This window comes from Balaenoptera borealis (assembly GCF_965194805.1).
Source record: "Balaenoptera borealis genome assembly, chromosome: X".
NCBI lineage: Eukaryota > Metazoa > Chordata > Mammalia > Artiodactyla > Balaenopteridae > Balaenoptera > Balaenoptera borealis.
In genome coordinates, this window is record NC_138881.1 from 51,665,088 (window position 1) to 51,737,176 (window position 72,089).

Sequence of the window (72,089 nt, forward strand, 5' to 3'; positions counted from 1 at the left end):
GAACACCCAAGTCATTTCAAATAAGATAAAATATTGAAACTTTAATTGCTAAACAGGTCTAAGTTTAACAACTTTTGTCTTCTTACAAGAGGAAAACTAAAGATATTTGGGGTTTATTAGACACATCTTGTAACACATTAAAGAAATAAATTATACTGTAAAACGATGTATGTTTCTAAAGGTTATGGAATATTCCTAAATTTGACAACCAGGACATGCTGGTATGACAAACAGTTCACAATTACTTGCTTCTTGGTTTTCAATAGCTCTTAAGTGTTAAAATTGTAAGATATGTAATTAATTAGGTAATTGAATTTTGTTATTAAAAGTAAGCTAGTGCAGGACTGCAGTTTAGTTCTTTCTTTCTCTGTTAGGAGAAGACAGTTTCCTCGGAATATTACTTTTGTTGACAGATTGTGTGAATTTCTTTGCCTTTAAGCGATCTGTATTTGTTTTTCAAAATCTTTTGTCACTTTGGTTAAGTGAATAAGTATTGTTTCACAGTGACCTATGATCCTATTTGACTAAGTGTTTTAAAACCTTTTTGATATTTTTGACAAACTCCCCAAGTATCAAATTCTAACTGAAGTTATTTTGACTTCTAGCTAACTCTGGGATGCTTCAAAGGAAGCCTGAGTCATCTCAGAGAGAAATGTTAAACTAATTAGGCTTACTTGATATGTTAAATTATTTGAGAAGCATTGTCAAGTGATTGGAGGTAAACCTTCTTAGGTTATATTGTATGGGTAAATGTCATTAATATAGATATTCCAAAAGTTATATGCAATTCCTAAATATCTGATATGTCCTGGTATAATGTTATTAGGCATAATCCTAGTTATTATCTTAAAATGTTGTATGTCACAGAAATATCCAAGTTTCTTGTCAATTGCATTGTAATCAGATCTTTAACCACACCATTTTAAGTCTTGTTGTTTATAGACAATCATTGCTTAATCTGATGCTTTTATAAAATGAATCACTTTGAGAGGATTCATAAAAAGGACTTTTTGATAAATATAAGTTTCTGATAATTTTTAGATCATTCCACTGAACTGGGTAAGAAATTACAAACTCTAATGGAAAACCTGATGACTTCATCCAGATCAACAGGAATTATTTTTATGGGAGTGAATGAGCTGATAATTTTAATTTATAATTTTATGACTTTTTCTGAAATATACTGGCTTTTAATCTTTGTTTTCCAGAAAAACCTTTCCTCTTGCACTATGACCTAGAACAAGTTGAAGAAGTATACCATTGTAAACAAAGATGAAACATTTGACTTTTTCTCTCTACCTGACCCCTCCAGAATTTGGCTTCTCCAGTGGCTCCCCTGTGAACTTGATGGTTTATTGCGACCAGATTGCACTAGTTATACTAATCATTGTTTTAATTTGTTCTCTTTATTTTCAAATTATTTATGCCTTGTGCCTCTCTCTGCTGCACTATGACTTTATTAATGTTACTAGCTGTATTACTTATATCCTGCCTGTTTTATAATATTGTTGTCTCTTGTATTACCCAATGTGTACCCAGACCTCTGACAAAATGATGGCTAAAAGTCTTGAGACAGATGATCATATATATAACTCTACATAGAATAATTGTAATAGTACCACTCTAGATATGGGAAGACGCAACAAGGGAAAACATTTCCTGGATCATAATAAGCTAGTAAGACAGGCAATCCAGAGTATTTTAGGTTATTAACAGGGGCTGATACAAAAAAAAAAAATCAACACATTGAGTGGCCTACCATCAGAATCTTTGCCTGATCTAAGAATGAGCCTTCCTAGCACCATGGGACAAAATTGGTCATGAAATTCCTCCCAACAGTGGTGGAGTTTATGACCAAGAGGAGGTACTGTGAATGAGGAATGTCGCCTGCCATACCAGTAAGCAAAGGATGTTGCAGCCATCAAGTTATCAGCCACTGCAGCCGCCTCTGGCTGTGCACCCTGAGGGGATTCAGGATGGAGAAAAGCAGGATACTGGCCTAGATAGTTAAGGTACATATCAATGAATGATTTAAATGACCCCTAGGCTCTTGAATCTTCCCTGACACAGAAAAATGTTAGTTCATAACTTGAGATGTCTAATGTTTCTTTAATTAACACTAAACATGTTAATGTCTCTCTACCGGGGTTTTGTTGCAAAAACTCCTATATATCTGATAGGGATAAAGTAGAATAATTAAATATTTAGTTTAAAATCCCACTAGGGGATTAAAAACAGAAAGGGAATTTTAAGGGAGTTTGGGAGACTGTTGTAAGCTAATGACCACTCAAGAAAAGAATCCAGTAACCTAGCAACAATCTACTCTACCTTAAGTAAGACCAGATGCACTCATGTACGAGGCACACTCGAGCCACAAGTCCTGATAGTTAAAACACAAGACAATAGATATGGGGTCTGAATCTTTTTTACATGAAGTCAGGGAGTTAATGGTTCTTGAAGAATAACATATCTGCATGTAACCAAGACAGAAAAGGGTTGAAACTAAGTGAAAAGGGACAGAAACTGGGAAAAGGGACATTATACTAAAACTTGAGATGAATTACCATATATTAGTATATGTTACCACCCTTTTGCTAATATATATATGATTAAAATAGTGCCTTGACAGTCCCAGTTAGACCATATAGGGTCTAAGGAGGGACAAATGATGTAAGCCTTGATGTCTACCCCACGTTTTCTTTGATTATAAAAATGTAGCTCCCTTTGTTCTCTGGGCTGTGCTCCCTTGCCTGCCCGATGGTATCTCTCACAAATGTCCTATGTTAATAAACTCACTCTTTCCATATCACTTTGCCTCACACTGAATTCTTTCTGTAACGAGACAAAAGAATCTGAGTTTCAGTAAGTACTGACACCAGGTGCGCAGTTTTAATTAAAAGACAGTGGATTTGCATCCTAGGGCCAGTGTTGAGCTGCCTGTGATTATCCAAAGTGCTACTTAAAAATTACATTTCACAGGCAAAACAATAGAAACATTAATATCAGTGACTGAGACCTTCAAGATGGTGGAGGAGTAAGACATGGAGATCACCTTCCTCCCCACAAATACATCAAAAATATATCTACATGTTGAACAACTCTTACAGAACACCTACTGAATGCTGGCAGAAGACCTCAGACTTCCCAAAAGGCAAGAAAATCCCCACATACCTGGGTAGGGCAAAAGGAAAAACAGAGACAAAAGAAAACAGAGATGGGACCTGCACTTCTGGGAGGGAGCTGTAAAGGAGGAAAAGTTTCCACACACTTGGAAGTCCCTTCACTGGCAGAAACAGGGGTGGGCGGGGGGACAGCTATGGAGCCACGGAGGAGAGTGAAGCAACAGGGGTGCAGAGAGCAAAGCAGAGAGATTCCCAGACAGAGGATCAGTGCCAACCAACACTCACTGGCCTGAGAGGTTTGTCTGCTCACCCACTGGGGTGGGTAGGGGCTGGGAGCTGAGGCTCAGGCTTTGGAGTTCAGATCCCAGGGAGAAGACTGGGGTTGGCTGCATGAACACAGCCTGAAGTGGGCTAGTGTGCCACAGCTAGCTGGGAGGGAGTCCGGGAAAAACTCGGGACCTGCCTAAGAGGCAAGAGACTATTGTTAAGGGGTGTGTGAGGAGAGGGGATTCCTTCCCTGTCTGCTCACAGAAGGAAGAGCACCACCTAAATGAGCTCTGGAGGAGGGCACGAGCCCCGGCTATCAGCTCAGACACCACAGATGGTCATGAAACACTAATGCTACTGCTGCAGCCACCAAGAATCTTGTGTACAAGAATAGGTCACTATCCACACACCTCTCCCCAGGAGCCTGTGCAGCCCGCCACTGCCAGTGTCCTGTGATGCAGGGACAACTTCCCTGGGAGAAAGCAGGGCGTGCCTCAGGCTGTTGCAAAGTCATGCTGGCCTCTGCCACGGCAGGCTCGCCCCTCATTCCAATTATAACTACTGTGCCCCTCCCTCCCCCTGGCATGAATGAGTCAGAGCCCCCTAATCAGCCGCTGCTTTAACCTCATCCTGTCTGGGCAGGAACAGGTGCCTGAGGGTGACCTACAGTCAGAGGTGGGGCCAGAACCAAAGCTGAACCTGAGGAGCTGTGCGAACAAAGAAGAGAAAGGGAAATTTCTCTGTACAGCCCCAGGAGCAGGGGATTAAATACCCACAATCAACTTGATGTACCATGCATTTGTGGAATACCTGAATAGACAATAAATCAACCCAGAATGGAGGTGGTGGACTTTGGGAGGAACTGTAGACTTGGGGTTTACTGTATGTGACTGACTTGTTTCTGATTTTTATGTTTATCTTAGTATAGTTTTTAGCACTTGTTATCACTGGTGGATTTATATATTGGTTTGGTTGCTCTATTCTTTATATTATTATTATTACTTTTTAATTTTTTTACTTTAATAACTTTATCTTATTTATTTATTTTTTTATTTATTTTCTTTCGTTTTTTCTCCCTTTTCTTCTGAGCCATGTGGCTGACATGGTCCTGGTGCTCCAGCCTGGTGACAGGCGTGAACCTCTGAGGTGGGAGAGCTGAGTCCAGGACATTGGACCACCAGAGACCTCCCAGCCCCACATAATATCAATAGGTGAGAGCTCTCCTAGAAATCTGCATCTCAACGCTAAGACCCAGCTCCACCCAATGGCCAGCAAGCTCCAGTGCTGGACGCCTCATGCCAAACAACTAACAAGACAGGAACACAACCCCACCCATTAGCAGAGAGGCTGCTTAAAATCATACTAAGTTCACAGGCCACCCAAAAAACACCATCAGAAGCAGCCCTGCCACCAGAAAGACAAGAACCAGCCCCATGCAAAAGAACACAGGCACCAGTCCCATCCACAAAAAGCCTACACAAGCCACTGAACCAACCGTACCCACTGGGGGCAGGCACAAAAAACAATGGGAACTATGAACCTGCAGCTTGCAAAAAGGAGACACCAAACACAGTAAGTTAAGCAAAACGAGAAGACAGAGAAATATACAGCAGATGAAGAACCAAAGGAAGAAGGCACTAGACCAAACAAATGAAGAGAAAATACACAGTCTACCTGAAAAAGAATTCAAAATAATGATAGTAAAGATGATCCAAAATCTTGGAAAAAGAATGGAGAAAATACAAGAAAGGTTTAACAAGGGCCTGGAAGAACTGAAGAACAAACAAACAATGATGAACAACACAATAAATGAAATTTAAAATTCTCTAGAAGGAATCAATAGCAGAATAACAGAGGCAGAAAAACAGATAAGTAACCTGGAAGATAAAATGCTGGAAATAACTATCACAGAGCAGAATAAATGAAAAAGAATAAAAAGAATTGAGGACAGTCTCAGAGACCTCTGGGACAACATTAAATGCACCAACACTCGAAGTTTAGTGGTCTCAGAAGAAGAAGAGAAAAAGAAAAGGACTGAGAAAATATTGAAGAGATTATAGTGGAAAACTTCCCTAACATGGGAAAGGAAATAGTCAATCAAGTCCAGGAAGTGCAGAGAGTCCCATAGAGGATAAATCCAAGGAGAAACACGCCAAGACACATATTAATCAAACTATCAAAACTTAAATACAAAGGAAAAATATTAAAAGCAACAAGGGAAAAGCAACAAATAACATGCAAGGGAATCCCCATAAGGTTAACAGCTAATCTTTCAGAAGAAACTCTGCAAGCCAGAAGGGAGTGGCATGATATGTTTAAAGTGATGAAAGGGAAAAACCTACAACCCAGATTACTCTACCCAGCAAGGATCTCATTCAGATTAGATGGAGAAAATAATACCTTTAGAGGCAAGCAAAAGTTAAGATAATTCAGCACCACCAAACCACCGTTCCAACAAATGATAAAGGAACTTCTCTAGGCAAGAAAAACAAGAAAAGGAAAAGGCCTTTGCAACCACCTAGAGGGGTGGGACAAGGAGGGTGGGATGGAGATGCAAGATGGAGGGGATATGGGGATATACATATGTATATAGCTGATTCACTTTGTTATACAGCAGAAACGAACACAACACTGTAAAGCAGTTATAGTACAATAAAGATGTTTAAAAAAAACCCAAAACAATTAAGAAAATGGTAATAGGAACAAACATATTGATAGTTACCTTAAATGTAAATGGATTAAATGCTCCAACGAAAAGACATGCACTGGCTGAATGCATACAAAAACAAGACCCATAAATATGCTGTCATAAAGAGACCCACTTCAGACCTAGGGACACATAAAGACTGAAAGTGAGGGGAATGGAAAAAGATATTCCATGCAAAGGGAAATCAAAAGAAAGCTGGAGTAGCAATTCTCATATCAGACAAAATAGACTTTAAAATAAAGACTATTACAAGAGACAAAGAAGGACACTATATAATGATCAAGGGATCGATCCAAGAGGAAGGTATAACAATTGTAAATATTTATGCACCCAACATAGCACCTCAATACATAAGGCAAATACTAACAGCCATAAAAGGGGAAATCGACAGCAACACAATCATAGTAGGGGACTTTAACACCCCACTTTCACCAATGGACAGATCATCCAAAATGAAAATAAATAAGGAAACACAAGCTTTAAATGATACATTAAACAAGATGGACTTAATTGATATTTATAGGACATTCCACCCAAGAACAACAGAATACACATTTTTCTCAAGTGCTCATGGAAAATTCTCCAGGATAGATCATATCTTGGGTCACAAATCAAGCCTTGGTAAATTTAAGAAAATTGAAATCGTATCAAGTATCTTTTCCGACCACAACGCTATGAGACTAGATATCAATTACAGGAAAAGATCTGCAAAAAATACAAATGCATGGAGGCTACACAATACACTACTTAATAACAAAGTAATCACTGAAGAAATCAAAGGGGAAATCAAAAAGTACCTAGAAACAAATGACAATGGAGACACGACGACCCAAAACCTATGGGACGCAGCAAAAGCAGTGCTAAGAGGGAAGTTTATAGCAATACAAGCCTACCTCAAGAAGCAGGAAACATCTCGAATAAACAACCTAACCTTGCACCTGAAGCAATTAGAGAAAGAAGAACAAAAAAACCCCAAAGCTAGCAGAAGGAAAGAAATCATAAAGATCAGATCAGAAATAAATGAAAAAGAAATGAAGGAAACAATAGCAAAAATCAATGAAACTAAAAGCTGGTTCTTCGAGAAGATAAACAAAATTGATAAACCATTAGCCAGACTCATCAAGAGAAAAAGGGAGAAGACTCAAATCAATAGAATTAGAAATGAAAAAGGAGAAGTAACCACTGACACTGCAGAAATACAAAAGATCATGAGAGATTACTACAAGCAACTATATGCCAATAAAATTGATAACCTGGAAATAATGGACAAATTCTTAGAAAAGCACAACCTTCTGAGACTTAACCAGGAAGAAAGAGAAAATATAAACAGACCAATCACAAGCACTGAAATTGAGACTGTGATTAAAAATCTTCCAACAAACAAAAGGCCAGGACCAGATGGCTTCACAGGTGAATTCTATCTAACATTTAGAGAAGAACTAACACCTATCCTTCTCAAACTCTTCCAAAATACAGCAGAGGGAGGAACACACCAAAACTCATTCTACGAGGCCACCATCACCCTGATATCAAAATCAGACAAAGATGTCACAATGAAAAAAACTACAGACCAATATCACTGATGAACATAGATGCAAAAATCCTCAAGAAAATACTAGCAAACAGAATCCAATAGCATATTAAAAGGATCATACACCATGATCAAGTGAGGTTTACCGCAGGAATGCAAGGATTCTTCAATATACACAAATCAATAAATGTTATACATCATATTAACAAACAGAATTATAAAAAGCATATGATAATCTCAATAGATGCAGAAAAACTTTTGACAAAATTTAACACTCATTTATGATAAAAACTCTCCAGAGGGTAGACATACAGGGAACTTACCTCAATATAATAAAGGCCATATATGACAAACCCACAGCTAACATCATTCTCAATGGTGAAAAAAGAGATACCATTTCCTCTAAAATCAGGAACAAGACAAGGATGCCCACTCTCACCACTATTATTCAACATAGTTTTGGAAGTTTTGGCCCCAGAAATCAGAGAAGAAAGATAAATAAAAGGAATCTGAATCGGAAAAGAAGAAGTAAAACTGTCACTGTTTTCAGATGACATGATATTATATATAGAGAATCCTAAAGATGCTACCAGAAAACTACTGGAGCTAAGCAATGAATTTGGTAAAGTAGCAGTACACAAAATTAATGCACAGTAATCTCTTGCATTCTTATACACTAATGATGAAAAACCTGAAAGAGAAATTAAGGAAACACTCCCATTTACCATTGCAACCAAAAGAGGAAAATACCTAGGAAAAAACCTACCAAAGGAGACAAAAACCTGTATGCAGAAAACTATGACACTGATGAAATAAATTAAAGATTATATAAACAGATGGAGAGATATACCATGTTCTTGGATTGGAAGGATCAAAATTGTGAAAATGACTGTACTACCCAAGCAAGCTACAGATTCAAGGCAATCCCTATCAGACTACCAATGGTATTTTTCATATAACTAGAACAAAAAATTGCACAATTTGTATGGAAACACAAAAGACCCCGAATAGCCAAAGCAATATTGAGAAAGAAAAACGGAGCTGGAGGAATCAGGCTCTCTGACTTCAGACTATACTACAAAGCTACAGTAATCAAGACACTATGGTACTGGCACAAGAACAGAAATACAGATCAATGGAACAGGATAGAAAGCCCAAAGATAAACCCACACACACATGGTCACCTTATCTTTGACTAAGGAAGCATGAGTATACAATGTAGAAAAGACAGCCTTTTCAGTAAGTGGTACTGGGAAAATTGGACAGCTACATGTAAAAGAATGAAATTAGAATGCTTCCTAACACCAGACACAAAAATAAACTGAAAATGGATTAAAGACCTAAAGGTAAGGCCAGACACTATAAAACCCTTAGAGGAAAACAGAGGCAGAACACTCTTTTACATAAATCACAGCAAGACCTTTTGTGGCCCACCTCCTAGAGAAAAGAAAATAAAAGCAAAAATAAACAAATGGGACCTAATGAAACTTAAGAGCTTTTGCACAGCAAAAGAAACCATAAACAAGACAAAAAGACAACACTCAGCATGGGAGAAAATATTTGCAAACGAAGCAACTGACAAAGGATTAATCTACAAAATATACAAGCATGTCATGCAGCTCAATATCAAAAAACAAACAACCCAATCCAAAAATAGGCAGAAGATTTAAATTGACATTTCTCTAAAGAAGATATACAGATTGCCAACAAACACAAGAAAGGTTGTTCAACATCACTAATCATTAGAGATATGCAAATCAAAACTACAGTGAGGTATCACCTCACAGTAGTCAGAATGGCTCTCATCAATAAATCTACATCCAATAAATGCTGGAGAGGGTGGGGAGAAAAGAGAAACCTCTTGCAATGGTGGTGGGAATTTAAATTGATACAACCACTATGGAGAAGAGTATGGAGGTTCTTTAAAAAACTAAAAATAGAACTACCATGTGACCCATCAATCCCACTACTGGGCATATACCCTGGGAAAACCATAATTCAAAAAGAGTCATGTACCACAATGTTCACTGCAGCACTATTTACAATAGCCAGGACATGGAAGCAACCAAAGTGTCCATCAAGAGATGAATGGCTAAGGAATATGTGGCACATATACACAATGGAATATTACTCGGCCCCAAAAAGAAACGAAATTGAGTTATTTGTAGTGAGGTGGATGGACCTAGAGTCTGTCCTGCAGAGTGAAGTAAGTCAGAAAGAGAAAAAGAAATACCATATGCTAACACATATATATGGAATCAAAAAAAAAATGTTCTGATGAACTTAGGGGCAGGACAGGCATAAAGATGCAAATGCAGAGAATGGACTTCAGGACATGGGGAGGGGGAAGGGTAATCTGGGACGAAGTGTGAGAGTAGCATTGATATATATACACTACCAAATGTAAAATAGATAGCTAGTGGGAAGCAGCTGCATAGTGCCGGGAGATCAGCTCAGTGCTTTGTGACCACCTAGAGGGTTGGGATAGGGAGGGTGGGAAGGAGACACAAGAGGGAGGGGATATGGGGATATATGTATACGTATATCTGATTCACTTTGATATACAGCAGAAACTAACACAACATTGTAAAGCATTTATATTCCTATAAAGATGTTAAAAAAAAAAGACAGTGGATTCAAGTCCCCTTTTAAAGCAGGGATTGTGGGTTCCAGTCCCAATCTGAGGTGTGGCTGGGTTTGAGTCCCATCTGAAGGAGATGGTTTCATATCCTGGCTCCTCCATTTCCTCTTCATAGAAGTCCCTCAGAGCTATTTGAGAGTCTGCTTCCCAGGCTTAAGTCCTCAGCAGATCTGCTGAATAAAACATAACTCTCAACTTTTAGGTTGTGCATTTCTTTTCAGTCGACACTGTCATATATATTATCTCATTGAAATCTCACAGTAGGTCTTGGAGATTCCATTCATTCCTTCATTCATATGTTCATTCAGTACATGTTTATTGAACACCTATTTTATGCCAGTTACTGTGGATGCAGCAGGAAAATAGATATACTCTAGTGGGGAAAGACATGCAGTAAACAAGTGAGAAAGGATTTATCAGGGTAGAATAAAAGCTATGAAGCAAAGTAAACCAGGGTAAGGGGATTGAGAGAAACAGGGAGTGATATTTGAGGTCAGAGAAGTCCTTTCTGATTAAGTGGCATTTATGTAGCAGCCCAAAAGAAGTGAAAGAATACGGCATTCAATATCTGAGAGCAGAGCAGTTCATGCAAAGGCAACTGTAGATTCAAAAGCACAAAGAAGGAGGGCATTCTGTGTTCAAAGAAGCAAGGAATCCAATGCACCTAGAGTGGAGTGAGCAAGAGGAAAAGAGTAGGAGATGAAGTCAGAGAATCAGATCATGTAGAGTCTCTATAGGCCATTTTCAAAACTTCTGAAATTATTGTGTGTGGGTTGGTACGCCATTGGAGTGTTTGAAACGGAACAAAGGTCAAACCACTTATCTAAAGCTACTAATGAGTAACAGTGCCAGGATCCCGAATCAGGGTATCCTGACTTGGAGGTCAGATAGAGAGGTTGGAAGAGAATCAGAGGAAGAAAAAAATCAGTGAGTATTTTGGTAACCAAGTATCCCTCTTCACCCCACTGAAATAAAATGTCTTCAGTCTCATAATTCTGGCAGTCAGTTAGTCACAGTCTCCCAAAAATGAACCTCCTTTGCCCAACATTTGTCTCTCTCATCGTATAGGTCAGAAAGGGGAACACATGCCAGAATATTCAAGCGGAAAAATACCAAGAGGTCAAAATAGAACCTGTCTTTTTGGGCCAGTAAAATGCACTTTCTTAACATTTGCCTGCAGGATCAAAGTGTCCAAAGAGCACAGGGCATCCACGTACCTGCCAGCCTAGAAAGGAGTTGGCATTTGGTATGATTTTCCCAGAGAGAGAGAGACTAACTGTGGTTAGGTCTCTGGGGATATCCCCTCATGGTGCCCTGACATTTGGACCAATCAAGGAGGTTTCCCTATTGACCTGCATCTCTTCCCACCATTCATCTACCCAGAAAATGAACCTCAAATAACTGGAGTGTTTCATTCTTCACATGACAATTTATATAAGGTTGGCATCATCTCCCACTGCTCCCCCACTCCATGTTAAAACACAGACAATCTTCAGACTTTGGGAAAAACAATTTCCTAGAAAAAGCAAACCAAATATAAGCTAAATCTGATGTTCCCCAAAAGGCAATGTCATAACTAGGACTTGCAGACTTGTCCAGAATCTTCCTATCTAATTTTTTATAGTATTGACCCCAAGCACCAACTATAAACAAGATGTAGTAGAAATAACACCAGACGGGAATCAGGCTTCTTGGTTTTAGTCCTCGTACCATTATGAATCTTCTGTATGACCTCAGACAAGTCATTTACTTTTTCTGTGTCTCATTTTTTTCATTTGTATAGTGAAGAATAGATAATCTCTAAGGGCGCCTTCAAAGTAATAAAATTCTATTAATTCCACAAATGAGTATTTCAATTTCATGTTCATTATAAAGACTTCTAAAGTTTCACTATCTGAGTCAATTAAACAAGGCAATATTTCAATTAGTTTTATTTATTTAAGAGCTATTGCTCTCTTTCCCCGCCCCCCACCTCAGGGAGAGGAGGTCACCTGTAATCTGGAGCCAAATGAAGGGGATTTTTTAAAATCAGAAGGCAGATTGACTGAGTGACACCGGACAAAAGCTACTTGGTTTAAGTTCCATATAAATGATCATGGCTGCAACTGAGGAATGAAATAAGTAATGACATCTGTGGTGGAGCCTCAGTGCGTTGACAACATCCTATAAATCACACAAAACACTGAGTTCAACCTCTATCTGCTTCTTAAGGTTACATTAACAGGGAATCCTCATATCAGGCCCTCTTAAGTGATTCCAGGTGCCAGGATCTCTGAAACAAGCCCTAGTCCACCCACCACTGACCGTGGGCATGAAGTCCTTGCTTAGGTATGCATCTAGAGCTAGAATCCTTGAGAGGAAGGAGCAGAAAAGCCAACTGGCCTTCTTGACATGTATCTTGAAGCATCCTCGCTATCATAGATTTCTTCATTTGAGTGGTCATAGAGTTGTCAGACCAGGGGGGTAGGTATCAGCAATGAGGCAGGGGACATGAATAGGCCTTGGCAAAAGTAGTTCTTTCTGGGTTGTGTCAAGTTCTTTTCTACCAGCTTCATATCTCCCTAAATGTCAGCCTTCCCAGCCCAACTATATATCTGTTTTCTGATTAAATAGACCTATCACGCTGCTTTTGGAGGATCATCTGAATGTAAAAGTCATGAATAGAAAGTAATAGATTGAGTGGCTGTAAGAAGGGGAAACTATAAAAAAGAGCTAAGGTACTAACATTCTGATTACCAATCATCCTGCCGGTGTTCTTTAGGAAAGACATACCTCACTCTCAATCAAAAATAAGTGTGAAGAAACTTTTCATGTGTGTGTTTACCAAATAACGATAGAAAATAGAACACAAAGTTCTCCACCACAGCTAGGCATATAAATGTTGGGGGGAGGAGAGTGTAAAGGAAAGTATTTCTTCCAGTAGTGTGCTAGAGCTGGCCTGCTCCAGCTGGTGGCAAAGGCAGTCATAGGCATCTCATCCCACCTACACATTCAATCATGTGACAGCTTGAAACTAGCCATGATTGGAGGAGTTATACCATGGAAATTGGAAGAGTAAAAATCAGGTTGTTTCTTTTCCCCTGGAAAGTCAATTGTTAAACATTTACCTGTATGCCACTGAATAGAGCCTGCCTCAATTCTCAAAATATTTGAGGGGTAGGTGGAAGATAAAGTTGATGTTTTATGTCCAAGAATCTTGGGTCTCTTCCACTAGATTGTAAGCTACTTGGGGACAGAACTAGACCTTGCTCTTATGTGTTTTCCAAACATGTGCACAATATCTGACACATTGTAGGCGCTCAATAAATATATTGATATATAAATATGTATAATTTTAATTCAACAATTGATTTTTGAAATTCATGAGTAGTTTTCACTCAAGTGAAGAGCATAATCAATTTTTTCAAAGTTTGCATCTCTTTGATTTTGACCACCTCCTTTATTAATGCTGTGTGTGTATGACAGTGTGAAAAATAGCACAACTGTGCACCAGGAAAGAAACATTCTAGTACTGAGCTGCTGTGCTGCACAACTCTGGATAAATGCAGTGGAAATTGTACCCTCCTTAATTGTGTAGCAGGGCATCCCTGAGTCCTGACTCTCCCACTGGCTGGCCATGTGACATCACTGTAGCCACTTGTCCTCCGCTTCCATTTCAGACCCTAAAAAATGGCAGGGTTTTTATGTAAGCAGCGGTTTTCTGAGTATTGTATGGTATTGTATTTTTATTTTTGCAGTACAGTCCATTCTTCTAGTAAAATCTAATGCAAAAGCCCATTAGGGCTTCTCTAGTTGAAGATAGGGTTGGAGCTTATAGCCACCTACTTGCTTTTCAACTCTAGTCTCCAGCCAGGCTACCACCAAGGTACGTTTGAGAAATTCCTGGAGCTCTAGAGACCATGGTTTGAAAACCACTGGCTTTTCTAGCTTGTTCTTAAGGATACTTTCAGCTTAGTAGTCTCTAATTCAATGGTGGGCTCCATGAAGAGGTGTAGAATTATTATAGTTCTGGAACTATACTTCTTAGTTGCAGTACCTGGGATCTTCATCGCAGCATGCAGGATCTTTTAGTTGCAGCATGTGGGATCTTAGTTGCAGCATGCGGACTTCTTAGTTGTGGCATTCATGCGGGATCTAGTTCCCCAACCAGGGATCGAACCCAGGCCCCCTGCACTGGGAGCGCAAAGTCTTACCCATTGGACAACCAGGGAAGTCCCTTACCTGTCCTTTCTCGCTTGTCTTTATGCATGATTACATATTTATATTCACTCAATTAATAAATGTCTATTAAACACAGTACTGTGTGCCTGGCACTTGGCATAAAGAGTGGACAAGACAAACATGATCCCTAACTCATGGAAATTCAATCCTAATAAAGCTGTTCCCTCTTTCTTGCATATTATCCCTATCCTCATCACAATTACTGTTCACTCAGAAAACTATTTATCCTTCAAACACCAACTCAAATACTACCTTTTCTGTTCAGTAGACTGCCCTATAGCATTAAGCACCATAATAGCACTTTTGTTTATCCTTTCCACTATGGTAGGAATTTCTTAAAAGCCACAACTTTTTTCACTTATCTTTCTATGTCCTTCCCACCCTATATTTGGCATAGAATAGGTACTTGATAAATGTTGAAATAAATTATATTTTATAGTTGTTAATTTTTCCAGCTTTACTGAGATATAATTGTCAATTTTAAATTGTATATATTTAAGTTGTACAGCTTGATGTTTTTATATAATTATACATATGAAATATTCACTACAACCAAGCTAATTGACATATTAATCACCTCATATAGTTACCATTTTCTTTGTGTGTGTGTGTGATAACACAAAATTTACCCTTTTAGCAAATTGCAAATACATACTATAATGTGTTTTACTATAGTTACATTGTTGTGCATTAGGTCTCCAGGACTTATTCATTGTGTATAATTGAAACTTTGTACCCCTTGACCAACATCTCCTCATTTTCCCCTCCCCCCAGCCCCTGGTAACTAACCACCATTTTACTCTCTGTTTCTATGAATTTGACTATTTTAGATCCCACATATAAGTGAGATCATGCAGTATTTATCTTTCTGCATTTGGCTTGTTTCACTTAGAATGAAGTCCTCTACGTTCATCCATGTTGGCACAAATGGCAGGATTTCCTTCTTTCTAAAGGCAGAATAATATTCTACTGTGTAGTTTCTTTATTTATTTATCTGTTGATGGACATTTTGGTTGTTTCCATATCTTGGCTATTGTGAATAATGCTGAAATGAACACAGGAGTGCATATCTCTTCAAGATTCTGATTTCATTTCCTTTGAGTATATACCCAGAAGTTGAATTGCTGATCAAATGGTAGTCCCATTTTTAATTTTTTTGAGTAACCTCCATACTGTTTTCCATAATGGCTGTACCAATTTACATTCCCATCAACAGTGTACAAGGGCTCCCTTTTCTCCACATCCCCACCAACATGTTATCTTTTGTCTTTCTAGTAATAGCCACTTTAACAAGTGTGAGGTAATATGCCACTGTGGTTTTGATTTGTTTTTCCCTAATGACTAGAGAAGTTGAGCACATCTTAATATGCCTGTTGACCACATGTATGTCTTCTTTTGAGAAATGTCTATTCAGGACTTTGACTATTTTTTTTAATTGGGTTATTTGGGGTTTATTTTTTGATTGTGTGTGTGTTTGTTTGTTTGCTATTGAGTTGCATGAGTTCCTTATATATTTGGATATTAGACACCTGTCAGATATATGGTTGGCAGATATTTTTCCTGTTCCATGTGTTGCCTTTTCATTCTTTTGATTGTTTCCTTTTCTGTGCAGAGATTTTTGGTTTGAAGCAATCTCATTAGTCTATTTTTGCTTTAGTTGTCTGTACTTTTGGTATCATATGCAAAAAAATAATTGCCCAGACCAATGTTAAAAAGCTTTACCATTGTTTTCTTCTAGCAGTTTTAAGGTTTCAGTTCTTATGTTTAAATCTTTAATCGATTTTGAGTTGACTTTTTTACATCATGTGAGATAAGGATAAAATTTCATTCTTTTACAGGTGGGTTTCCATGTAAGATTTATTGACAAGATTATACTTTCTTGGAGAGAAGATGGCGGAAGAGTAAGACGTGGAGATCACCTTCCTTCCCACAGATACAGTAGAAATACATCTACACGTGGAACTGCTCCTACAGAACACCCACTGAACGCTGGCAGAAAACGTCAGACCTCCCAAGAGGCAAGAAACTCCCCCCGTACTTGGGTAGGGCAAAAGAAAAAAGAAATAACAGAGACAAAAGAATAGGGACGGCACCTGCACCAGTGGGAGGGAGCTGTGAAGGAGGAAAGATTTCCACGCACTAGGAAGCCCCTTCGTGGGCGGAGACTGTGGGTGGCAGAGGGGGGAAGCTTCAGAGCCACGGAGGAGAGCGCAGCCACAGGGGTGCGGAGGGCAAAGCGGAGAGATTCCCGCAAAGAGGATCAGTGCCGACCAGCACTCACCAGCTCGAGGGGCTAGTCTGCTCACCCGCCGGGGCAGGCGGGGCTGGGAGCTGAGGCTCGGGCTTTGGTTGGATCGCAGGGAGAGGACTGGGGTTGTCGGCGTAAACACAGCCTGAAGGGGTTAGTGCACCACAGCTAGCCGGGAGGGAGTCCGGGAAAAAGTCTGCAGCTGCCGAAGAGGCAAGAGACTTTTTCTTCCCTCTTTGTTTCCTGGTGCGCGAGGAGAGGGGATTCAGAGCGCCGCCTAAATGAGCTCCAGAGACGGGCGCGAGCCGCGGCTATCAGCGCAGACCCCACAGCAACAGGGGCGCAGAGGAAAAAACGGAGAGACTCCTGCACAGAGGCTCGGCACCGAGCAGCACTCAGCAGCCCAAGAGGCTTGTCTGCTCACCAGCTGGGGCGGGCGGGGGCTGGGAGCTGAGGCTCCGGCTTCGGTCGGATCTCAGGGAGAGGACTGGGGTTGGCAGCGTAAACACAGCCTGAAGGGGTTAGCGCACCACAGCTGGCTGGGAGGGAGTCCGGGAAAAAGTCTGCAGCTGCCAAAGAGGCAAGAGACTTTTTCTTGCCTCTTTGTTTCATGACGCGCAAGGAGAGGGGATTCAGAGCGCCGCCTAAACGAGCTCCAGAGACGGGCGTGAGCCACGGCGATCAGCGCGGACCCCAGAGATGGGCGTGAGACGCTGGGGCTGCTGCTGCCGCCACCAAGAAGCCCGTGGGCGAGCATAGGTCACTCTCCATACCGCCCCTCCCGGGAGCCTGTGCAGCCCGCCACTGCCAGGGTCCCGTGATCCGGGGACAACTTTCCTGGGAGAACACACGGCGCACCTCAGGCTGCTGCAACGTCAAGCCGGCCTCTGCCACCGCAGGCTCACCCCGCCTCCTCTGTACCCCTCCCTCCTCGCGGCGTGAGTGAGCCACAGCCCCCGAAGCAGCTGCTCCTTTAACCCCGTCCTGTCTGGGCGGGGAATAGACGCCCTCAGGGGACCTACACGCAGAGGCGGATCCAAATCCAAAGCTGAACCCCGGGAGCTGTGCGAACAGAGAAGAGAAGGAGAAATCTCTCCCAGCAGCCTCAGAAGCAGCGGATTAAAACTCCACAAACAACTTGATGTGCCTGCATCTGTTGAATACCTGAATAGACAATGAATCATCCCAAATTCAGGAGGTGGACTTTCAGAGCAGGATATATTAATTTTTCCCCTTTTCCTTTTTTTGTGAGTGTATATGTATATGCTTCTGGGTGAGATTTTGTCTGTATAGCTCTGCTTTATAATAGCTTTATTTTACTTCACTATATTATAGCCTCTTTCTTTCTTTCTTTCTATTTTTTCTCCCTTTTACTCTGAGCCGTGTGGACGAAAGGCTCTTGGTGCTCCAGCCAGGCATCAGGGCCATGCTTCTGAGGTGGGAGAGCCAACTTCAGGACACTGGTCCACAAGAGACCTCCCAGCTCCACGTAATACCAAACGGCAAAAATGTCTCAGAGATCTCCATCTCAACATCAAGACCCAGCTTCACTCAATGACCAGCAAGCTACAGTGCTGGACACCCTAACCCAAACAACTAGCAAGACAGGAACACAGCCCCATCCATTAGCAGAGAGGCTGCCTAAAATCATAATAAGGACACAGACACCCCAAAATACACCACCAGACGTGGACGTGCCCACCAGAAAGACAAGATCCAGCCTCATCCACCAGAACTCAGGCACTAGTTCCCTCCACCAGGAAGCCTACACAACCCACTGAACCAACCTTAGCCACTGGGGACAGATACCAAAAACAACGGGAACTACGAACCTGCAGCCTGTGAAAAAGAGACCCCAAACACAGTAAGATAAGCAAAATGAGACGACAGAAAAACACAGCAGATGAAGGAGCAGGGTCAAAACACACTAGACTTAACAAATGAAGAGGAAATAGGTAGTCTACCTGAAAAAGAATTCAGAATAATGATAGTAAGGATGATCCAAAATCTTGGAAATAGAATAGACAAAATGCAAGAAACATTTAACAAGGATGTAGAAGAACTAAAGAGGAACCAAGCAATGATGAAAAACACAATAAATGAAATTAAAAATACTCTAGATGGGATCAATAGCAGAATAACTGAGGCAGAAGAAAGGATAAGTGACCTGGAAGATAAAATGGTGGAAATAACTACTGCAGAGCAGGATAAAGAAAAAAGAATGAAAAGAACTGAGGACAGTCTCACAGACCTCTGGGACAACATGAAACGCACCAACATTCGAATTATAGGGGTCCCAGAAGAAGAAGAGAAAAAGAAAGGGACTGAGAAAATATTTGAAGAGATTATAGTTGAAAACTTCCCTAATATGGGAAAGGAAATAGTTAATCAAGTCCTGGAAGCACAGAGAGTCCCATACAGGATAAACCCAAGAAGAACCACGCCAACACACATATTAATCAAACTGTCAAAAATTAAATATAAGGGGCTTCCCTGGTGGCGCAGTGGTTGAGAATCTGCCTGCCAATGCAGGGGACACGGGTTCGAGCCCTGGTCTGGGAAGATCCCACATGCCACGGAGCAACTGGGCCTGTGAGCCACAACTACTGAGCCTGCGCGTCTGGAGCTTGTGCTCCGCAACAAGGGAGGCCGCGATAGTGAGAGGCCCACGCACGGCGATGAAGAGTGGCCCCAGCTCACCGCAACTAGAGAAAGCCCACGCACAGAAACGAAGACCCAACACAGCCATAAATAAATAAATTAATTTTAAAAAAATAATAATTGCTATTCCATCTAATAAAAAAAAATTAAATATAAGGAAAACATATTAAAGGCAGCAAGGGAAAAACAACAAATAACACACAAGGGAATCCCCATAAGGTTAACATCTGATCTTTCAGCAGAAACTCTGCAAGCCAGAAGGGAGTGGCAGGATATACTTAAAGTGATGACGGAGAAAAACCTACAACCAAGGTTACTCTACCCAGCAAGGATCTCATTCAGATGTGATGGAGAAATTAAAACCTTTACAGGCAAGCAAAAGCTGAGAGAGTTCAGCACCACCAAACCAGCTTTACAACAAATGCTAAAGGAACTTCTCTAGGCAAGAAACACAAGAGAAGGAAAACACCTACAATAACAAACCCAAAACATTTAAGAAAATGGGAATAGGAACATACATATCGATAATTACCTTGAATGTAAATGGATTAAATGCTCCCACCAAAAGACACAGGCTGGCCGAATGGATACAAAAACAAGACCCATATATATGCTGTCTACAAGAGACCCACTTCAGACCTAGAGACACATACAGACTGAAAGTGAGGGGATGGAAAAAGATATTCCATGCAAATGGAAATCAAAAGAAAGCTGGAGTAGCAATTCTCATATCAGACAAAATAGACTTTAAAATAAAGACTATTACAAGAGACAAAGAAGGACACTATAAAATGATCAAGGGATCGATCCAAGAGGAAGGTATAACAATTGTAAATATTTATGCACCCAACATAGGAGCACCTCAATACATAAGGCAAATACTAACAGCCATAAAAGGGGAAATCGACAGCAACACAATCTTAGTAGGGGACATTAACACCCCACTTTCACCAATGGACAGATCATCCAAAATGAAAATAAATAAGGAAACACAAGCTTTAAATGATACATTAAACAAGATGGACTTAATTGATATTTATAGGACATTCCACCCAAGAACAACAGAATACACATTTTTCTCAAGTGCTCATGGAACATTCTCCAGGATAGATCATATCTTGGGTCACAAATCAAGCCTTGGTAAATTTAAGAAAATTGAAATCATATCAAGTATCTTTTCCGACCACCACGCTATGAGACTAGACATCAATTGCAGGAAAAGATCTGTACAAAATACAAACACATGGAGGCTACACAATACACTACTTAATAACGAAGTGATCACTGAAGAAATCAAAGGGGAAATCAAAAAATACCTAGAAACAAATGACAATGGAGACACGACGACCCAAAACCTATGGGACGCAGCAAAAGCAATGCTAAGAGGAAAGTTTATAGCAATACAAGCCTACCTCAAGAAACAGGAAACATCTCGAATAAACAACCTAACCTTGCACCTAAAGCAATTAGAGAAAGAAGAACAAAAAAACCCCAAAGCCAGCAGAAGGAAAGAAATCATAAAGATTAGGTCAGAAATAAATGAAAAAGAAATGAAGGAAACAATAGCAAAAATCAATGAAACTAAAAGCTGGTTCTTTGAGAAGATAAACAAAATTGATAAACCATTAGCCAGACTCATCAAGAGAAAAAGGGAGAAGACTCAAATCAATAGAATTAGAAATGAAAAAGGAGAAGTAACCACTGACACTGCAGAAATACAAAAGATCATGAGAGATTACTACAAGCAACTCTATGCCAATAAAATGGACAACCTGGAAGAAATGGACAGATTCTTAGAAATGCACAAACTGCCGAGACTGAACCAGGAAGAAATAGAAAATATGAACAGACCAATCACAAGCACTGAAATTGAAACTGTGATTAAAAACCTTCCAACAAACAAAAGCCCAGGACCAGATGGCTTCACAGGTGAATTCTATCAAACATTTAGAGAAGAGCTAACACCTATCCTTCTCAAACTCTTCCAAAATATTGCAGAGGGAGGAACACTCCCAAACTCATTCTACGAGGCCACCATCACCCTGATACCAAAACCAGACAAAGATGTCACAAAGAAAGAAAACTACAGGCCAATATCACTGATGAACATAGATGCCAAAATCCTCAACAAAATACTAGCAAACAGAATCCAACAGCACATTAAAAGGATCATACACCATGATCAAGTGGTGTTTATCCCAGGAATGCAAGGATTCTTCAATATACACAAATCAATCAATGTGATACACCATATTAACAAATGGAAGGAGAAAAACCATATGATCATCTCAATAGATGCAGAGAAAGCTTTTGACAAAATTCAACACCCATTTATGATAAAAGCCCTGCAGAAAGTAGGCATAGAGGGAACTTTCCTCAACATAATAAAGGCCATATATGACAAACCCACAGCCAACATTGTCCTCGATGGTGAAAAACTGAAACCATTTCCACTAAGATCAGGAACAAGACAAGGTTGCCCACTCTCACCACTATTACTCAACATAGTTTTGGAAGTGTTAGCCACAGCAATCAGAGAAGACAAAGAAATAAAAGGAATCCAAATCAGAAAAGAAGAAGTAAAGCTGTCACTATTTGCAGATGACATGATACTATACATAGAGAATCCTAAAGATGCTACCAGAAAACTCCTAGAGCTAATCAATGAATTTGGTAAAGTAGCAGGATACAAAATTAATGCACAGAAATCTCTTGCATTTCTATACACTAATGACGAAAAATCTGAAAGTGAAATTCAGAAAACACTCCCGTTTACCACTGCAACAAAAAGAATAAAATATCTAGGAATAAACCTACCTAAGGAGACAAAAGACCTGTATGCAGAAAATTATAAGACACTGATGAAAGAAATTAAAGATGATACAAATAGATGGAGAGATATACCATGTTCTTGGATTGGAAGAATCAACATTGTGAAAATGACTATACTACCCAAAGCAATCTACAGATTCAATGCAATCCCTATCAAACTACCACTGGCATTTTTCACAGAACTAGAACAAAAAATTTCACAATTTGTATGGAAACACAAAAGACCCCGAATAGTCAAAGCAATCTTGAGAAAGAAAAATGGAGCTGGGGGAATCAGGCTCCCTGACTTCAGACTATATTACAAAGCTTCAGTAATCAAGACAGTTTGGTACTGGCACAAAAACAGAAATATAGATCAATGGAACAGGATAGAAAGCCCAGAGATAAACCCACACACATATGGTCACCTTATCTTTGATAAAGGAGGCAAGCATATACAGTGGAGAAAAGACAGCCTCTTCAATAAGTGGTGCTGGGAAAATTGGACAGGTACATGTAAAAGTATGAAATTAGAACACTCCCTGACGCCATGCACAAAAATAAACTCAAAATGGATTAAAGACCTAAGTGTAAGGGCAGACACTATCAAACTCTTAGAGGAAAACATAGGCAGAACACTCTATGACATACATCACAGCAAGATTCTTTTTGACCCAGCTCCCAGAGAAATGGAAATAAGAACACAAATAAACAAATGGGACCTAATGAAACTTAAAAGCTTTTGCACAGCAAAGGAAACCATAAACAAGACCAAAAGACAACCCTCAGAATGGGAGAAAATATTTGCTAATGAAGCAACTGACAAAGGATTAATCTCCAAAATTTACAAGCAGCTCATGCAGCTCAATAACAAAAAAACGAAGAACCCAATCCAAAAATGGGCAGAAGACCTAAATAGACATTTCTCCACAGAAGATATACAGATGGCCTACAGACACATGAAAGAATGCTCAACATCATTAATCATTAGAGAAATGCAAATCAAAACTACAATGAGATATCATCTCACACCGGTCAGAATGGCCATCATCAAAAAATCTAGAAACAATAAATGCTGGAGAGGGTGTGGAGGAAAGGGAACACTCTTGCACTGTTGGTGGCAATGTAAATTGATACAGCCACTATGGAGAACAGTATGGAGGTTCCTTAAAAAACTACAAATAGAACTACCATACGACCCAGCAATCCCACTACTGGGCATATACCCTGAGAAAACCATAGGTCAAAAAGAGTCATGTACCAAAATGTTCACTGCAGTTCTATTTACAATAGCCAGGACATGGAAGCAACTTAAATGTCCATCGACAGATGAATGGATAAAGAAGATGTGGCACATATATACCATGGAATATTACTCAGCCATAAAAAGAAATGAAATGGAGGTATTTGTAATGAGGTGGATGGAGTTAGAGTCTGTCATACAGAGTGAAGTAAGTCACAAAGAGAAAAACAAATACAGTATGCTAACACATATATACGGAATCTAAGGGGAAAAAAAAGGCCATGAAGAACCTAGTGGCAAGACGGAAATAAAGACACAGACCTTCTAGAGAATGGACTTGAGGATATGGGGAGGGGGTGGGCTGAGATGTGACAGGGTAAGAGAGTGTCATGGACATATATACACTACCAAATGTAAAATAGATAACTAGTGGGAAACAGCCGCATAGCACAGGGAGATCAGCTCAGTGCTTTGTGACCACCTAGAGGGGTGGGATGGGGAGGGTGGGAGGGAGGGAGATACAAGAGGGTAGAGAAATGGGAACATATTGTATATATATAACTGATTCACTTTGTTATAAAGCAGAAGCTAACACACCATTGTAAGGCAATTATACTTCAATAAAGATGTTTAAAAAAAAAAAAGATTATACTTTCTTCATTGTGTGTTCTTGGCACCCTTGTCAAAGATCAGTTGATCATAGATGCATAGGTTTGTTTCTGGGATCTTTATTCTGTTCTATTGGTCTATGTGTCTGCTTTTATGTCAATACCATACTGTTTTAATTACTGTAGTTTTGTAATATAATTTGAAATCAAGACATGTTATACCTCCATCTTTGTTCTTCTCAACATTGCTTAGACTTAGGTCTTTTGTGGATATGAATTTTTGGATTTTTTTTCTATTTCTATAAAGAATGCCATTGGTATTTTCATAGGGATTGCAATAAATCTGTAGATATCCTTGGGTAGCATGAACATTTTAACAATATTAATTCTTCCAATTCATGAACACAGGATGTCTTTCCATTTATTTCTTCTTTAATTTCCTTTATCAGTGTTTTATATCTTTCTGTGTACAAGTCTTTCACCTCCTTGGTTATGTTTATTCATAAATATTTTATTTTTTGTTTGCTGTTGTGAATGGAATTGTTTTGTTAATTTCTTTTAGGATAATCAGTTGTGTACAGAATGTAATTGATTTTCATATATTGACTTTGTATCATGCAACTTCATTGAACTCACTTAGTTCTTAAGACTTTTTTGTGTCTTGGTGTTTCTGCACATATGATCATGTCATTGACAAAGAGATAATTTTACTTCTTCCTAATTTGGATGAATTTATTTTTCTTGTCTAATTGCTCTGGCTAGAACTTTCGGTACAATGTAAATAGAAGTGACAAAAGTGGACATCCCTGTCTTGTACTGGATCTTAGAGGGAAAGATTTGTCTTTCCAATTGATTAAATGTTACCTCTGGGTTTTACTCTTTATTGTGTTGATGTAAATTCCTTCTATACCTATTTTGTTGAAAGTCTTAATCATGAATTTATACGGAAATTGGTCAAATGCTTTTTCTGTGTTTACCAAGAAGATTATGTAGATTTTTCTTTCTTTTTTTTAATGTATTTTATTACACTGATTGATTTTTGTAGGTTGAAACATCCTTGCATCTCAGGGATAAACCCCATTCGATAATGGTATATGATCCTTTTACTGTGTTGTTGAATTCAATTTGCTAATATTTTATTAAGGATTTTTATATCTATGTTCATCAGGGCTATTTACCTGTAGTTTATTTTCTTTAGTGTCTTTGTCTGCTTTTGGTATCAGTGTAATGATGGCTTCATAAAATGATTTTGGAAGTGTTCCTCTTTCTTCTGTTTTTTTGGATAAATTTAAGAAGAAATGGTATTAATTCTTCTTTGAACAATTCTACTTCACTGGACAAGTAGAATTGACCAGTGAAGTCATCTGGCTCTGGACTTTTCTTTGTTGGAAGATTTTTGATTGCTGATTTATTTAATTTCTTTATTATTAGTTTGTGCAGGCTTTCTATTTCTCCGTGATTCAGTTTGGTTTGTATGTTTCTAAGAATTTATCCATTTTTCTAGGTTTGTTGTCATATAATTGTTCATAATAGTCTCATGATCCTTTTTATTTCTGAAGTGCATGTTGTAATACCATCTCTTTCAATCCTGACCTAATTTGAGAGTTCTCTCCTTTTTTCTTAGTCTAGCTAAGAGTTTGTCAATGTTGTTGTCTTTTCAAAAAGAACACAAATCGTAATTTTGTTGATCTTTTCTATATTTTAATTTTTCTACTTGCTTTATTTCTGTTCTAATTTTTATTATTTCCTTCTTTCTGCTCACCTTGGACTTAGCTTGTTCTTCTTTTTCTAGTTCTTTGAAATTTAAAGTTAGTTTGTTTATTTGAGATCTTTCTTCTTTTTTAATATAGGCATTTATCAGTATAAAATTCCCTCTCAGTACCACTTTTGCTGCATCTCATAGGTTTTGGTATGCTGTGTTTTTGTTTTCACTTGAAATACTTTTAAAATTCCATTTTGTTTTCCTTTTTGACCCAATGGTTGTTCAAGAGTATGATGTTTCATTTCCACATATTTGTGAATTTTCCAGTTTTCTTGATGTTATTGGTTTCAAGTTTCATTCCACTGTGGTTGGAATAGATACTTAGAATGATTTTGAACTTCTTAAATTTATTAAGACATGCTTTGTAACCTCGCATGTGATCTATCCTAGAGAATGTTCCATGTGCACTTGAGAAGAATGTGTATTTTGCTATTGGGTGGAAAGTTTTGTGTGTCTGTTAGGCCCATTTGGTCTATAGTGTTCTTCAAGTCAGATGTTTCTTTATTGATTTTCTGTCTGGATCTCTTATCCACTATTACAAGTGTGGTACTTAAGTCCTCTACTATTATTGTACTGCTGTCATTTCTGCCTTCAAATCTCTCAATATTTGTTTTATATATTTAAGTCATCTGATATTGGGTTCATATATATTTATAATTGCTACATCTTCCTGTTGAATTAACCCTTTTGTCATTATATGATGACCTTCTTTGTCTCTAGAGACAGTTTTAGTTATAAAGTTTATTTTGTCTGATATAAGTATAACCCCCTTGCTTTTTTTCATTACCATTTCCATGAAATATCTTTTCCAATTCCTTTATTTTCAGTTTATGTTTGAAATAGGCTTAAATCTTAAGTAAATGTCTTGTAGACAGTGTAATGCTGAATCTTTTTTCTTAATCCTTTTGTTTGGTGGGTTTAATCCATTTATATTTAAGGTAATTATTGATAAGAAGGACGTACTATTGCCATTTTATTATTTTCTATTTGTTTTGCATTTTTCCCCCTCTTCCTTTCTTTCTGTCTTCCTCTGTGATTGGACTATTTTATGTAGTGATTTGCTTTGGTTCTTTTCTTCTTAATTTTTGTGTATCTATTATAGTTTTTTTCCTTTGTGGTTAGCTTGAGGCTTGCATAAAATATCTTGTAGTTATAATCTTCTAATTTTATAACAACTTAACTTTGATCACATATGAAAACCCGCTTTTATTATGACCCCACACTTTGTGTTCTTGTAGTCAGAGTTTGCTTCTTTTCATACTGCATATTCATTAACAAATTCTTTCTTTTGACTTCTAATTAGAGTTAAATGTAACTTATGCACCAGCATTACAGTGTTACATTAATCTGTGTATTTTGACATATTTAACTTTACCACTGATATTTATACTTTCATATGTTTTCACACTGTTGTTTAGTTTGTTTTCATTTCAATTTTAATAACTCTGTTAAGTATTTCTTATAAGGCAGGTATAATTGTGACAAACTCCCTGTTTTTTATCTATCCTTCATTTTTAAAAGATAATTTTTCCTGGCATAATATTCTTGGTTGGCAGTTTTTTCTTTCAGTACTTTGAATATATCACCCCTCTCTGTCATGGTCTGCAAGGTTTCTGCTTAGAATCCACTGATAGTCCTATGGGAGGTCTTTTTATGTGATGAGTCACATCTCTCTTGCTGCTTCCAAAATTCTATTTGTCCTTGACTTCTGACAATTTGATTATAATAGGCTTCAGTGTAGTCTTCTTTGAGTTGATTATATTTGGGGATTTTTGAGCTTCATGAATTTGGATATTCTTTTCCTTCCCAAGATTTTTGTGGTTTTTAGACATTATTTCTTTAAATAAACTTTCTGCCACTTTCTCTTCTCCTTCTGGGACTCCCATAATGCATAGGGGAGTACTTTATGATGTGCCATTAATCCCATAGGCTTTCTTCCCTCTTTTTCATTCTTTTTTCTCCTTTGTCTAGATAATTTCAAATGGTCTTTCTTTGAGTTTGCAGATTTTTTCGTCTTCTTGATCAAATGTGTTGTTGTAGATCTTTCTTGAATTTTTCATTTCATTAATTGTATTCTTCAGCTCCAGAATTTTTTTGTTCTTTTTTATGATTTCTGTCTCTTGATGAACTTCTTATTTTGTTCATATATTGTTCTCCTGACTCTGTTGAATTGTCTGTGCTACTTTGTTCTCATTAAGCTACTTTAAAACAATTATTTTGAATTCTTTGTTGGGCAAATCGTAGATCTCCATTTCTTTGAGACCAATTTTTAGAAAATTACTGTATTTCTTTGGTGGTATCATGTTTCCTTGATTTTTTGCGCTTCTTATAGCCTTGTATTGATGTCTGAACATTTGAGTAGTAGTCACTTCTTCCAGAATCTATGGACTGGCTTCGATAGGGAAAGACCATTACCTATGAGTATGTGAGGAGGCATTGGTTTGGTGGGATGTAGTAACTCCAGCTCCAGTGGGGTGCAGCAGCAGCTCCAGTTCTGGGGATGGTGCAGTGGCATATTCTTCATCAACTGATGTCAGCGTCAGTGAAAACTTCAGGAATTATTGACAACAAAGGCTATGGGTGTCTGCAGTAGTGGTGAGGGCTATTGGAGTCATTGATGGCGGAAGCTTGTTGGGATCACCCTGTTCTCTTTTTTTCCCACAGGGGAAGCCATAGCCAAGAGGATCTGGAGAGGCATATTATGAGGAATGGGCATGCATGAAGTGCTAATGGCACTGGATGCATTCACTGAGGCAGTGGTGGCAGTGCCCAGGGTGTGGGCACACTCACTGCAGCAGTGGTGCTGATGCCTGGGACAAAGACATCCAGAGATCTGGGGCTAGATCATGGGTGCACATGGAATAATTACAGCTCCAGGGTCCAGAGCATGTGTCATCCTGCTGCAGCAGTGACTCCAGTGTGCAGAAAGTGGGCATTCTAGCTGTGGTAGTGGTGCTGGTGTCCAGGGCACAGGTATGCACATACCTGTTGTAAAGCTGGGGTCCTAAGTGTGGGTGTGTTTGAAAAGACCACAGTGTCATAGTGTGGGGCAAAAACATGCTCACTATGGCAGTGTCATTCGTGTCAGGAGTGCAGGTACACATGGAATGATTGCAGAGCCAGGGTCCTGGGCATACATGCAGTTGTACTGGGGCAGGCGTATGATGCGGAGGTTAATCTCCAGGGAGGTGCAGTGGCAGCTCCTTCTCTTGGGGGAGTGCAACAGTATGGACTCCAGGCAGATCTATCAGCTAGGATCCGCTTTGGTGAAGACTACAGAGCTCCTCAGTTGCAAAATAGTGGGAGTCTGTGGTGGTGGCAGTGGCTGCTGTGGTCCTCATGTTCTCCTTTTCCCACATTGGGAGAGGTCACACCAAGGGAATCTCTCTTGGTTTTCTCTCTTGGTTCCAAGCTTTGCCAGACTTGAAAATGGGGTGACACAAGTAAGATAATTCCTTTCACTTTTTTCTGTGGCCATCCTCAGTTTTTGTGCCCCACTGAGTCACTTCAGGTTCTTCATTGTACTCCAGAGCTCTACAAAGATATTTTCATTGGCATGTAGTTGTTTATCTGTTGTTTTTGTATTGGGGGAACAAGTGTTGGGACCTCTTAGTCTGCCATCTTGCTGACATCATTCTCTACAGGTGATACTGTTCTCAAAGTACTTTCAAAATACTTATGTTTTCAAAGTACTGATCTCCTTGCCTCCTCAAAACAACCTTGTGAGGGAGGCAGGGCAAAATTACTATCCCCAGGTTACAGTTGAAGAAACTGATCCCAGAGCAGAAATTCAGGCCCCTCAAGTTCTAGGCAAGCTTGTAGTTGGATCCCTCAACTCTACCTCAGTGTCCTTTCCTGTCAAACGCACTGCTGCCCTGAATGCCAAGGGCTTTAGAGAATTTCTACTACATATGCCAGTCTGCAGACATATTTTTAGGAGGTTAATATTATTTTTTAAAAATTAAATTAGCATCCAATAGTTATAAATTAGAAGGTTTTATATTAAAAGTTCCAGATTTTTACCATTTCATACATTTTCACACGACCATAATCAGCTAAGGATCAGTTACATTTTTTAGTTAGAATATACACTCTTCAGTTCACTAAAATTTCCACTACTCCCTGCTGTATTGCATTAAGCAACTTCCATTTATTTCTCAATGTTCATGTTTTAGAGGTCGTTTGAATTTGCATCCCTAGACTAGTCTGTTCCCCATATTTTTCCAAGTGAAGAAATGAAAGGATAGGGAAGGAAGGTAACTTGCCCAGAGTTATGGAAAGAATTTATGGCACTGAAATGTTGAGGGCCCAGGCCTCTGTTCCCAAGGCTAGTGTTCTCTTCTGCCCTGGGTGGCCTCACCTATAAACAGCTGCCATCTTGTAGGTGTGGTTTGTCAAGCTAAGAGTCAACTTTAGTCCTCCAAACAGTGAAGGTTACAGTGCCTAGAGGCTTGTCAGGTCACACTTGTGTGAAGGTAAATATATGCGGCCCAGGTTGTTGCACGTTTCCTCATTCCACAGTCTGGTTGGGTGGGAGAGAGAGAGAAAGAGAGAGGAAAGAGAGAGTGGTGCTGCTCCAGAGATATCAAAGAGAAGGAGGTTCTGGCTGTTGGTGGTTAGGGAAACTGGATTCAATAGAGAGTCAGCACCTTGAAAGGTTTGTCATGGGAATATGGACCTGGCCCCAGTTTTGTGGGGTCAGAAATGAAATTTTACTGTCCGTAGCAGGGATGCTCGGGCTCAGGAGCACAATTCCTCATTAATCAAATTCTTTAGAGCTTGATGTAAGAAAGAGCAGCTGTCAACTCATTAATTTTCCCTGAGGGAAAGAGCCAATCATCCATAAACACCATTCATTTAAGGGCCTTCTTTCCGGGTATTCCAGTCTACTTTGGAGGCTGAATGCATACTTGGGAAGCTTCTTGGTCATGAGAGAATTAGGACAAAGGAGATTCAACATTCTTGAAAGATATCTCTCTTGATTCTTTTGATTGTTTGTGATCTCCACAGCTCAAGTTTTCCTGTGAATATCAGAGCCATACTCACACCTTCTTAGAAATTGTAAGACTACACTGCTTCCTTTTTCCCAGCCTATATGTCCCCCCTACACACTCCGCTATGACAACACAACAATTACCTCAAACAAATTTTAGTGGAATCATCAAATCATCAAAAGGAGGTACATAGAGATCCCCTGCTCCTGTCCCTTCATTTTAGAGAAATAAAATTTCCACAGAAGGAGAACTTGCTTAAGGTCATGCAGCAAATTAAGAGCAGAACTGACACCCAAACTCTAAGGCTCTCTAGGGCACTTCCCTCTTCAGCAGTGGGTGAGTGACACCTTTTTAGGATCAGCTTATTTACCTGACTGAGTTGAGAATTATAGGGGCCCTATCAGCAGCCATTTGCACATACCCTCTTTGATTTTTGGCTGGGTCACTTCTGTAGGCAGCTTGCTTTATCTAGTATGGCTTGATTTTTACTAGATTTTATCTCATATATTTTTCCCTGCTTTCATCCCCATATCTTGAGACAGTACCATCTTTGGGTGTTGTAGGTCCCAACACACTGCCCATGGTGAGTCATGGTTCTTGTTCCTGCCAGAGGAACCTCCTTCATAGCTGGAAAAGGACAGACTATGGAGTGGGGCTGCAATCCTCCTGAGAACATCTTCCATCTCAGTTTCCTCTCCTAAAAATGAGGACAAGATTCATAATCCACTTCCGAAGAGAGAAGCCTTCAGCATCCATGAATGCACATACATTGAAGAAGTTTCCTCTCTCCACTGAGACCTGACCTGCCTGTGAAAGATTCCTAAATACCCATACATCTTCTCTCATTGGCATTTCCTGGGCCACCATCCCTGCTTGGAGTTAGGAATACAGCCTGCATATTGGCTTTGGCCTTAGCAACTCTTTTGGCTTCATTTTCTTGCCCTTGTTTATATCCAGAGTACAAACGCCAGGTAAAGTCCACCACCATCTATTATTAGCATCATTGATAGGGGAGGCCATGTGCATATGCACACACATACATAAATACACAAATACACTCATACACGCATGTATTCATGGGACCTGGTGCCAGTTGTGTTTCACGTCAGGGAAGTTTGGAAGAATGAGACAAACAGTGAACTTCAGCCCTGCCAGAAATGGAATAAAAAGGGTACTGGAGTGAGCTAACTGTATAAAATAATCTCAGATATAGCTTTAGTCTCAGGTTTTGCCAGATTGTTTTAGCAACTGATCTCTTTGCAGGAGTTTAGGGATGATTCTCTTCATCTTGAAGCTTAGAAGAAGACCAGAAAATGTTTCAGACTCATTCTAAAAGGTAATTGGAAATGTCCTCTTCTCTCTCCTCTGTCTTCTCTTCAGCACCATCTTCCAGATTCTATCTTCATCCTCCTTCAAGGGTCAAATGCCTCCTGCTAGAGTCAGCAGTGTTCTTTCCATCAAAGGTCACCAGATCCTCTTAAGAAACACTGTTACAAAATATCTGTTGTTATCTTCAAAGCATGCTTAAAAAGTTCAGAAAAGAAAAATGATTTAGCCTTTTACGTAAGGGAAAGTTCAAGGAAGAGTGGCTTTAAAATATCTCCTGGAACCAGGTAGAAGTGATAATATTCAGAATTTTGTCAACTAAACTCAAGGAGGAGACCAGATGACCTGATCCATATAATGTGGTAGGTAAGTAAGTCTGGAAGCTGTTGGAATTTTACATACTTCCTGCCTGAACTCCAGAGACCAAGGTTCTGCAAATAAAGAAAACTGAACCATGATGAAATGATGTCTGCATTAACTCAGTAACAGTGGCATGAAGTCCTAAGACAAGGAGACAGGGATTTTGATACATGTAAGGAAAAGAAAGGTAAACTAACACTTATAGAACCTTTACCACAAGTCAGACTCTGTGCCAGATACTGTACATATGTTATCTCATTCATTCCTAATAACAATCCTGTGTAGTGGGCATGATTATTAATCCTACAGATGAGAAAACTTGAAGCACAGAGTTGATATTGTTGTATCTTGGCTGCCAAACATGAGTTTCTCCTCCTTTTGATGAAAGACCTCTTATTTTATTTTAAGGACCCAAGCTCTCCTCATTTTCGATACATGCACTTTAGCCAGGGTTCCAAAGGTTGGGGTTCAGGGAATTGCACATGACCCGAGGTGTCCTAATGAAGGTAAATCTTGGGCTTACATGGGAATTTCCAGGAAATGTCCCTTATCCAACACACACACACTCAAGCCTGGAATGTTGGAACTGCTGGCAGCCATCTTACCATCCTGAAGAGGGAGCCTGTTTGAGTATAGAGACAACTGGAGGAGACAGGGCCTAGAGATAGAGACAGAGGCTAGATCCCAGTGACAACCTTGGAGCTTCTGGATCAAGCTGCACCTATCCCTGGATTTTTCAATTACATAAGCTCATATATTCATTCCCCTTTTTGATTAAACCAAGTTAATTTGGGGTTTCTGCCACTTTTAGTGAAAATAATTCTGGCTAATACAGTGAATGACTTGTTCAAATTCACCAGTCTAATAAGTAGAAGAACTGGAATTAAAACATCTGTAACTAAGTATAATATTTTCTAAACTATATTACCTCCTAGAGGATCTTTAAATCCTCTAAGCCAGTCCCCTTCTTGAATCTGCCTTGAGTCCTTTTATACCCTGGGCATACTCCTCTAGCTGTGCTTCAAGTAATTAAGTGCTTTCTTAAAGGATGGGGCTAGCATTAAAAATAGTCCTACAGGTGTGGCCTGGCTGCCCAGGAAAGAACAAGGTGACTGCTTCTTTTCTTATAGGTCAGTTACACCTTTTAGTGCAGTCTCAGATCACATTAGGTTTTTCTAAAGCCACACCACACTGTTGACTCATCACGAACTTAACTATCAACTACAACCCCTGAATTCTCCTATATACTGTTGCTGAACCATATCTAACTCAGCCTGAACTTGTCCTATTAGGTATTTTTAAATAAATTACAATTCAGCAGCTTTTTTGTATATTCACAAAGTTGTGCAACCATAAACACTATAATTGCAGAATATTTTCATCACTCCCAAAAGAAATCCCATACCCATTAGCAGCTGCTCCACACTTCCCTTTCCTAGCAGTTCCTGGAAACTATTAATCTATTTTGTGTCTATGCATTTTTCCATTCTGAACATTTTATGTAAGTGGACTCATACTGTATATAGTCTTTTGTGTCAGGCTTCTTTCACCCAGAAATTTTAAAGTTTCATCCATGTTATAGAATGAATCAGTATTTCACTGCTTTAAAGTGCTTTATTGTGGTAAAATATACATTCAATATGTATCATTTTAATCATTTGTAAGTGTACTATTCAGTGGCATTAATTACAATCACAATGTTAGGTAACCATCTAGATCCAAAACTTTTTCATCATACCCAACATAAACTTTATACCTATTAAATAACAGTTCTCTCTTTCTGACCCCCCATCCTTTGGTAACCTCTATTCTACTTTCTGTCTCTATGAATTTGCCTATTTGAGGTACCTCACACAAGTAGACTTATACAATATGTGTTCTACTGTGTCTGGTTTATTTCACTTAGCATAACGTTTTCAAGGTTCACCCATGTTGTAACATGTAGCAGAATTTAATTGTATGGATATACTACCTTTTCTCTTCCTTCACCTGTTGATGGACATTTGAGCTATTTTTTCCACCTTTTGGCTGTTGTGAACAATGCTGCTGAGAACATTGGTATACAAGTATCTCTTTGAGTTCCTGCTCTCAATTGTTTAAAGTATATACCCAGAAGTGAAGTTTCTGGGTCATATGACAGTTTAGGCTTAACTTTTTGAGGAACCACCAAACTGTTTTGCATAGCAGCTTCATCATTTTACATTCCTACCAGTAATGCATGAGGGTCCCAATTTCTCCACATCCTCACCAACACTTACTATTTTCTGGATTTTTAAAAATTTTAGCCATCCTAGCTTATAATTTTAGCTTTGATATTTAGATCTTTGATCCATTTTGAGTTGATTTTGTATACAGTGTAAAGTAAGGGTTCAACTTCATTCTTTTGCACGTGGTTATTCAATTTTCTCAGCACCATTTGTTAAATGACTATTATTTCATAGAATTATCGTGGCACCCTTGCTAAAAATCAATTGAGCTTATATGTGAGGGCTTATTTCTGGACTCTCTAGTCTATTCCATTGTTCTATATGTCTATCTGTATTCTAGAAATCATATTGTTTAATTATTCTAACTTTGTAGTAAGTTAGGAAGTTGAGAAGTGTGAATCTTCCAACTTTGTTCTTTTTCAAATTATTTTGGCGATTTGGTGCTTGTTGCAATTCTACATAGATTTGAAGATTGGCTTTTAAATTTCTTTAAAAACAGTTCATTGTAATTTTGATAACTATTGTGATAAATCTGTAGATTACTTTTGATAGTAATGACATCTTAGAAAATGTTGTGTTCCTATCCATGAACACAGAATGTCACCACACTTACTTAGATCTTTAAATTCATTCAACAATGCTTTGTAACTTTTGGCATACAGTCTTTTGCTTCATTGATTAAATTTATTTCTAAGCATTTTATTACTTTTGATGCTATTATAAATTGTCATGGTGAACAATCCTTTCAATATGCTTTTGGATTTGATTTACTGATATTTTATTGGGGATTTTTGCATCTATATTCATAAGGGATATTTGTCTACAATTTTCTTTTCTTGTGATGTCTTTATCTGGCTTTGGTATCTGTATAAGACTGGCCTCATGGAATGAGTTAGGAAGTGTCTCTTCTTCCTCAATGCTTGGAAGAGTTTGAGAATGATTGGTTTTAATTCTTCTTTAAATGCTTGGTAGAATTCACCAGTGAAGCCATCTGGTCCAAGACATTTATTTGTTGGGAAATTTTGATTATTTGTTCAATATCTACTTGTTACAGGTCTGTTGAAATTTTCTATTTCTTCTTGAATCCGTTTAGGTAATGTGTGTGTTTCAAGGAATTTGCTCATTTCTTTTAGGTTATCCAATGTGTTAGCACACAATTGTTCATAATATTCTCTTAGAATCCCTTTTTATCTCTGTAAGGTTGGTAGTAACACCCCCAATTTCATTTCTGATTTTAGTTATGCGTTGTCTTTCTTTAATTTTAGTCTAGGTAAAGGTGTGCAAGATTTCTTTATCTTTTCAAAGAACCAGTTTTTGGTTTCATTGATTTTCTTTATTGTTTTCTATTCTCTCTTTTGTTTAGTTCTGCTCTGATCTTATTTCATTTATTCTGCCAGCTTTGGTTTAGCTTGCTCTACTTTTTCTAGTTCCTCAGATGTAATGTTATATTACCAATTTGAGGTATTTCTTCTTTTTTAACATGTGTGTTTACAGTTGTAAATTTCCTTTTGAGTACTGACTTTACTGCATACTGTATCTGTATGCTATGCTTATGTTTTCATTTGTCTCTAAGCATTTTTAATTTTCCTTGTGATTTCTTCTTTGACCCATTGGTTGTTCTAAAGTGTGTTGTTTAATGTATACATTTTTTGTTAAATTTTAGTTTTCCTCTGTTATTTACTCCTAACTTCTTTACAACATAGAAAATACTTTGACTGAGTTCTATATTTTAAACCTATTGAGGCTTGTTTTGTGGCCTAATCTCTGGTCTATCCAGGAGAATATCCTGTGTGCACTTGAGAAGATTGTGTATTCTGTTATTGGATGGAGTGTCCTGCATATATCTGTTAAGTCTAATTGATTTATTGTGTTGCTCAAGCCCACCATTTCCTTACTTAGCTTCTGTCTGGTTGTTCTATCCATTAGTGAACGTTGGGTATTGAAGTTTACAACTATTATTGTAGAACTATCTATCTCTCTCTTCAATTCAATCAAGGTTTGCTTCCTATATTTGAAGGTTGGTTATTAGGTCTGTAAATGTTTATAATTGTTGTAGCTTTTGCTGTGCTAAGCCATTTATTAACATATAATGTCCTTCTTTGTCTCATAATATTTTTGCATTTACACTCTATTTTGTCTCATGTTAGGATAGCCCCTCCAGCTCTCTGTTGGTTATTGTTTGTATGGAATACCTTTTTTGATCCTTTCACTTTAAACTTGTGTCTTTGGATCTAAAATGAGTCTCCTGTAGGCAGCATACAGTAGTATCATTTTTTTTAATCTATTCTGCCAATCTCTGCCTTTTTATTTATTTATTTATTTATTTTGGCCTCACTGTGTGGCATGCGGGATCTTAGTTCCTCAAACCCAGTCCCTTTGGAGTGGAAGCATGGAGTCTTAACCACTGGACCACCAGAGAAGTCCCCCAATTTCTGCCTTTTGAACAAAATGTTTAATCCATTTATATTTAAAATAATGATAAGAAGGCTTATTTCTGCCACTTTTCTATTTGTTCTCTATATATCTTGTACAGTTTTCTGCCTCATTTCCTCCATTAATGCCTTCTTTTGTATTTAATTTTCATATTGAACCATTTTGATTCCCTTATCATTTTATTTTGTGCATGTTCTGTAGATATGTTTTGTGGCTACCAGGAGGATGATATTTAACATTCTAAAGTAATAAAAATTTAATTTAAATATATACCTACTTAACTTCAATGGTATACAGAAACTCTGCTTTTCTACAGCTCCAACCACATTTTTCTGTTACTGCTGTGAAAATTACATCTTAATACGTTTCATGCTCAATAACATAGGTAAATAATTATTTTATGCATCTGTCTTTCAAATAATGTAGAAAATTAAAAAGTGGAATTTACAACAAAATTACAATAACACTAGATTTTATAATTGTCTATGTGCTTACCTTTTCCAGGGATCTTTATTTATTCATACATCTTCAAGCCACTCTCTTTTGTTTTTTCATTTCAGTCTGATGAACTCCGTTTGCATTCCTTTCAGGGCAGATCTTGTGGTAATGAACCTTCTTAGCTTTTGTTTATTTGAGAGTGTATTAATTTCTCCCTCATTTTTGAAGGGTGATTTTGCTAGATATAGTATTCTCAGTTGACAGTTTATTTTTTTCTTTCAGCACTTTGAATATATCAACCCATTGCATTCAGACCTCCAAGATTCTTGATAAGAAATCAGTAGATAAAATTACTTAGGATCCCTTAAATGTGATGAGTTGCTTCTCCCTTTCTGCTTCCAAGATTCTCGTTTTGTCTTGGCTTTTGACAGTTTGATTATAATGTATCTCAGTGTGGGTATCAGTTCATTCTACTTGGAGGTTGTTAAGACTCTTGCGTTTATAGATTCATGTATTTCATCAAATTTGGGAAGTTTTTAGCCATTATTTCTTTAAATATTCTTTTTAACCACTTCCCTTTCTCTTTCCGGAGCTACCACAATGCATATGTTGGTCTTGTTGATGGTATCCCATGGGTGTCTTAGTCTCTGTCCACTTTCCTTCCATCTTTTTCCTCTCTTTATCAAACTTGATAATTTCAATTGTCCTGTCTTCAGGTTTGATTCTTCTGCCTGATTAAACCTGCTTTGAAACATATAATTGATTTTTCATCTTAGTTATTGTATTGTTCAGATCCAGCATTTCTTTTCAGTTTCTCTCTGTATTTTCTCTTTATTGATATTCTCACTTTGTTAATACACTGTTTTCCCATTTTTGTCTATGTCTTCCTTTAGCTCTCTGAGCATATTTAACACAATTGTTTTAAAGTCTTTATTTAGAAATTCCATCTTCTGAGCTTCCTTACAGGAGGTTTCTATTGATTTATTTTATTCATTTAAATCGGCCATACTTTCATGTTTCTTTATATGCCTTTGTGGGTTTTTGTTGTTGTTGTTGAAAACAAAATCTGAACCTTGGTGTGCTAAATCTGAAAATCAGATTTCACCACTTGGTTAAGGTTTGCTATTTTGGCGATTGTTGTAATGTGTCTCTGTGCCAGGTATCAGCCTGAGGTGAAAGTGTAAGGTCTTCTCGGGTCTTTTCTGAGCCTGTGTCTTTCTCTGGTCATATGTGGTAGCTTTCTAAATTATTTGATATATGCAGTTACTTTTGAATGAACTAATCCTTAAATTCTTGTCTCCCAAAATGAGAAAAAGGGAAAAAGAAGAAAAAAGTTACAGGAGCTGTTCCTATAAATCTCCTGGAAGCCATTTCAACCTGAAGGAGAAGAAACAATGGATGTTGGGGATAAAACAGTGACAGCATGACTCTTTACCTGAACCTCTGTGATCAGAAGCAATAATCAGTGATCAGAACATAGATCCCCAATATTTGGAGGATAATGTCCTTATTGCCAATTCTGGCTCTCACAAGCCTTTTCCAGAATGCAGGCATTGCTGCTCATTATGGGGGAGTCTCCCTAATGGTTGAAATTGACTGAAATTAATCATAATTTACCAGTCTGATTTCCCCTGGAAACTTCAGTTGTTTGAACAGAATCCATAGTTCCAAAATAGATACTCTAGCAGTTTCTGAAAATACAATTCTTGTCCAGTGTACAGAGACAGACTCCTATTGCTTTCTACTCTGCCATCTTCCCTCTCACCTTCACTTTATTGCTTTCTATGAATGAATTATATTTCATTGTGTGGATATAACACATTTTGTTTTTCTGTTCATGAGTTGATAGACATTTGTGCTATCTTGACTTTTTTGTCTACCTATGAATAATGCTGCTATGAACATTTATGTACAAGTTTTGGTATGGACATAAGTTTTCATTTCTCTTGGGTATATACCTAGGAGTGAAACTGTAGAGTCAAATGGTAACTCTCATTTTAACTTTTTGTGAAACTGCCAGGCTGTTTTCCATAGTGGGTGCACCATTTTACATCTCCATCAGTGATATATAAAGGTTCCTCCACATCCTCACCAACAGTTGTTGCTAATTTTTATTACAGTCATTATAAAAGGTGTGAAGTGGCATCTCATTGTGGTTTTAATTTGCATTTTCCTAATTCAAATTGACTAACGATGTTGAGTATATTTTCATGTGACTATTAGACATTTGTATATCTTTGGATAAGTGTCTATCGGCATCTTTGTACATTTAAAAATTGTATTATTTGTCTTTTACTTTGAGTTGTAATATATTCTGTTCTTTATACATTTTTGGATACTAGACACTTAACAGGTATATGATTTGTAAAAAATTTATGTTTATTGTCTTTTTCACTTTACTGTTAGTATCTTTTGAAGTGCAAAGTTTTTAATTTTGATGAACTCCATTTTTCTTTTATTGCTTATGTTTTTGGCATCATATCTAAAAAGCCATTGCCAAACTCAAGGTCATAAAAATGTGTATCTATATTTTCTTCTAAGTGTTTAATTGTTTAAGCTCTTACATTTAGGACTTTGATCCATTTTGAGTTAATTTATGTATAAGGTATGGGATAGGGGTCCAAATTAATTATTTCTCATGTGGCTATCTAATTGTTCTAATGAAATTTGTTGAAGAGACTATTATTTCCCTCATAGCATGGTCTTGGCATCATTGTTAAAAGTAAGTTGGACACAAATATATGTCCTATTCATTTATAGAAACCAAAATATTTCATCTATCAGTTCATCTATATCCTTTATAATAAATAGTAAACATTTTAAAATTTTATTTAATTCTATGGGCCTTTATGCTATTAATGTTAATAATATAACAGCAGTAGCCACAATGATAGCAGTAATCGTAGCAGTAACCATATATTGGGTATAATCATTTAGCTTATTACAAATTCATCAAACTGCCCTGTCAGTCAATCTTTATTTATCTATGTAGACCAAGAAGCAATCAGAAAAGGCATGGTAAGTGCCTACGTTTGGCCAGATAATCATTTATCTCCTTTTCCCCAATTCATAAGGCTAGTTTCATTGCATAAAAGCAATGCAGTTGATTCACCTGACATGTTTGCATTCCAGGCAAGCCTATTATGGTTGTCGTGATTACCGCTTCCTTTTCTAAGTTTCCACACATCATTATTTGCATAGTCTGTCCCAGAATCTTGCCTAATGTAAAAATTAAGCTGTTTGGTCCCTGGTTTTCAGTATCTGCTCATTTCATTTTGGAAAAATGAAGCATTTTTCTGTTTCTTATCCTTCATAATTTCTCCCACTCTCCAGGATCATTGGTTAATGCTTGTACTTGAAATGGAACCCAGCATGGCAACAAGAATTTTGAAAACATCAGTGAGGTACTCATGACATGCTCAATATACTTTGCCTGGGAGCAGAAAAATCTTCTTATTTTAGGATGCCCCTTTTTCTTTGGGTTACCCTGAGTAAAATTTTTCGTTCATGACAAATTTAGAGGCCCCAGAGAATGGAATTGCTACTCATCTGAGCCACCTGATTCTCTAAGGAAAGTCTAAAGACTCACAAAAGAGATAACTCGCTGGGCAACCTTGGGTAAATTATTTCCACTCCTCTAGACTTTGACTTCCCTGCCTTAAAAATGACGGGATAGTCTAAGGAAATTGTGAAGGTCTTTTTCAGCTCTGAGACTGGATTTGCCTATATAGTTACCTACAGGACTTCAGAATAGCTTGAGGTTGGAGAGATACTTATAAAAGAGGTAAAGAAAAGGTACCAATTCCTTTCCCCAGAAAAAATATCTTGGTTTTTCCCTCACACCTTCTCCACTACCAATGTATTCTTGACCCCAAAATAAACATACACAAACAAGGCTTAGAGGAAGGCAGGCTGACAGGAACGTGCAAGGCTCTAACCTCTGGGCTATTTCCATTGCTTGGCTCCCAAGGGCCTAGAACAGGAAGTCTCAGGAGAAAAGGCAGCACCATATTCTCCACCCCTTCAAGGAGAAGAGATGATATTCCCCACTGGCAAGATGGAGGTTGGGGGCAGTGGTGCATTAGAGAGCACAATTGCTCTATGGAATATTAAAACAAATCTAGGAAAAGCAATTATAAAGCAACAGCCATTGGTTCCAGAGTGGTCAAGTACTAACAAGAAAATGGCCTGGAGTCAGTCTGATGACCCACAATAACAGCACTTCTGCAGGGGGTGGAACAGCAATCCCGAGTCAGAAGTCTGTCCTGTGGAGAAGATTCAGTCTCCCAGCAGCTAGGTGATTGGGGACTAAGACCTCTTGGGAATTAGCAGAGGAAAGGATAAAGAGGGAGTTGGTGGAGGTGAGTAAAGAAGAAAGTATTCGGGAACAAAGCAGGGTGACAAGTAGACAATAGTAGGAAGGGAAAGAAAACTCATTTTGATTATATTCCATGTATCTGTTTCTATACTAGGCATTTTGTGGGTGTTGTTTCCCTTGTTACTCACAACATATCTAGAAGTAATTATTAGACCCATGTTACTAATATAGAAGCTGAGGCACAAGCTGTGCAATGATTTGACCAAGGTCACACAAATATTAATAGTGAAGCTAGGATTCTAAGCCAAGTATACCTGCCTCCAAAAAAGCTCCTTTCACTACATCAACCTGCTCCTTATCTTTTTAAAACCATAGTCACTTGCTTCCACTCTGACTCTCATCTCTCCTTAGCTGATTGATTCGTTTTTTATTTCATCCATCTATTTAGCAAGCATTTCTTGAGCCCTTATTACATAGTGTGTATATTCCAGGCACTGGGAACATAAATAGGACTTTCATCTATTCCTGACCCATGAGGAGCTCCTAGCTAGTGGAGGATTCCAAAGGTAAGTAACTTTAATATGATATAGTCTGTGCTACAATAAGAGTATTTAAGAGAAAGTGTGTTGGTATGGGCTCCTCCAGAAAAGTTGATGAGTGTGCAGAGCCTTCTGGGATCAAAGGAAGTTTACCAGTTGAGAAAGGGGCAAGAGCACACAAAACATTACTGCAGTATGAAAGAGTGTGGTGCATTCAAGGGCAATGACATTGTTTGATAGGCTTAGAGCCTAGAGTGCAAGAGGATGGGGAAGTAGGGGATGAGGCTGGAGAAATAAACCATGGTCAGATTATGGGAGGTTTAAATACAATTATTTTATTTAGTCAATAAATATTCATTGAATACTTACCATGTGCTAGGTGAAACTGAGCAAGACCCTGTGGGGTCTTCCCAGATGCAAGTCTCCCTGAGTCCCCTGCTTAACTTTAGCCTCCTAGGCCTTCTCTGAATTCCAAATAGCAAATTTGATTAGTTAACAATTACAGAAGTGAAAAAATGCAGAAACTAAGGAAAGCAGTTAAGCTATCCTGATGCATATCCTTGAGTAATTTTGTAGAAACTATGACCCCCCCCCCCAACTTGGTGGAAGAAAATGACTGCATGCTGATCACAAACACATAGACCACAGACTGGTTGGAGCCAGAAAACTGATGATTGAGATTCCCCAAATTCCCAAAATATCACCCTGTTACCTCACCACCAACCAATCAGAAGGATGTTCACAAACTGATCATGCACCTGTGACCCTCACCCCTAATGTTGCCTTTAAAAACCTCTACATGTAAGCCAATGGGGAGTTCAGATCTTTTGAGCATTATCTGCTCATTCTGCTTGCTTGGTACCTTGCAAATAAATGCTGTACTTTCCTTCACCTCAACCCAGTGTCAGTAGATTGGCTTTGCTGTATGTCAGACAAGTGAACCCGAGTTCAGTTTGTTAAAAATTTTGGTGACCATGAAAGGCATCACTGTCCTGGGTAAGCATCTTGCCCATGGCACATCAGCATCTGGCTGGTGGAGGCTTGGAGGCTCTCAGATTCTGTACTGAGCACCTTTATCTCAGGGGCAGCCCTGAGCACCTGCCTCAAATGAGGAGTCATTGGCTTACAATCCTTTAGAGTTTGTGTTAAAGGAAACAAGGCAATGGCTGTTTGAGACATCTCTGGTAAATAGCAGAACTCACATATGACAACACCAGGGTATTATTCTCTGTCATTTGACTCCACTTGTTGGGACTTTCCCTTTTGGACTATGGAACTGAGACCCGGAGAGACCACTTAGTATTTATTTACTTGTTTGCTAGATAATTGACAACACCATTGGTGAATAACAAAAATGAGATGCACAGCTCTGTCCCATCTTGTAGCCCTTTAAGATGTTTTCTTACTGAATTGGAAAATATTTTGTTTTGCAACTACGGAAAAAAAAAGATATTTTATTTGTAACACCACATGGACACAATATTCTTTAGATTCTGGAAAAAGATGCTCAAGATGGGGCTCACTTGACATTCCAAAACTGGATTTGCCAGCTTAATAATACATCTTTTCAGAATTCTTACCCTAAGGAAACAAGTCTTTCTAGGACCTTGCTTTTTCCTTCCTGTGCCTTTAAGATGTAAATGTTCTACATGGGCTCTCAGGAACTTTTATCATGTCCTTGAAATGCAAACACAATAAACATTGCCTGAGACTACAGCCTTGGTTCCATTAGTAGAACCTAAAATTGAAAGAAAGAAAAAAAAAAAAGGAAAAGAGGGGCCTTTTAAAACTTGTGTAACCGTAACTTATTACAACTTCTACTTACAAAATAATGAGTTTATATTTTAATATCTGATTCATGACTATGTTTTAAAATAAAACTATGAGGTATCTGGTTCTGTCTTTACATCTGTGTGTACATTATAAATATGATATATCTTTACCTCCAGAGGATTATACCAAAATCAACTTATGAATGAGCTCTATTTAATTGGCTTAAAGAAAATTAAGAGCTTATATAAATCCTCAAAAATACAAAAGAAACTAATGTGGGAAATATTTAAGATTAAATTAATATTTTATATTAAAGTTAAAGTGTGTTGATTTAATTAATACAGACATGTTTTGGAGTCATTAACTTTGAATATAATACTTTTATTGTACCTAAGTTTACTATAAATCAAATAAGATATTATTTCTGTTGCAATATTTGTCAACAACAAAAAATTAACTTTGTATGATAATATTTTCATAAGTAATGAAATAGAGGTACATAAGAGTTTTTAGATTAACTCTTTAGGAATAATTATGTTTTAGGTATGTCTATCTAAAATAGGTTTTCAAGATTTCTGGTAACTTGGAACTTTAGGGTTTTCCTAATTAAGCTAAATAATGAAAATTTGTAAAAGGTCTAGATGATTTTTAAATAAGATAAAATACTGGAACATTGATTGCTAGACAAGTCTAAGTTTACTTAATTTTGTCTTCTTATGAGAAGGAACTAAAGATATTTGGGTTTATTGGACACATGTCCCACATTGAGAAAATAAATTCTGCTATGAGAAAATATATATTTATAGAGGTTGTAGAATATGTTTATAAGTTTGCCAATCAAAAAATGCTGGTATGACAAATAGTTCACAATCTCTTGCTTCTTGGTTTTTGCTACAGATTAGGGTTTTATGGGTCAAAATTTTAATATATACGTAATTAAAGCTGCTAGAACTTATAAGGGAAACTTTTCAGTATGTAAAGAAAGTAGGATGCCATATCCCTTGAATTCTGAAAGCATGTGGATTTACAATTTTATTTCCTTTTTTTCTTGAATTTTAAAGCAGAACTGAAATGATGCTTTATATTATTTACTTTAACCATTAAAATTACTTCTTTGGTAATTCAATAACTTTGAAATTTTTTGCAGACTGATAATAAGAAAAAAGAAGTCAAATTCTTTCTTGATTAAAAAACAGTAGGATATATGTTGTGGTAAGAGAAGGTATGAAGAATGGATAGATTTTTGTTAAGGGAAAATAAAATAATTTTGTCCTAAAGCTGGTAGTTTCTGGATGGGAAAGAAAATAAGGGACAGACTAATATGGACACAGAAGTTATAGAAGGAAAAGGAACCCTGAGAAAATAGTTTTGTGTATGGTCAAGACTGGCTAAGATTAGATTGAATTTAACAAAGTAAATGAATTTTTTTATTTAAAGTAAATTGGTACAAGACTGGAGTATGGTTTCATCTCTCTGTTAAGAGAATAAAGTTTTCCTGGACTGTTGAGCTGCTTTAGATAACAGATTCTAAGTTTCTTTACATTTTAAGTAATCTGTTGTAACTTTCCATACTTGCCTTTGAAATCATTTATTGTCACTTTGGTTAACTGAATAAGTATATTTTCACAGTCACCTATGATCTTATTTGACCAAGCATTTTAAAACGTTTTTGATATTTTTGACAAAATTCCTGAAATCAAATTATAAATGAAATTGTTTTGAACTCTAGCTAACTTTAGGACATTTCAGAGGGTCCCTGATGCATCTCAAAGAGAGAAATTAAAATAAAGCTTATTTAGTATATTAAATTACATGGGAAGCATTGCAAAATGAATGGTGATAACCCTTCTTAGGTTACTTTGTATGGGTAAATGTTATTAATATAAAAATTAGGGAAATTATATGGAGTTGCTAAAATTTAAAAATGTCCTGGTATGCTATCAGTCATAATTCTAGTTATTATCTTAAATTATTATATGTTCCAAAAATAACCAAGTTTCTCTGTCAATTACATTGTAATCAGATCTTTCACCATGCCTTTTAAAGTATTTTGTCATTTGTAGACAGTTATTGTTTTACTCTGATGTTTTTGCAAAAATCCTTCATCTTCAAGAAAATTCACAGAAAAGACTTTTTGACAAGTACAGGTTTCTGAAAACTTTCAGATCACACCACTGAACTGGGTAAGAAATTAAAGAATTATAATTTAAAAAATGATGTCTTCATAAACACTTAACAGAAGATCAAGATCAAGAATTAGTTGTTACACAGGACTGAGTGAACTGATAAATATGGTTATAACTTTTATGGGCTTTGTCTAAAATAATATTGGCTTTTAATCTGTGTTTTCCAGATATAAGGAAACCTTTTTCCTTAAGCAAAATATGACATATAACAATTTGGTAAGTTATACATTTTACATAAAATACATATTTATCCTTCCTCTCTATCCAATCTTTCCAGAATTTGGAAACCCTTAGAGAGCATTCTTATTTTTATGGCAATATAGTTATTTGTATGAATTCAGTAAGAATCTGTTCTCCTAAACAAGACACAGTTGGAAATATTTGTTATATTACCATGGTTTTGACTGAAATGTCATATTTGGAATATACATAAAATCAAATATGACCAGAAAGCTTCAAAGAACTAAGGTGGACTCTATGGAGCCATAAAGCCCCTTGGAAAAACAACCTGGTACCTTGCTTACAGGGTTTCCAGAAGTATTTCCAGGTGAATAAGACAGGCAACTTTCTGGCAAGTGCAGGAATCTCAAGATATTTTGGGGACCGAAAAAAGAGAGGAGTTGGCCCAAATCTGTAGATATTGCAGGCAAAATCTGATGTCAAATCCTTGATGTAACTTTCCTGGCCTTAAGAGGATTTTTAAAAGTTTAATTTGAGATTCCTTATGAAAAATTCCAACACAGCCAATTTAAAAGAGCTTATATGATCAATTGCACTTACGTAAATAATCAGGACAAATTAATTGAAACCAGACTTATTTTGCAAACAAATCAGTCTTATTTGGCTAGATTTAGTAGAAGTGAGGATAATCTAGAGAGAAAAAATATGTTTCAATAATATACCTTTATGGATATTGAGGTTTTGTATATACCTTTGTGAATATTGAGGTAATGTATTTATTTCCTGCATCCAACATGGCTCCTTGTTGCTATGTTACATTTTTGTAAAGTTTAATTATTAAAAGGATATTCTAAACTTGTTTCTGAAGCTGATCACAATAATCTTTGGATGAAGATCAGATGCCTCATGAGCTGCAACTAGGGGATTATGCACACTGTAAAAGACATAATATAACGGTCCCTCATTCTAACCTAGATGAAAGCACCCTTATCAGGTATTCTTAAGTATCTCACACACTGTAAAACTGTAGGGAATTTGTTCTTGAATTCATATTTCTGACTTTAAGAAAGCCTATACACTGGACTGGTCTATAGAAAGGACTTCTGATCTCAAATGACACCCATACCAAGATGAGAAGAAGACAACAGCAATAGTAGATGGCTGACCCAAGAATTCGGACTGGGCCTATAAGATTCATCCTACTAATTCAATTTAACTACCCTATCAAAATTGAAAATTATTCTTTTATTTCTAGCTATACGTTTGCCCCAGTGTTCAGGAGGGAAAACAAATTCTTTAGTAAAGTTGTCAAAGTGCATAACTACTCATGACATATATCACTGCTTGTTTCAAGTCTACTGCTAAAAGCACACATATAATGTTTGTGTGACAGTTTTGTATAACTGATAAAATATATAGCCTATAAAATGTTTCCCAATTAGCATACCTCTGTGCTTGTTCATTATGACTTAGTTTTCCCCTAACATTGATAACTAGACAAAAGTATGTAAACAAAAAGAGGCCTTTCAACCTTCTGTATTGATTAGATCTTTTGTCCCATGGAACTGGGATGGATTTCTCCCAGGAAGTCTGTATCAATTAGATTTTTTTTGTCCCACGGATCTGGGATGGACCTGTCCCAGGAAGTCTGCATTTGGGGCAAAAGGAGTGAGAGGAGAGAGTTTTAGTGTTTCAGGCTTGGGCCGCATTTGAGTAACAAGGGGCTTTAGGGATATGATCTCAGGCAAGTCAAATCTCAATTAAGTTCAGAGTTAGTTGATCTCTCAGGGGATGAAAGGCAGGTTATGAGGTGAAGGCTTGATGAATAGTCTCCAATCTCTGTTTCACCATTATCCTTATAGATCTGGTGTTTAAACATTTTTGAAATAAAACACAATTATTTTGAATAACAACCAAATAGATAGGGCTAAGATTACAATTAGTAATACAAATTTCAGTCTTGATTTTAAAAGGGACCTTACTCAAGAAGACAACAAACTATAGGTCTGTCCAGTTCCAAGGGGTTTCTCAGAATTTTTTTTTAAAAATAGCAATATTAGCCTTTAATATTTCTAATTGTTGGACCACCTTTTATGGTTTATATATATAAAAACAGCACTTTCCTCCAAGGAGAGCACAAGTTCCTCCTTGTTGGGTGGTTATAGACAAAGAAAAAATAAATTTGTTAGAAATTGACAAGACCAAGATACTTAGGTTTTGGGTGCACAACTAGTGAAAAATCTGAACAGAGTTTGGATTTAGGGTAGTAAATTAAAGAAGTAACAAAGTTTGTTTATATAAGCTTCTTGACCTGAATTTCCTAATCTCTAGCAATAAGGATGTCCTTCTACTTTCAGATGCAGGGAATGCACCTTTCACATAGATTTATTTCCTGCTTTTAAGGAGACAGAAAGTAGGGTCAGAGTGTTACCTTGTGTTTGTTGCTTCTTAATTAACTTTAATTTAAAATAATCAATATGCCATTGAGTAATATTTTGGGGCAGCCTACCCTGGCCCCCAACAGTTCCTGCCTCCAAAACATCTCTGGATATTTCACATATTAAAAGCTGAGCTGGTGACTGTAATTGTGAGAAAACAGGTTAGTACAGTTTTCCTTTTCTTTGAACCAGTTTTTTACTTCTGAGAACAGGTCAGGTTAGTTAAAGAGTTATATTTTATTTAAGGAGGTGGTGATGCAAGTGGGCTCCCAAAGCTAGGCCTATAGTTCAAGCAATCAGGTATTTAATAAGAGACACTTCTATGGAAACAAAAGAAAAACAAAGGTTAATGATTGGAGCAAATTATAAACTATTCCTACCAACAGTGTAGAAGGGTTCCTTTTTCTCCACACTCTCCAGCATTTATTATTTGTAGATTTTTGGTGATGGCCATTCTGACCAGTGTGAGGTGATACCTCATTTTAGTTTACAAATGAAAGTCCAGAGCCAGATGGCTTCACAGGCGAATGCTATCAAACATTTAGAGAAGAGTTAACACATATCCTTCTGAAATTATTCCAAAAAATTACAGAGGAAAGAGTACTTCCAAGCTCATTCTATAACGTCACCAACACCCTGATACCAAAACCAGACAAAGATACCACAAAAAAAGAAAATGACAGGCTAATATCACTGATGAACATAGACGCAAAACCCCTCAACAAAATACTGGCAAACCAACTTCAACAATACATTAAAGGACCTCAGGGACTTCCCTGGTTGTCCAGTGGTAAAGAATCCGCCTTAAAATGCATGGGACACGGGTTTGATCCCTGGTCAGGGAACTAAGATCCCACATGCCTCGGGGAAACTAAGCCTGTGTGCCACAACTACTGACCTCACACACCTCAACTAGAGCCTACATGCCACAAACTACAGAGCCCACACGCTCTGGAACCCACGCACTACAACTAGAGAGAGAAAAACCCACATGACACAACTAAAAAGAAGCCAGTGCACCAAAACTAGAACCTACAACGAAGAGCCCACATGCCACAAGGAAAGATCCTACATGTCTCAATGAAGATCCTGCATGCTACAACTAAGACCCAAAGTAGCCAAAAATAAATAAATAAAAATTAATTAATTAATTAAAAATAGATCATACACCATGATCAAGTGTGATTTATCCTAGGGAGGCAAGGAGTTTTCAATATCTGCATATCAGTCAGTGTGATACACCACACTAACAAATTGAAGAATAAAAACCATATGATCATCTCAATAGATGCAGAAAAAGCTTTTGATAAAATTCAACATCCATTTATGATAAAATATCTCCAGAATGTGGGCATAGAGGGAACCTACTTCAACATGATAAAGGCCATATATGACAAACCCACAATTAACATCATACTCAATGGTGAAAGCTGAAAGCATTTCCTCTAAGATCAGGAGCAAGACAAGTATTCCCACTCTCACCACTTTTATTCAACATAGTTTTGGAAGTCCTACTTACAACAATCAGAGAAAAAAAAGAAATAAAATGAATCCCAACTGGAAAAGAAGAAGTAAAACTGTCACTGTTTGCAGATGACATGATACTATACAGAGAAAATCCTAAAGATGCTACCAGAAAACTACTAGATCTCATCAATTAATCTGGTAAATTTGCAGGATACAAAATTAATACACAGAAATCTGTTGCATTTCTATACACTAACAACAAAAGATCAGAAAGAAAAATTAAGGAAGCAATCCCAGTTACCACTGCATCAAAAAGAATAAAATACATAGGAATAAACCTACCTAAGGAGGCAAAAGAACTTTACTGTGAAAGCTATAAGACACTGATGAAAGAAATTGAAGATGAAACAAACAGATGGAAAGATACACCATGTTATTGGGTTGGAAGAAGCAATATTGTCAAAATGACTATATTACTCAAGACAATCTACAAATTCAATGCAATTCTTATCAAATTACCAATGGCATTTTTCACAGAACTAGAACAAATTTTTTTTTAATTTGTATGGAAACACAAAAGACCCTGAATAGCCAAAACAATCTTGAGAAAGAAAAATGGAGCTGGAGGAATCAGGCTCCCTGATTTCAGACTATAGAGTAATCAAAACAGTAGCTACTGGCACAAAAACAGAAATATATATCAATACCACAGGATAGAAAGCCCAGAAATAAACACACATACCTATAGTCAATTAATCTATGACAAAGGAGACAAGAATATACAATGGAGAAAAGACAGCCTCTTCAGTAAGTGGTGCTGGGAAAACTGGACAGCTACATGTAAAAGAAGGAAATTAGAACACTCCCTAACAACACCATATAAAAAAATAAACTCAAAATGGATTAAAGACCTAAATGTAAGACTGGATACTATAAAACTCCTAGAGGAAAACATAGGCAGAACACTCTCTGACATAAAACCAGCAATATCTTTTTGGATCCATCTCCTAAAGTAATGGAAATAAAAACAAAAATAAACAAATGGGACCTAATTAAACTTAAAAGCTCTTGCACAGCAAAGGAAACCATAAACAAAACAAAAAGACAACCTACAGAATGGGAGGCAACATTTGCCAATGTTGCAACTGACAAGGGATTAATCTCCAAAATATACAGTTAGCTCAAACTGCTCAATATAAAGAAAACAAACAACCCAATCAAAAATGAGCAGATCTATAATTAGACATTTCTCCAAAGAAGGCATAAGGATGGCCAAAAGGCACATGAAAAGATGCTCAACAATGTTAATTATTAGGAGAGCAGATTCATATTGAATTTATGCAAACAACAAAATTTATATTATAAGAAAATAAGCATACTCACTGAGAGTTTCTGAATTCTGGAGGGATCAAGCAGGGAGAAAAATATAAACTTAAATTTTCTTGCAAAGGTATAATTTACCGAATTGTTGTAAGTCTTTTAAAAATTTCCTTGTATCTGGAGAACAAAGGATTAAAAACTGGTAATATTTAAGACAAAATGACATTAAAATCATAATATTTTTCAGTTCATTTGATCCTATGTAATTAATTCTTGTTGTACTTGAGTCCAGTTTTTCCATTAGTTCTGTAGATCTTGCTGGATGATTGAGGGTGATAGTGACAGGGATAATTTCAAGAAGTTTGCAAAGATTTTGTTAAAACTCATATGATTTGCCCAGTTAAGTGGGTGCCTTGGTCATTGGAGATTGTGGAAGGTATACCCCAAGTGGAAAACACATTTTCTAAAAGTTTCTTTACCATTGTGAGGGCATCAGTCTCACAGTAAGGGAAGGCTTTAATCCACCTAGAAAACTTCCATTCAATAACAAAAACATTTTTATAAACCATACAAAGTTTCAGTTGAATGTAATCAAGTTGCAGATGTTCAAAGGGTCTAGAGGGAAGAAGTCTGAGGCCTTTGGGGACAAAAATATTTTCCCCCAAGCTCATGGACCTGACAGGTCAGACGTTGCTTGTAGAATATTTTCACAGTTTTATAGAAATCTCCCTGTCAATGACTATTTACAAATTGAATCATCTTAGCTGCACTGTGGTGGGTGAAGGAATGCAAAATAAAAGTTTAAAATGGGATTGTCAGGTAGCCTGGAGGAGCAAAGTGGCTGTCTTCAGTTTCCCATAGCCCCGACTATTTAATTTACAGCTATTGTATACTCATCTTAATTTTTCTGATTTAGAAGCAGAATGTTGCCATGTTACAAGGATATCAGGATGGCAAAATCAGGCAATGAGGGTTTATTTATTTATTTATTTTGCAGAAGCAGAATGGATTTCATCCCCATGTGCCATACATAATCTTTTATTTATTTATTTGTTTGTTTGTTTGTTTTTGGCTGTGTTGGGTCTTCACTGCTGCACAGGAGCTTTCTCTAGTTGTGGCGAGCATGGGATACTCTTCGTTGTGGTCACGGGCTTCTCATTGCAGTGGCTTCTCTTGTTGCAGAGCACAGGCTCTAAGCGCACAGGCTTCACTAGTTGTGGCACGTGGGTTCAGTAGTTGTGGCTCGCGAGCTCTAGAGTGCAGTCTCAGTAGTTGTGACTCACAGGCTTAGTTGCTCTGCAGCATGTGGGATCTTCCTGGACCAGGGATCAAACCCATGTCCCCCGCATTGGCGGGTGGATTCTTAACCACTGCATCACCAGGGAAGTCCCTACCATATATAATCTTTACAGATTCTTTTCTTGTTGCTGCCTTTGCATGAAAGTCAGGGCATTTCCCTGATACTTGGGTTCAGTTCCTTTAGTGTGAGCCTGAATTTTGATGATAGGCAACATTTTATGTCAGAACATATAAGATGTCTGGAATATCATACAATTTCTGGAACACTTAAAACACCTAACTATACAGAAATAGTGTAAAGAAGGCTTAATCTTACTTCTTATCTGATAATGGTTTCCATGTAGTTTAACATATCAAGTGTGCATAATTAGTTTAATATCCCTTTTTATAAGGAGAAAGAACAAATATCAAAGTCAGTTCTAAGTCAATAATCTTCCTTTAGAATTTGATTTTAGGGAAATTTGTCAAAAATATCAAAAAGTTTTTAAAACACTTAGTCAAAGAGGTCACTGTGAAACAATGCTTAATTACTCATTTAACCAAAATAACAATTAAAACCTTCAAATATAGACGGTTAGATAGTTTTAAGCAAAACTTAGCTGTTTTAATATTGAAAGGACCAGGTCACTTAAATCATCAAAGACCTGATAAAGACAATATAGAACATAAGTGATTCTTTTGACAAGACAAAATCTTTTTTTTTTTGCAGATTATGTAAAGGTAGAGAAAAACTTTTCATAATCTCTTATTACTGACAGCAGACCAATAGAAAAATATTTTGTCTTTTTAAGAGACCAAACCAAACTGTAGTTTTACACCAGTTTATTTTTTTATATTAAAACACAATTAATTAAATTAATGTCAGTGTTGTCTAGTCCTGACCACACATAAAATTCCTTTCTGAAGATTCCTTTTTCACAAACTTTTTAAAACTTTCTGTGCCCATTTTAGTTTGTCCCTTGTTTTTGTCCCATTTAAAAATGAACAGCTTGAAAACATTACTGCTAAAATCTGGAACAAGACAAGGGTGCCCACTCTCACTACTTCTATTCCACATAGTACTAGAAGTCTTAGCCACAGCAATCAGACAAGAAAAAGAAATAAATGATATCCAAATTAGAAGGGAAGTGGTAAAATTGTCATTATATGCAGATGACATGATACTGTATATATAGAAAACCCTAAAGACTTTAGACAAAATCTACTAGAATTGGTAAACAAATTCAGCAAGGTATCAAGATACAAGATTAGCATACAGAAATCTGCTTCATTTCTTTACACTAACAGTGAAATATCAGAAAGGGAAAGTAAAAAACAAATCCAAAAAAAAAATCCATTTTAAAATCTTATCAAAAAATACCAGAAATAAACAAAGGAAGTGAGATAATTGTATGCTAAGAACAATAAAACATTGATAAAGTAAATTGAAGATGATTCTAAGAAATAGAAAGATATCACATGCTCTTGGATTGGAAGAATTAATATTGTTAAAATGTCCATACTCCACAAAGCAATCTACAGATTTAATGCAATCCCAATCAAAATACCCATGACATTTTTCACAGAACTAGAACAAATTATCTTAAAATTCACAAGGAACCACAAAAGACTCAGAATTGTGAAAGCAACCCTGAGGGGAAAAAACAACAACAACAAAACAAAGCTGGAGGCATAACCCTCCCAGGCTTCAGACAATACTACAGAGCTACAGTGATCAAAACAGAGTGGTATTGGCACAAAAACAGATATATGAACAAATAAAACAGAATAGAGAGCCCAGAAATAAACCCACACACCTATGGTCAATTAATCTTTGACAAATGAGGAAAGAATATACAATGGAGAAAAAACAATCTCTTCAACAAGTGGTCCTGAGAAAACTGGACAGCCAAATGTAAAACAATGAGATTAGAACATCCTCTCACACCATATAAAAAATAAATGCAAAATGGATTAAAGACTTAAATGTAAGACCAGAAACCATAAAAGTCCTAGAAGAGAACATAGGCAAAACATTCTCTAACATAAATCGTAACAATATTTCCTTAGGTCAGTCTCCCAAAGCAAAAGAAATAAAAGCAAAAATAAACAAATGGGACCAATCAAACTTAAAAGCTTTTGCACAGAAAAGGAAAACCATCAACAAAATGAAAAGACAACCCTCAGAATGGGAGGAATTATTTGCAAATCATGTGACTAACAAAGGATTAATTTCCAAAATATACAAACAGCTCATACAGCTCAATATCAAAAAACAAACAACACAATTGAAAAATGGGCAGAAGACCTAAATAGACTTTTCATCAAAGAAGACATACAGATGGCCAACAGGCACATGAAAATATGCTCAACATCACTAATTATTAAAGAAATGCAAATCAAAACTACAATGAGGTATCGCCTCAAACCAGTCAGAATGGCCATTGTCAAAGTGTCTACAAATAATAAATGCTGGAGAGAGTGTGGAGAAAAAGGAACCTACCTGTACTGTTGGCGGGAATGTAAATTGGTACAGCCATTGTGGATAACAGTATTGTGGTTCCTTAAAAAACTAAGTTGCTGAGATAGCCTCATCCACCAGAGGGCAGAGAGCAGAAAAAAGAAGAACTACAATCCTGCAGCCTGTGGAACAAACACCACACTCACAGAAAGATAGACAAGATGAAAAGGCAGAGGGTTATGTACCAGATGAAGGAACAAGATAAAACCCCAAGAAAACAACTAAATGAAGTGAAGATAGGCAACATTCCAGAAAAAGAATTCAGAATAATGATGGTGAAGATAATCAAGGACCTCGGAAAAAGAATGGAGGCAAAGATCAAGAAGATGAAAGAAATGTTTAACAAAGACCTAGAACAATTAAAGAACAAATAAACAGAGATGAACAATACAATAACTGAAATGAAAACTACACCAGAAGAATCAATCACAGAATAACTGAGGCAGAAGAACGGATAAGTGACCTGGAAGACAGAATGGTGGAATTCACTGCTGCAGAACAGAATAAAGAAAAAAGAATGAAAAGAAATGAAGACAGCCTACGAGGCCCCTGGGACAACATTAAACGCAACAACATTTGCATTATAGGGGTCCCAGAAGGAGAAGAGAGAAAGGACCCGAGAAAATATATGAAGAGATTATAGTCAAAAACTTCCCTAACATGGGAAAGGAAATAGCCACCCAAGTCCAGGAAGTGCAGAGAGTCCCATACAGGATAAACCCAAGGAGAAACATGCCGAGACACATAGTAATCAAATGGGCAAAAATTAAAGACAAAGAAAAATTATTGAAAGCAGCAAGGGAAAAATGAAAAATAACATACAAGGGAACTCCCATAAGTTAACAGCTGATTTCTCAGCAGAAACTCTACAAGCCAGAAGGGAGTGGCATGATATACCTAAAGTCATGAAAGGGAAGAACCTACAACCAAGATTACTGTACCTGGCAACGATCTCATTCAGATTTGATGGAGAAATCAAAAGCTTTACAGACAAACAAAAGCTAAGAGAATTCAGCACCACCAAAACAGCTCTACCACAAATGCTAAAGGAACTTCTCTAAGTGGGAAACACAAGACAAGAAAGGGACCGACAAAAACCAACCCCCAAAATTAAGAAAATGGTAATAGGAACATACATATCGATAATTACTTTAAACGTGAATAGATTAAATGCTCCAACCAAAAGACACAGGCTTGCTGAATGGATACAAAAACTAGACCCATATATATGCTGTCTACCAGAGACCCACTTCAGACCTAGGAACACATACAGACTGAAAGTGAGGGGATGGAAAAAGATATTCCATGCAAATGGAAATCAAAACAAAGCTGGAGTAGCAATACTCATATCAGATAGAATGGACTTTAAAATAAAGAATGTTACAATAGAAAAGGAAGGACATGACATAATGATCAGGGGATCAATCCAAGAAGAAGATATAACAATTATAAATATATATGCACCCAACATAGGAGCACCTCAATACATAAGGCAACTGCTAACAGCTATCAAAGAGGAAATCGACAGTAACACAATAATAGTGGGGGACTATAACAACTCACTTACACCAATAGACAGATCATCCAAAATGAAAATAAATAAGGAAACAGAAGCTTTAAATGATACAATAGACTAGATAGATTTAATTGATATTTATAGGACATTCCATCCAAAAACAGCAGATTACACTTTCTTCTGAAGTGTGCTCAGAACATTCTCCAGGGTAGATAACATCTTGGGTCACAAAGCAAGCCTCAGTAAATATAACAAAATTGAATTCATATCAAGCATCTTTTCTAGCCACAACGCTATGAGATTAGAAATGAATTACAGGGAAAAAAATGTAAAAAACACAAACACATGGAGGCTAAACAATACGTTACTAAACAACCAAGAGATAACTGAAGAAATCAAAGAGGAAATCAAAAAATACCTAGAGACAAATGACAAGGAAAACATGATGATGCAAAACCTATGGGATGCGGCAAAGCAGTTCTAAGAGGGAAGTTTATAGCTATACAAGCCTACCTCAACAAACAAAAAAACAAATCTCAAACAATCTAACCTTACACCTAAAGGAATTAGAGAAAGAAGAACAAACAAAACCCAAAGTTAGCAGAAGGAAAGAAATCATAAAGATCAGAGCAGAAATAAATGAAATAGAAATGAAGAAAACAACAGTAAAGATCAATAAAACTAAAAGCTGGTTCTTTGAGAAGATAAACAAAATTGATAAACCATTAGCCAGACTCATCAAGAAAAAGAGGGAGAGGACTCAAATCAATAAAATTAGAAATGAAAAATGAGAAGTTACAACAGACACCACAGAAATACAAAGCATCCTAAGAGACTACTACAAGCAACTCTATGCCAATAAAATGCATAACCTGGAAGAAATGAACAAATTCTTAGAAAGGTATAACCTTCCAATACTGAATCAAGAAGAAATAGAAAATATGAACAGACCAATCACAAGTAATGAAATTGAAACTGTGATTAAAAATCTTCCAACAAACAAAAGTCCAGGACCAAATGGCTTCACAGGTGAATTCTATCAAACATTTAGAGAAGAGCTAACACCCATCCTTCTCAAACTCTTCCAAAAATTTCAGAGGAGGGAACACTCCCAAACTCATTCTATGAGGCCACCATCACCCTGATACCAAAACCAGACAAAGATACTACAAAAAAAGAAAACTACAGACCAATATGACTGATGAATATAGATGCAAAAATCCTCAACAAAATACTACCAAACAGAAACCAACAACACATTAAAAGGATCATACACCATGATCAAGTGGGATTTATCCAAGGGATGCAAGGATTCTTCAATATAGGTAAATCAATCAATGTGATACACCATATTAACAAATTGAAGAATAAAAACCATATGATCATCTCAATAGACGCAGAAAAAGCTTTTGACAAAATTCAACACCCATTTATGAAAAAAAATCTCCAGAAAGTGGGCATAGAGGGAACCTAACTCAACATAATAAAGGCCATATATGACAAACCTACAGCAAACATCATTCTCAATGGTGAAAAACTGAAAGCCTTTCCTCTAAGATCAGGAACAAGACAAGGTTGTCCACTCTTGCCACTATTATTCAACATAGTTTTGGAAGCCCTAGCCACAGCAATCAGAGAAGAAAAAGAAATAAAAGGAATACAAATTGGAAAAAAAGAAGTACAACTGACACTGTTTGCAGATGACATGATACTACACATAGAGAATCCTAAAGATGGCCCCAGAAAACTACTAGAGCTAATCAATGAATTTGGTAAATTATCAGGTTACAAAATTAATGCACAGAAATCTCTTGCATTCCTATTACTAATGATGAAAAATCTGAAAGAGAAATTAAGGAAACACTCCCATTTACCCCTGCAACAAAAAGAATAAAATACCGAGGAATAAACCTACCTAGGGAGACAAAAGACCTGTATGCAGAAAAGTATAAGACACTGATGAAAGAAATTAAAGATGATACGAACAGATGGAGAGGTATACTATGTTCTTGGATTGGAAGAATCAATATTGTGAAAATGACTATACTACCCAAAGCAATCTACAGATTCAATGCAATCCCTATCAAATTACTAATGGTATTTTTTACGGAACTAGAACAAAAAATCTTAAAATTTGTATGGAGACACAAAAGACCCTGAATAGCCAAAGCAGTCTTGAGGGGAAAAAAAACAGACCTGGAGGAATCAGACTCCCTGACTTCAGACTATACTACAAAGCTTCAGTAATCAAGACAATATGGTACTGGCACAAAAACAGAAACATAGATCAATGGAACAAGATAGAAAGCCCAGAGATAAACCCACACACCTATGGTCAACTAATCTATGACAAAGGAGGCAGGGATTTACATTGGAGAAAAGACAGTCTCTTCAATAAGTGGTGCTGGGAAAACTGGACAGCTACATGTAAAAGAATGAAATTAGAACATTCCCTAATACCATACACAAAAATAAACTCAAAATGGATTAGAGACCTAAATGTAAGACCAGACACTGTAAAACTCTTAGAGGAAAACATAGGAAGAACACTCTTTGACATAAATCACAGCAAGATCTTTTTTGATCCACCTCCTAGAGTAATAGAAATAAAAACAAAAATAAACAAATGCAACCTAATGAAACTTCAAAGCTTTTACACAGCAAAGGAAACCATAAACAAGACAAAAAAACAACCCTCAGAATGGGAGAAAATATTTACAAACGAATCAACGTACAAAGGATTAATCTCCAAAATATATAAACAGCTCATGCAGCTCAATATTAAAAAAAACAAACAGCCCAATCCAAAAATGGGCAGAAGCCCTATATAGACATTTCTCCAATGAAGACAGACAGATGGCCAAAAGCACATGAAAAGCTGCTCAACATCACTAATTATTAGAGAAATGCAAATCAAAACTACAGTGAGGTATCACCTCACACCAGTTAGAATGGGCATCATCAGAAAATCTACAAACAACAAATGCTGGAGAGGGTGTGGAGAAAAGGGAACCCTCTTGCACTGTTGGTGGGAATGTAAATTGATACAGCCACTATGGAGAACAGTATGGAGGTTCCTTAAAAAACTAAAAAGAGAACTACCATATGATCCAGCAATCCCACTACTGAGCATATACCCAGGGAAAACCATAATTCAAAAAGACACATGCACCTCACCCCAATGTTCATTGCAGCACTATTTACAATAGCCAGGTCATGGAAGCAACCTAAATGCCCATCGACAGACGAATGGATAAAGAAGATGTGGTACATATATACAATGGAATATTACTCAGCCATAAAAAGGAACAAAATTGGGTCATTTGTTGAGACGTGGATGGATCTAGAGACTGTCATACAGAGTGAAGTAAGTCAGAAAGAGAAAAACAAATATCATATATTAACGTATATATGTGGAACATAGAAAAATGGTACAGATGAACTGGTTTGCAGGGCAGAAATTGAGACACAGATGTAGAGAACAAACGTATGGACACCATGGGGGGAAAGCAGTGGGGTGGTGGGGGTGGTGGTGTGCTGAATTGGGCGATTGGGATTGACATGTATACACTGATGTGTATAAAATTGATGACTAATAAGAACCTGCTGTATAAAAAAAATCAATAAAATAAAATTTAAAAAAAAACCTAAGCTGCCATATGATCCAGCAATCCCACTCCTGTGCATATATGTGAAGAAAACTCTAATTCCAATGATACATGCACCCCAATGTTCATAGCAGCTCTATTTATAGTAGCCACAACATAGAAGCAACCTAAATGTCCATAGACAGATGAGTGGATAAAGAAGATGTGGTATATATGTATAGGATGGAATATTAGCCATAACAAAGAATGAAATAATGCCATTTGCAGCAACATGGACGGATCTAGAGGTTGTCATACAAAATGAAGTTAAGTTAAAGACAAATATCATATGATATCACTCACGTGTGAAATCTAAAAAAGAAAGATACAAAAAACTTATTTACAAAACAGTAATAGACTTACATACATAGAAAACAAACTTATGGTTACCAAAGGGGCAAGTGGAGGGGGAGGAATATATTAGGAGTTTGGGATTAGCAGATACAAACTATTATATATAAGATAAACAAGGTCCTACTGTATAGCACAGGGAACTATATTCAATATCCTGTAATAAACCATAATGGAAAACACTACAAAAGTATATGAGAAAGAATATATTGAATACATGTGTATATATTTATGAATATATAACTACATATAAAAATATAACTATATATATAACTGAATCACTTTGTTGTACATCAAGAAGTAACACAACATTGTAAATCAACTATACTTCAATTTTAAAAAATAACCATCTTTAGCATAAAATCACTTTCTTTTTTCTTAACAAAAATCATCTCTATAGCTTATACCTTTTCTTACCCTAATATACATCATATTTCTATTATTATACCTGGTACCTTTGACCAAATATATTAATTAGAATTCTTAATCTTTAGAAATTTTAATTTTGAAATGAAAATACAGAAGTATTAATATTTTGTGTCTTAGCCAACATAAATATATTTTATAATTTTTAGAAACATGTACTCTTCATAGTACAATCTTTCAATAAAGCACAAAATATATTTACTAATATACCCAAACATACTTAGTCTCTGTAATAAGAGGTCAAAAGCAGGTAAACTTAGACTAGTCTAGCAATTAATGTTTCAGTATTTTACCTTATTTGGAAATGATCTAGGCATTCAATTAATTCTCATCATAATTTAACTTAGCACAACTGTAAGGGTGCAAATTACCAAAGAGATTTAGGGAACTATTTAAGTAGACAAATAATAAAACAGTTATTGTTAAAATGTTTACCTAAAATCCTTATCTCATTTACATCTTTTTAATTCACTTGTTCTTAACAATCATACTTACTCATGAAATTTTCATGAGACATTAAAGTAGTTAATAATTATTTTAAGTTTTTTTTAAAAAAGTAAACTTAGCAACAGAGGCAACATTAGCCCATTTGGCTAGTAAGCCCAGATAGAACAAGAGTTGTTTATCTCCATTATTTCTAATGCTAACTCTGAAGACATACCTGTATTAATTAAACCAACAAGCTTAAAATTAGCTTTTAAACTAACCTAGACTGTATGAACTTGAAAAATATTTGGGTTAGTTTTTGCTATACTTTTGAAAGTTTTTACATAAGTGTTTGTTTGCTTAAGTCAATTAAATAGAACTCTTTTACAAATTAATTTTGTCAGCATTATCTGGAGGTAGGAAGATACCATATTTATAATGTACACATATAGACATATAGACAGACAACCAGAGATCTCATAGTTTTCTTTTAAAAAATTTAGTCATGAATCAGATACAATACAAAACTCGCTAGTTTATAAATGATGGTTGGAATAAATTAGATTATTCTCTCAGGAGACTAAAGTATTTATTATTTGTAGAGAAGACTTTAAAAATCTTTCTTTGCCCTTGACAAGCAATTTTAAGGAGGCAAGAGGGTCCTTTTAGCAGTTTGTGTTCAAAAGGCTATTTTTGTTTGTTTGTTTGTTTTTTAAGTTTCAGGTTCTACTGATTCAGCCAAGGCTGCAGTGTCAGACAATGGGGACTGTGTTTACTTTTCAAAGACATGAAAAGATTTATAACTTTAAGGAACAGAGAAAGAAAATATAAGTTTTCTCCTAGGAGTTTTTGAGTACATTTGTCTATTATCGTGTCATGGGGTCATTTTTATTAACTTTTTCTTCAGTACAGAACAATTTTGCTCTAATATCCTGGTCTTTTATAATACCTACAATCACTTTGAGAGGAATAGATGAGACCTTGGGACTGGTAAAATAGGTAGTCCTTGATTTGCTTTTAGAGTTGTACTTCTGGTTTCGTAGAGATTTGCAAGAGAGAGACAGTTGTTTCTATTAGCCCTTGAATATTGGTTTCCAGGTGATTTATTTTCTGATTATTTGTAGGAAGGCACAGGGAATTGCTGAAATGGAACAGTTTTTCCCCCTTGTCAAATGGGCTTAGTTTTTAAAGGGGCTGCTAGAACAGGGTGGTCAAGAGGGACTTCAGGCTCAGGGATGTCAATTGGTGGAGGAGGAGTAGGGAACGAGTCATTTGGACAAAAAAAGGGAGTTTGGGAAAGAGGAGGGTAAAGGGATGGAGGAAAAGATGCAGAATTGGGGGAGGAGGCAGGAGAAGGGTGACAATGTTCAGCTGATTTTTCAAGTTTAGAGACAGTGTAAGTCAACTTTTCATTTATAGCTTGGAGGGAGACAATTTTCTCAGTGTTATGTTTAGAAACCTCTAGGTACCAATTACACTATACTTCCCATTATTTGTCTGGTTCTGATACTTTTCTCTAGTCATGCATGATGATAAACTCATTTGGGAAGTTTACAATTTCCCCCATTTTGTTCCAATATAACTTTAAATCATCCCAAGCTAAATGAACCCATTTATATAAGTAGCTATAGAATGAAGGTACATAGGTGTTAAATATAAAACCAGCAGGGGTTCCTGGGGGGGTACACCTTTCTTTGAATCTCTGCTATAAGAACTTCCCATTATTCTGAGTATTCACCAAAAGTAAAAAGAAAACCTGAAACCCAAATTTCTCACCAAGTGGCAGAGACAGAAAAACCTGAAACCTGAATCTCAAGTTGTAAAAAAATTTGAACCTGAATCTTGAGATAGAAAAGACCTTGAACCTGAGTCTCGAGGTGGGAAAAACATGAAAGAAATCCCCAAATAAAGATCTGAACCTTGACCAAATGGGAAGTTCACATCCAGGATCACTCACCTTGCAGTCCCCATGTGACCGAATTGAACAAAATGGATCCATGTAGGTACTGTACACTGTCTGAAGAAGTATGGGACTTCTGAAAGGGTCACTCTGGATCCTGCCCACTATGCCAGCTATGTCAACCAAAATTTCAGAAACAGAGACATGATTGAAATAAAGAGACATTTATTGGGGGTTTATTAGGACTACAGCCCAGGAGACACAGTTTCAAGGAGCATTTGGCTTGTGTTCCACCAGACGACAAAATGCAGGAAGCTAACAAAGGCAAAAACTGCAAGGCCACAGTTAGTTACATAAATTATTTGTCAAGAATTATAATTGGAGCTGGCAAGAAGTAAGGGTGCAAGAATTTGTTGGAGTCTGAAGTGGTTACATATTTAAAAGAGGGACCTTGAGATTATAAGTTTGGAGCTGGTGGGTGTTCTAAATAAGACTGGTGGTACCCTTGGGTTTAATATGATTCAGAGAAAAATTGTAGGTCTCAGTGGTGCAGAGACATATCTGAGACCAGATCCTTAATGACCACCTGACTCAATTGTTGTATTCCTGAGCTATGATTACTCCATTATATTTCAATTTGTCATCAGTATCTAATATAAATTGTTGTTTTGTGGTTACCATGAGGTTTATATATAGCTATATATATATAATCTAATATATATATAGTTTAATCTTTTATATGTGTATGTATGTGTATACACACACACACACACAATGAAGGAGGGGAGTTCACTCTAGCATTTTGTGGTTTTCCAGCTATCATTATGTCATTGATTTCTAACTTAATTTCATTGTATCTTGAGAGCATATTTTGCATGAATGCTATTCTTTTAAAATTGTTATGGGATGTTTTATAACCCAAAAGGTAGTCTGTCTTGGTCAATGTTCTGTGTGACATGAGAAGAATGTGTATTCTGTTGTTGTTGGGTAAAATATTTGATAGATGTGACATATCCAGTTGATTGATGGTGCTTTTCTGTTCAAAAATGCCCTTACCGATTTTCTGCCAGCTGAATTTGTCAATTAGTAACAGAGGGGTGTGGAAGTCTTCAACTATAATAGTGGATTAAGCTATTTTTCCCTGCATTTCTATTATTATTTGCATCACCTATTTTGTCACTTTGTTGTTAGGCACATACACATTAAGGATTGTTATGTCTTCTTGGAGAATTGACCCCTTATCAGTGTGTAATGCCCCTCTTTACCTTATAATTTTCCTTGCTCTGAACTTGATTTTGTCTGAAATTAATACAGCTACTCTAGCTTTATCTTGATTAGTGTTAGCATATTATGTTTCTCCATCTCTTTAGTTTTAATCTCTATCTTTATTTTTAAATGCGTTTCTTGTGGACCACATGTAGTGTAGTCTCATTTTTTTCATGTTAAAAAGATAATTTCTGCACTTTAATTGGTATATTTAGAATAATGATGTTTTAAGTGATTGTTTATCTATCTGGATTAATATCTACCATATTTGTTAATGGTTTCTATTTGTTCATCATGTTCTTTTTTTCTTTTTTGTCTTCTACTCTTTTGTTCTTCTCTGGTTTTAATTGAGCATTTTGTAAGGTTCTATTTTCTTTCCTCTCTTAGTATATCTTTCATACTTCTGTTTTAACTTTTTTAAAGTGGTTGTCATTGAGTTTTGCAATATACATTTGCAACTAATCCAAATAGTCTGTCAGATAATACTATACCACTTCTCATGTAGTGTATGCAAATAACTTATAACAGAGTATTCCAAATTCCACCCTCCAATTTCTTATAATATTGCTGTTGTTCATTTCACCTGTCCATAAGCTATAATTAGTGAATAAGTTGTTGCTGTTATTATTTTCAACAAACTGTTAACTATTAAATCAATTATTAATAAGAAAAATAAAAGATCCTAATTTGCTTTCATTTATTCATTTTATAATGCTTTTCCTTTTTTCATATAGATCTGAGTTTCTGATCTATATTCTTCTTCCTCTTTCTAAAAAAAGTTTTTAAAACATTACTTACAAGGCAGCTGTATTGGTGACAAAATGTCTCAATTTTTGTCTGTCTGAGAAAATATTTCTCCTTCACTTTTGAAGGATAATTTCACTGGATACAAAATTCTAGGTTGGTGTGTTTTTTCCTTTCCACACCTTAAATATTTCACTCTACTATGTTCTTGCATGCATGGTTTTTGAAAAGAAATCTAAGCTAATTCTTATCTTTACTCTTTGATAAATAGATTTTCCCCCTCCTCCACCCTGGATCCATTCAAATTTTTCTCTTTGTCCTTGATTTTCTGCAGTTTGAATATATCTCAGTGTAGATTTTTAAATATTTAACTTGTTTGGTATTCTCTGAGATTCCTTGATTTGTGATTTGGAGTCTATCATTAATTTTGTGAAATTCTCAGTCATTATTGCTTTAAATATTTCTTCTGTTTCTTTCTACATTTTCCTTTTCCTTTTGGTATTCTCAGTATGTGTATGTTACACCTTTTGCAAATGTCTCACAAATTTTGGTAATTCTGCTCTGTTTTTTCTTTCTTTTTTCTCTTTCCATTTCAGTTTTGGAAGTTTCAGTTGATGTTTCTTCAAGCTCACTGACATTTCCTTGGTCATTTACAAACTATCAATGAGTCCATCAAAAGCTTTCTTTATTTCTGTTGTATAATGTTTGATTTCTAGCATTTCCTTTTCAATCTTTTTGATAGTCTTTATCTCACTCTCACTCACACATCTATTTTTTGCATGTTTTCTACTTTTCCAATAAAGTCCTTAGTTTTTTAATCATGGATGTTACTAATACTTGGTCTGATAATTCCAACATCCTTGCTGTACCTGAGTCTGATTCTGTCTCTTAAAATGTGTTTTTGCACTTTTGTATGTCTTGTAATATTTTTGTTGAAAGCCAAACATGATGTATTGACTAAAAGGAACCAAGGTAAATAGGGCTTCAGTATGAGGTTCTGTGTTTATCTGAATAAAAGTTAGTCTGTTGTTTACTGTTTGCTATAGTTTTAAATGTCAGAGGTTAAATTACCTCTGGTGCCCCTGTTATTGTCACCCTGATGTCTTGGGATTTCCTGGAGGTTTTTTTCGTAAACACGTTCTGAAACATGCAGTTCATTTGTTACATTACCCTGTTGCTAAACAGAAACCCTGTTGATATGCTGGGAAGATGGGAGAGAGGGAGCATTCTCTGATTAGGTCTCAGACTTTTAGTGAGCCTGTGCCCCTGGGATGTAACCTCTACAAGTGCTTCTCAGTTTTTATTCCCCTTTCAGGTGAGATAGGGAGGCTAGGCAGGGCTGGAGCTGGTTATTTCTCCTTAACTGACCCCAGTCAGTTAAGATCTGGTGAAATAGTTTCTCTTGAGGGCAGGCCTTATTAAGAAGAATAGAATGCTCTGACTTTATATTAAAATGTCTATTTTCCCTTTCCCCTGCTAGAAGTGAGAGGGGGTTTCTCACAGATCTTCCCTGTGGTAACACAGCATGGCTTCTAGAGGTAAAATTCACAAAAGTATGTGCCCCACCCCGTGTCCAAACTGAGCCTCCAGAATTCAACTCTTTGAGGGAAATGTTTTCTATTCCTGTACTGGTTTCATTGAAGGGTTTTGCTCCTGGTCTTCTACTCCAGTTCTGTGATTCTCTGTATCTGCCCTTCTTTCTGTCCAAATTGGGGGCAGTGGTTTGCTCTATGACTGCAATTCCATTTTGTTAACATTATGCCAAATATATACTTTTTTCTTTTTTTAAAAATTGAAGTATGGTTGATTTACAATATTATGTGAGTTTCAGGCATACAGCATAGTGACTCAGTATTTTTGCAGATTACACTTCATTATAGGTTATTACAAGATAATGTGTATAATTCACTGTGCTATATAATATATCCTTGTTGCTAATCTATTGTATGTATAATAGTTTGTATTTGTTAATCCCATACACCTAATTTGTCCCTTCCTCCTTCCCTCCCCCTGTTGGTACACACAAGTTTGTTTTCCATATCTGTGAGTCTGTTTCTGTTTTGCATATACATTCATTTGTATTAGTTTTTAGATTCCATAAATGATATCATACAGTATTTGCCTTTCTCTGTCTGACTTATTTGACTAAGCATAGTATTCTCTAGGTTCATCCACATTGCTGCAAATGGCAGTATTTCATTCTTTCTTAGGACTGAGCTAATAGTCCATTGTGTATATATAGAGCACATCTTATTTATCCAATCTTCTGTTGATGAGAATGTGCCTCTCTTCCATTTCTTTCCTTCTTTATTTTTTTAACGATCTTTATTGGAGTTTAACTGCTTTAAAATGGTGTGTTAGTTTCTGCTTTATAACAAAGTCGATCAGCTATACATATACATATATCCTCATGTCTCATCCATCTTGTGTCACCCTCTCACCAGCCCTATCCCACCCTTCTAGGTGGTCACAAAGCACCGAGTTGATCTCCCTGTGCTATGTGGCTGCTTCCCACTAGCTATCTATTTTACATTTGGTAGTGTATATATGTACATATTACTCTCTCACTTCGTCCCAGCCTACACTTCCCCCTCCCCGTGTCCTCAAGATCATTCTCTATGTCTGCGTCTTTATTGCTGTCCTGCCCCTAGGTTCTTCAGAAAACTTTTCTTTTTTTTTAGATTCCATACATAAGTGTTAGCATACGGTATTTGTTTTTCTCTTTCTGACTTACTTCACTCTGTATGACAGACTCTAGATCCATCCACCTCATCACAAACAACTCAGTTTCATTTCCTTTCATGGTTGAGTAATGTACCATTGCATATATGTGCCACATCTTCCTTATCCATTCATCTGATGATGGACACTTAGGTTGCTTCCATGTCCTGGCCATTGTAAATAGAGCTGCAATGAACATTGTGGTACATGATTCTTTTTGAATTATGGTTTTCTCAGGGTATATGCCCAGTACTGGGATTACTGGGTCATATGGTAGTTCTATTTTTAGTTTTTTAAGGAACTTCCATAGTGTTCTCCACAGTGGTTGTGTCAATTTACATTCCCAACAACAGTGAAAGAGGGTACCGTTTTCTCCACCCTCTCTCCAGCATTTATTGTTTGTAGATTTTTAATGATGGCCATTCTGAATGGTGTGAGGTGATACCTCATTGTGGTTTTGATTTGCATTTCGCTAATGATTAGTGATGTTGAGCATCCTTTCATGCGTTTGTTAGCAATCTGTATATCTTCATTGGAGAAATGTCTACTTAGGTCTTCTGCCCATTTTTGGATTGCGTTTTTTGTTTTCTGTGATATTGAGCGGCATGAGCTGCTTGTAAATTTTAGAAATTAATGCTTTGACATTTGCTTCATCTGCAAATATTTTCTCCCATTCTGAGGGTTGTCTTTTCATCTTGTTTATGTTTTCCTTCACTGTGCAAAAGCTTTTAAGTTTCATTAGGTCCCATTTGTTTATTTTTGTTTTTATTTCCATTTCTCTAGGAGGTGGGTCAAAAAGGATCTTGCTGTGATTTATGTCATAGAGTGTTCTACCTATGTTTTCCTCTAAGACTTTTATAGTGTCTGGCCTTACATTTAGGTCTTTAACCCATTCTGAGTGTATTATTGTTTACGGTGTTAGGGAGTGTTCTAATTTCATTCTTTTACATGTAGCTGTCCACTTTTCCCAGCACCACTTATTGAAGAGGCTGCCTTTTCTCCACTGTGTATTCTTGCCTCCTTTATCAAAAATAAGGGGACCATATGTGTGTGGGTTTATCTCTGGGTTTCTATCCTGTTCCATTGATCTATATTTCTGTTTTTGTGCCAGTACCTTACTATCTTGATTACTGTAGCTTTGTACTATAGTCTGAAGTCTGGGAGCCAGTCTGATTCCTCCAGCTCCATTTTCCTTTCTCAAGATTGCTTTGGCTATTCGGGGTCTTGTGTGTTTCAATACAAATTGTGAAATTTTTTGTTCTAGTTCTGTGAAAAATGCCAGTGGTAGTTTGATAGGGATTGCATTGAATCTGTAGATTGCTTTGTGTAGTATAGTCATTTTCACAATGTTGATTCTTCCAATCCAAGAACATGGTATAACTCTCCATCTGTTGGTATCATCTTTAATTTCTTTCATCAGTGTCTTATAGTTCTCTGCATACAGGTCTTTTGTCTCTTTATGTAGGTTTATTCCTGGCTATTGTATTCTTTTTGTTGCAATGGTAAATGGGAGTGTTTTCTTAATTTCTCTTTCATGTTTTTCATCCTTAGTGTATAGGAATGCAAGATATTTCTGTGCATTAATTTTGTATCCTGCTGCTTTACCAAATTCATTGATTAGTTCTACTAGATTTCTGGTAGCATCTTTAGGATTCTCTATGTATACTATCATATCATCTGTAAACAGTGACAGCTTTAATTCTTCCTTTCTAATTTGGATTCCTTTTATTTCTTTTTCTTCTCTGATTGCTGTGCCTAAAACTTCCAGAACTCTGTTGAATAATAGTGGTAAGAGTGGGCAACCTTGTCTTTTTCCTGATCTTACAGGAAATGGTTTCAGTTTTTCACCATTGAGAATGATGTTTTCTATGGGTTTGTCATATATGGCCTTTATTATGTTGAGGTAGGTTCCCTCTATGCCCACTTTCTGGAGAGTTTTTATCATAAATGGGTGTTGAATTTTGTCAAAAGCTTTTTCTGCATCTATTGAGATGATCATATGGTTTTTATTCTTCAATTTGTTAATATGGTGTATCACATTGGTTGATTTGCGTATATTGAAGAATCCTTGCATCCCTGGGGTAAATCCCACTTGATCATGGTGCATGATCCTTTTAATGTGTAGTTGGATTCTGTTTGCTAGTCTTTTGTTGAGGATTTTTGCATCTATATTCATCAGTGATATTGGCCTGTAGTTTTCTTTCTTTTTGACATCTTTGTCTGGTGTTGGTATCAGGGTGATCATAGCTCCATAGAATGAGCTAGGTAGTGTTCCTCCCTCTGCTATATTTTGGAAGAGTTTGAGAAGGATAGTTGATAGCTCTTCTCTAAATGTTTGATAGAATTCGTCTGTGAAGCCATCTGGTCTTGGGCTTTTGTTTGTTGGAAGATTTTTAATCACAGTCTCAATTTCAGTGCTTGTGATTGGTCTCTTTATATTTTCTATTTCTTCCTCCTTCAGTCTCAGAAGGTTGTGCTTTTCTAAGAATTTGTCCATTTCTTCCAGGTTGTCTCTTTCATTGACCTATAGTTGCTCGTAGTAACCTCTGATTATCCTTTGTATTTCTGCAGTGTCAGGTGTTACTTCTCCTTTTTCATTTCTAATTCTATTGATTTGCGCCTTCTCCCTCTTTTTCTTTTCAGTCTGGCTAATGGTTTATCAATTGTGTTTATCTTCTCAAAGAACCGGCTTTTAGTTTTTTTGATCTTTGATATTGTTTGCTTCCTTTCTGTTTCAGTTATTTCTGATCTGATTTTTATGATTTCTTTCCTTCTGATAACTTTGGAGATTTTTTGTTCTCCTTTCTCTAACTGCTTTAGTTGTAAGGTTAGGTGGTTTATTTGAGATGTGTCTTGTTTCTTGAGGTAGAATTTTATTGTTATAAACTTCCCTCTTAGAACTGCTTTGGCTGCATCCCATAGGTTTTGGGTCATTGTGTTTTCCTTGTCATTTGTTTCTAGGTATTTTTTGATTTCCTCTTTGATTTCTTCAGTGACCTCTTGGTTATATAGTAGTGTATTTGTATTTTTACACATTTTTTCTGTAACTGATATCTAGTTTCATAGTGCTGTGGTCGGAAAATATACTTGATATGATTTCAATTTTCTTAAATGTACCAAGGCTTGATTTGTGACCCAAATATGATCTATCCTGGAGAATGTTCCATGAGCACTTGAGAAGAATGTGTATGCCATTGTTTTTGGATGGAATGTCCTATAAATATCAGTTAAGTCCATCTTGTTTAATGTATCATTTAAAGCTTGTGTTTCCTTATTTATTTTCATTTTGGATGATCTGTCCATTGCTGACAGTGAGGTGTTAATGTCCCAAGTATTATTGTGTTACTGTCGATTTCCCCTTCTATGGTTGTTAGCGTTTGCCTTATGTATTGAGGTGCTCCTATTTTGGGTGCATAAATATTTACAATTGTTATATCTTCCTTTTCGATTGACTCCTTGATCATTATTAGTGTCCTTCTTTGTCCCTTGTAA